This window comes from Neltuma alba, unplaced genomic scaffold (genome assembly GCF_004799145.2).
Source record: "Neltuma alba isolate B1F8T4 unplaced genomic scaffold, ASM479914v2 tig00010239_pilon, whole genome shotgun sequence".
NCBI lineage: Eukaryota > Viridiplantae > Streptophyta > Magnoliopsida > Fabales > Fabaceae > Neltuma > Neltuma alba.
In genome coordinates, this window is record NW_021635169.1 from 91612 (window position 1) to 163700 (window position 72089).

General features: G+C 30.6%; 4 protein-coding genes and 2 pseudogenes across 4 annotated transcripts in view; 5 read left to right on the forward strand and 1 right to left on the reverse strand.

Moving 5' to 3' along the window:
* The first annotated feature begins 2162 nt into the window (after positions 1-2162).
* LOC114755220 (receptor-like protein EIX2) lies at positions 2163-5249 on the forward strand. The gene is made up of 2 exons (XM_028944085.1): positions 2163-3546; positions 3747-5249. The coding sequence occupies exons 1-2, from the start codon at positions 2163-2165 to the stop codon at positions 5189-5191; spliced, it is 2829 nt and encodes a 942-aa protein (XP_028799918.1). The 3' UTR covers positions 5192-5249.
* Positions 5250-25319: 20070 nt separating this feature from the next.
* LOC114755221 (receptor-like protein EIX2) lies at positions 25320-32836 on the forward strand. The gene is given in 4 exon segments (XM_028944086.1): positions 25320-28182; positions 28185-28271; positions 30815-31232; positions 32467-32836. Coding segments are annotated over 4 exon segments (3738 nt in total).
* A 133-nt stretch (positions 32837-32969) lies between these two features.
* On the forward strand, positions 32970-33572 carry LOC114755222 (uncharacterized). Its single transcript, XM_028944087.1, has one exon. It carries the CDS (start codon positions 32970-32972, stop codon positions 33570-33572), a length of 603 nt encoding a protein of 200 aa, XP_028799920.1.
* A 13287-nt stretch (positions 33573-46859) lies between these two features.
* On the forward strand, positions 46860-50095 carry LOC114755223 (receptor-like protein EIX1; annotated as a pseudogene).
* A 15613-nt stretch (positions 50096-65708) lies between these two features.
* On the forward strand, positions 65709-68935 carry LOC114755224 (receptor-like protein EIX1; annotated as a pseudogene).
* Positions 68936-71885: 2950 nt separating this feature from the next.
* LOC114755228 (NAC domain-containing protein 17) overlaps positions 71886-72089 on the reverse strand; it is a 4253-nt gene continuing 4049 nt past the window's right edge. Inside the window, exon 5 of the mRNA XM_028944091.1 lies at positions 71886-72089. This exon is cut by the window's right edge and continues 523 nt beyond it. The gene's annotated coding sequence lies outside the window, so the exon portion shown is untranslated.

The window sequence follows — 72089 nt, forward strand, 5'->3', positions numbered from 1 at the left end:
AGCAATTTTAAATTTTTTTAAATACTTAAAATGAAATATTTAACTACTTTAAAAAATATAAAAAAATTTATTAAAATATTTATTTGATTGAGTCCTTTTTAAATAAAAAATTATAAATTACTTAAAATTGCATGTCAAATTACTAGTGTTATTTTTTAAATGACATGATATATAGGGGGGGGGGAAATTGACAAGGAAAAAACAGTTAACTTTAATTGTAATTTTAACAGCAGGGAGTTAATAATCAAAATACTGAATATTAGACTCCTTAATTTAAATTTTTAACGGTAAGGGAGGTTATATTCAACTGACTCAAAGTTTAAGGGAGCTTTTGTGGATTTTAGCCTAAAACAATTTATTGATTTATTGATTCAACCGCACAGCACGCACATCACATATATATATAATTGAGATATATATATATGTTGTGTGTATATATAAAATAAACTCCAAAGTCCATAGCAATCAATGTTTGTTTACTTTATTTGCTGCGATGCTTCCTATTAAGAAATATAGAATACGCAAGGACACTTCAGGAAGAAAGTGTCACATTAATATAATTGAGTTTTCACTTTATTTGTTAGAGACTTTTGTCTGGTTTTAGCACATTAAGAATTTATGATATAAATGAGTCAATACCTAGATAGTAAAATTCAAAATTATTAAATTTAAGGCAGAGTTAATAAGATTTAAGATTTTTTTTTGAATTTTGGTTAAATATGTTAAAAGTGACATGTAAGTAAAATCAAATAAATATCTCTTAGTTGTTTGAGTTGTTTAAAATCATAATATAAGTTTTCTTAATAACGTAAAGGCGAAATATTAAAAAGTAAAATATATAAATGATATTAAATATAAAGTGGGACAATCATGAATGGTTTTGCACTTTATTTGGTAGGCTTCGCAGAATTCCTCAGTTCCACACGGTTATCTCCAGTCAATGCTGTTGCGTGTCCTTCGGTAGATAGCGATGACTTATTATCTCAAGTCAGTCAATGCGTGTCCTTCGGTAGATAGCGTGATCCTTCGGTAGATAGCGATGACATATAATGTGTGTAAGATATAAAGTACAACATGTGTGTGTACCAAAAAATTGGTTTAAAAATAATACATGCATACAAATATATTTTATTTTTTAAAATAATCTTATTTATGTGGAGAGTGGGAGAGAGAGAAATAGAAAAAAGATGTGGAATCAACACAATTATATAACATGTTATTAATAGTAAAAATAAGAAATAATACTAGAAATTTCAGACATCCTGTTAAGATTTCTTGTAAATAGGATTATATCATCCTCAAAAAATTCTTCTTATATAATTAGAGTGAGTATAACAAAATGAACCAACGATGGAAAGGGTGTATCTGCTAAAATGTTTAAAACAACCCATTCGACATTAATTTTGTTGAGTACATTACCGGACGGGTTTTTCACGAAAACTAATAAATTTTTCAAAATATATTACAAATAAATGATTTTGTTAATTGTAGTCATTTAAAATTATTTGTTCTCTGTTTGAAACATGTTCAAGTATAAAATTGACAAGATCGGAGAACTTCAATAATTTTATGCTATTAAAGTTTTAAATTATATTTTACCCAAAAATAGGTTTAAATCTATATCCTTGACCGCTTATATCAATGGCTTTGTTTTGTTTTTAAATTTTGTATAATATTATAATTAAATAAAAAGACCAAAGGTGTAAGTATAGTCTTTTTTTTTTGCAAAAAAAAGTTTGTATAGACCAACAATTAAATAGTTTAAAATTTAATTTCCTGCTTAAACGAGTCTATATTCAACAATTTAATATTCAATGGGAATATGCAACAACCATATTGACGCATCATTCCAATTTGAAAGTAAATTGCTTTTAGTTTGTTGTTAGTGCTCACAGTACTTTGATGCTAACCACATATTTTTCATCTTTTAAATTCTTTTAATATATAATTTGAACATAAAGGTTGAAGAAAACCACAAGTGAATAGTTGTTTGTTTTAAAAGTACACAACTCATGATTATCTTTTATCACATTTTTTGGATTAAACAAAAAAAAAGTCATCTATAAATATGAGTTGTTTGTATTGAACAAACCCCACACTCCACTTCTCCATAGAGATTCACCATATAGAAAATTCATTTTGCCGAAGCTTTTCTCATCGATATGGAAAGACACACCATATTAGGATTTGTGTTGCTTTTCTTGTTGTTGTTGGGAATTGCCCAATTAGGTTTGTGTGGAATATGCATTGAATCAGAGAAGCAAGCTCTTCTCAAGTTCAAAGCATCTATTTATGATTATCCATATAAAAACCTTTCCTCCTGGAATCCCAAAACCAACTGTTGCCAATGGGATGGCATTGCTTGTCACAATGTTACTGGTCATATTCTCAAACTTGATCTTAGTTACTATTCCCTACAAGCTACTGGTGTTGATCCATCTTTGTTGGAGTTGCAACATTTGATTTATTTGGATTTGAGTGGAAACAACTTCAATGCCATCTCGATTCCTGCCTTTCTTGGTTCTATGGGGAGGCTGAGATATCTTTCTATATCTGAGTCTAATTTCACAGGGAAGATTCCTACCAATCTTGGTAGAAACCTCACAGCATTGCAGTTTCTTGATCTCAGTTACAATGATTTGCACATCAAGGACATGAGTTGGATCTCTAAAATTCAGTCTTTGCAACACCTCGATCTAAGTAGAGTCTACCTTGGAGAAGCTCATAACTTATTCCAGGTACTTCACATGCTTCCTTCTTTGTCACAACTCCAATTAGAAGAATGTGGACTTGGCAACTTGTCTGCTCCTCTTTCCCCGTTCAATTTCACAAATAATACTAGAGTTCAGGTCTTGAATCTGGCTAAAAATGAAATTGATGGCCGAATCCTTCATGTGTTTCAAAATTGGACTTTTGTTGAATCCCTTGACCTCCATGTCAACAATCTTAGTTCAATGCCATTATGGCTAGGAGAGTTTAAGAATCTGGTTTCTCTTGATCTTTCAATTAATGCACTTTGTGGACCCATTCCTGTTGCTTTATCGAACTTGACTTCCCTTGAATATCTTGACCTTTCTGCAAACAATTTTAGTTCAGTTCCATCTTGGTTGGGAGAGTTAAGGAGCCTTCGCCATCTAGATATCTCTAGGAATCAAGTCACAGCCACAGTAGAAATTTCTGTGTCACAACTTTTAAAAAACATGTGCCATTTGCAAATATTATATCTTTACAGCAGCAATCTTCAAGGACAAGTATTAGGTGACTCTGATTTATCTGGATGCATCAAATATGATATTGAGGAACTGGACTTGAGTCGTAATGGACTCAATGGCCATTTGCCAACTTGGATAGGGCATCTTGAAAAGCTAGTGTACCTTGATCTTTCAAATAATTATATTTGCGGCAATATTCCTCACAGTTTTGGTCAGCTAGTAAATCTAAGAAGCCTTTATCTATCATCTAATTCTTTGAGTGGCCTCATTCCTCAAAATATTGGCCAACTTGTAAATCTAACATACCTTTCTCTTTTTAATAATTCTCTTAGTGGTAATATCCCTCAAAGTCTTAGTCAACTTTCAAATCTGTATTATCTTGATCTTTCACATAATTCTCTTATGGGCAACATTCCTCAAAGTCTTGGTCAACTTTTAAATCTAAGTCACCTTGATCTTTCAGATAATTCTCTTACGGGTAACATTCCTCAAGTCTTGGTCAACTTTCAAATCTAAGTCACCTTGATCTTTCAGATAATTCTCTTATGGGTAACATTCCTCAAAGTCTTGGTCAACTTTCAAATCTACTTCACCTTGATCTTTCAGATAATTCTCTTATGGGCAACATTCCTCAAAGTCTTAGTCAACTTTCAAATCTACTTCACCTTGATCTTTCAGATAATTCTCTTATGGGCAACATTCCTCAAAGTCTTGGTCAACTTTCAAATCTATATGACCTTGATCTATCAAATAACTCTTTTAGCGGCAATATCCCTCAAAGCTTTTGTCACCTTGTAAATCTAAGTAGCATTGATCTTTCTCATGACAATTTATCTGGTGAAATTCCAAACTGCTGGAGAGATACAAGTCAATTGAGGGAAATAAAGTTTTCATTCAACAAATTATCTGGTACCTTCCCTATCTCAATCGGCAAGCTTTCTTCATTGTTCTGGTTGCATTTGAACAATAACTGTCTTGAAGGGAAGCTTCCATTGAATTTGGAAAATATGACACAATTGAGAATTTTAGATTTGGGTGAGAATAACATTTTTGGAAGTGTACCACCATGGACTAGCAACACTTTTCCTACACTGATAATTCTGAGGTTGCGGGATAATATGTTGGATGGTAACATTCCTTTACATCTATGCCAACTCCAATCCTTGCATATTTTGGACCTTGCAAATAACAACTTAAGCGGCTCAATACCCCATTGCATTGGCAATCTTACAGGAATGACAATAAATAGTACACGTATATGGATTTCAACTGAGTGGAACATTGACGCAGAAGTTCAATGGCCTAATCAACATGTGAAACAAGTTATGAAAGGAAGAGAGTTTGACATTATTGGAATCCTGCAGCTTGAGATCAACTTTGATTTGTCAAATAACAATTTGGTTGGATCAATTCCTATTGAGTTATTCTCCCTTGTCAAATTAATAAGCTTGAACCTTTCACACAATCATTTGAAAGGAGAGATTCCGGAGATTATTGGGGATATGAAATCCCTTGAATCCTTTGATATCTCTCACAACCAAATTTTTGGCACAATTCCAAGGAGCATATCCAAGGTAACTACATTGAACCATTTGAACATGTCATACAATAACCTTTCAGGGCCAATTCCGACTGAAAATCAATTCTTGACTATGAATGATCCATCCATTTATGTTGGCAACCCTTATCTTTGCGGAATCCCACTACCAAACAAGTGTCAAGATGATGATCCTCATCAAGTTCCTGAAACTAGAGAACATGAAGATGAACATGATCCAGAAAAAGTGTGGTTTTATTTTGTTGTAGCAATTGGGTTTGCTGTTGGCTTTTGGGGTGCTATTGGGACTTTAGTGCTAAAGAAGAGTTGGAGATATGCTTGTTTTCGAAGAGTGGAAGATGTAGCAGATGAGATATATGTGTACACTTCAATAAAAATGGCAAAGTTGAAGAGGCTGCTAACAACCCATGTCCATGGTTGATCTTTGTAGCCGCGTGTATCGTTGTTATCTCCCTTGTTATTAGTGTTATGTAATGTTTCATAATGTGTGTAACAACAATGACAATCATATTAATAAAGGGTTGTTTTTATATATAGTGTGCGTCTTCAAATACATCCGGCCTATATATTGATTCATTGAAGCCCAAAAAATTACCTAGCTAGTACATATTGCTTTTGTTTGATTTTGCTTAGTTAAGAAATAACGGTTAATTAAAAATGCAAAAAAAAAAAACTGTACATGCTAAGAGTTGTTTTAAAAATTTCAACAGTAAACCATAGATGTTTATAAGATAAATTAAATCCCAATTTATATTAAGAAAATTAGTTAAGTTAGTAATTGTACTAAATGGATGCTTCTTTTTTTTTTGTTGGAATCAGCAAGCTAATGCTTGCTGAGCGGATCAAAGCCGTGGACCTGTTGCACCCAACACAACTAACATGCCACTACACCATAGTGGTGTTGGCCAAATGGATGTTGTCTTTTCTAAATTAGTTTATATCATCATGAGCATTAAAATTACTTTTTTATAAAAATTCTTAAATGTGCAATCACCATAGAGATTATTTGAGACAAAATAGATAAACATTAGAGACAAAGTAGATTAATATCTTATACTGGGATCAAATTTAATTTTTGACTAACTTTTATATTAAGGATCGGAAGTAGTATATTATATCATAGACTTAAATCATTGAGATTCTGGCTTTGATTTATTTTCTATTTTTGTTTATTAGCCTTTGTTTAACAGAACAACATATCCATGATCGGTTGATGTTCTCTCTTAATCTTTATTATACTCACTTTCGATTTTTTAATCGTTATTATGGTTATGTGCAGTTTTTTTATCAATATTTCTACGTCATAAAATATGAGAAATAATATTTTACCTTTCAGTTTTCGTTTATAAGTTACTTCAATAAACGATGATATGTAAAATAATTGTTTGGATTATGATTGAATAAGTAAATTTATTTTGTAAAATTACTAAAACAGATATAACTTTTATTTAATAATGAAAAATGAAAGATTACCGTAAAAATGATAATTTGTTTCCTCCTCTTTCCCTCTCCCATTCGTCCCTCTTCCTCATCACTTCTTCTCCTCTTTTAGATCCGACATGGCTCTTTCTGCTTCTGTTGCCTCCTTCCTCTTCTCTTCTCGTCCTGTGTTGCTGTCAAAATTGGTATTGCTCATTCTCAATATCACTACATATACCCAAGGGGTCCGCCTTCTTTTCTTAGCCAGGAAGAACATGTATAAGTGTTTTGGTTATTGTTTTGGGTTCTTCCTTTTCTCTTCCTCTTTTTGTAATTTTAGATCTCTTTTTCATTAAGATATCAAAATATTTATTTTGACAAAGAGATTTATGATTTCTTTTCAATATTTTTTAACAATTATAATCAACAAAAACGATTTTCTATAATATATTCCTATACTTCTTGATACATTTGGATATATCTATTTTATTTGTCCAGGTTTGATAAATATGTGATTATTTCTATGATACATGCTACATAATGGTTAATTCCAGACCAAAGTGGATGTGCACTAATACCTTATATCCTAAATTTTACCTCCAAATTTAATTATAAGATATCGTTTGTAGACTACAAACGAAGTCTTATAATTAGAACAGGAGGTAGCATAACATTAGTTTGTAATAGAAATTACATTATAAATTAGATTTTATATTTAAAACAAGAAGTATTAATGAATAAACAAACCAAATAGAAAACCTCTCAAAGGCCTTAGTAATTATCAAAAACCTCTCATTCAAGCCACCAACATAGAGGTTAATGATTCAAATCTTCCCGATGCATTAAAAATAATTCCTTTCAACACCAAAAAAAAACAAAAAAACAAAACAAAGGAAGGAAAAAAACACCATCACAGTATAAAAATGGCATATTTTCTATTTATATATATATATATATATCAAAATAGTCACACAATTCAGTCCAATCCCTTGTGTAAAATATTAAAATGACTTTTTGTCCAATTGTGTAAAAATATTAAATATTTGATTATATGATGCATTTTTATGAGAGATAATCCCATTAAAGTCCTGTTAAAATACTAAAATTCAAAATCAAGTCTTCAATTTAAGTAAATCTGAAATTAGGCTAGGAGCCTCTTGACCTAATTAGAGATTCATGAATATTGTTAAAAGACTAAAATATAACACTATAATTAAAATATAAGCTAATACTCTATATTTTTCTCCCTCACAGATGTTTTTTCCTACAATATGAAAATGATAAATTATAACACTATTCTCAATCTAACTCCTAAAATATTTGAATGTTCTATTAAAAAAATGTATGTATTTAATAAAAAAATTGAGTGTGCATATATATTATTAAGTACATGAGCATGGATCAGTATTAAAACTCAGCACAAATTAACCTGTTAAGATTAAAATCTATTAGTAACCTACACTTTACATTGATTATAGTGTTGGAGTAATTATCAATGTAAATCAAGAATTGTGTTGAATTTCCTGTTATCTGCTAAAGATTTACTATTTTCAAACTCTAGAAAAATTCAGCAAAAAAAATTTCAGGAAAAGAATTTGTGAGGAAGAAATATATAAAGATAACAACTCATTATAATCATAGAATGATCATCTAGACTTTTAACAACATTTATAAACCCCTAATTAGACCTCTTAGCATAATTAGGAACTTGTTCAAAGTATGCCTAATTTTGAATTTTAATATTAATTTGATCCTTAATATAAGATCTATTTAACTAATTTGATTAGATTAAGCAATTAGATAAGTTATTACTTATAAAAAATATGACATTTTTTCCTAAAACACATAATCATCTTCCTTAACATGAGCATGGATCAATATATGTTTGGGAAAGAAAAAAAAAAGTAGAGTTGTCATAATCTTCTATTTGGGTTTTATAATAAATATATAGTATTTATGAATAAAGAGAATCCCATTTAAATTCAATTGGAATACTCCTCTAGTTTGTAATATATGACTTAATTGTTAAGTTGATTTTGGTTCTAAATATAAAACCTATTTCTCATACTTATCAATTTTTTCTAAATTATCGCTATGGATACTCTCTCAACCGCCTTGGATTCGCATGGGCGTCTTATACTAATAAAAAAAGAAATAAATATATAATAAAATAAATGAACAAATAAAGGGACTCAGTTCTTTCAAGCTAACCCTAAATAAGCCTAATAATTGAGACAAATAAGTAAGATTTGTGTGATGTTGCAGTCACCCAGTATTCATCTCCCTAGATGCCCTTCTTTCATCTTAACACTCATTCAGACTATAAAAAACTTCCTTCTCAAGTTCAATATTCACCAAAAAAAAAAAGAAAGAAAGAAAGAAAGAAACAGAAGGTAAATTCTTTTTTTTTAATTATTAAAATATGTTAGAACAATATATGTTTGTTCATTGAATCAGGGGAATCCCATATGACATGTAGCAACAAAACTAGGGATTCAGATGTCAAGGGATGGATCTCCCAAGTAGCCTCAATGTCCCCATAGAAGCCCATAAAAAAGCACATAAAGCAATAAGAACTGGCAAGAACCAGAAGATTCCCCTTCCTTTACCTGCTCTCTTCACAATCGCAGTTTCCTTAGCGGCCGCGACGCGCAGCTGTGCTTGCCTGCTTTATATTATCTCTCACCCTACTAAAGCTAGACACCCGCTCAAGAGCCGATTTGCATTTTCGGCCGTTGATGCAGGAGTGGTAGGTATTGACTCAAGGAGGCCCAGAGAGCAGAAGACAATCTACTTGTAGGAGCTTGTCTCACACTGCTACTTTGATTATATTGCCTTCGGCAAGCAAGCTGGCAGATTCATAACCCACACCTATACATATGACCAGAAACTAGCAGATATTAGAAATTGTCTGTGTTCTTTCATTTTTTGTATTTTCTTTTTTTTTTCTTTTCTTACAAGAGCCACTTGAAACAAGCTCAAGTCACATTAATATTAGCATAGAAAGCTCTCGAAGATGCCCCACACACTAATAATCAGGGAAGATTTCTTCCATGCATTTGCAGGCTATCAACCAATGGAAGTCAACTTCGAAGAGTTCAGACAAATGAGATGCGAAGCTTGCATCTCCATTGGAACAAAGATGGTACAATCATTATTTGGAAGTTGAGCAAAACCACCACACAGTGCGTCATGCCAATGAATGTAACTGAGGTTGATGAACAGAAAGAAACATTATTTGCAAGTTTTGCTAGACTCATCATATGCCTTTCGTGACGCATCCAGAGTTCACCACTTTGATCTGCATTGTCTCCGAAGGGCTGAGACTGATAATGCTGATTCACAACATTAATGTCAAAAGTATTCATATAAGGATGTAAAACAGTTTCCTCGTCAATATGCCCCATGTCATGAAGAAACATCCCTGCATCATGGTACAAGTCAAGTGCACTTAATCCATCTTCAAACTCAAGTTGTCCAAAGGATTTTCTAGTTTTGGCAATTCTGGTTCAGGATCAATGAGATCATTCATTTCCAAGAAGTCATCCTCATGAAAGAGAGGCTCTTCTACTTGACCGCTGGCAGCAGAAGTGACTTCAGATGCTTCAGAAACATGGGCGTGAGAGGCAGTTGATTAGGTAGGGTCATAGTAGTGACCGTTTGAATGAAACAGATGGATTGGCTCCGCAAATGCTGCCTCATTAGAAATTTGATCCACCACCACACTCTTGAGTTGCTTCAGCAGCGACCTATGATGGATGATTATTAAAGACAGAGTTAATGAAAAGTAATGGCAAGAAATATCATGTAGCAACGTACAATGAGTAAATCATAAGAACCACAAGTTACTAAATAGTCAGGCCAAAAATTTACATGCAGCAGTCACGTAATGATAAACTGTTGAGAGAAAAAAAATGACTTGGCCATGTAAAACGGACGAGCAAAACCAGAGTTACATGTTCTCCCAATCTCAAACAACACCCTTTTCTACAATGTCAAGGCTTCAACATATTTTTACTAAGCAGGGAAATGTGTAGCCACTGAAACCAGCCCCATGATAGCTTGCAAAATCTAGCCCTCAAAGGAGCGTTCGTTAGCCTACATATAAAGTCATACGAAGATCACAGCAACGAATTAAAATTGATGAATAAATTAAAAATCCATACTGATCAAGTTTAAGCACAAAGTTTAATAAGTAAGCAATACGTTTTCACTAGTTCATAATGAAATAAAAAGAAAGATCAAGCAAAACAGACACTTGATGATACTTTACAATTCTGGACCAAGTTTAAAAAACATTTAATGAACGTAGCGTCTGGACCAAGTTACACCTAACATCATATATAATCAAGGCCTCACTTCCAAAAAGAATAGACGCAATAATACATACAACTCACGTGTTGGCCCACATCACCTTTCCTAGAGGTGCCCACGTTTGATATCCGACCATAAACAAGATTGCTTTTAATAAAAGAATACTTATGAGTAATAAAAAATGGTTAGTCCCAACCTATCAAACTAATGATGCTTCTTAAACTGTGATCTTTATTTATACAGATATTTGTTTTAAATTCAATATTATTTTTTAAAAAAGGGTTAGCCCATTCGAATCAAGACAAAATGGTACCCTTTTGGTCATATTTATAGGACAGAGAGAGAAAGTTTTTTTTGTCTTATTTATAAATTACTTTATTAAATTTTTAGTGTGAATGTACTATTTTGTCATTCATTTATTATAGTATAAATAGTTATACATCTTTTTTAAAAGGTGTGTGTGTGTGTGTAATATATATTAAATAGAGGTAAAGTCAAAAAGTTATTATATTTTAATAAAAAGTTAAAGAATTTTAAGGTTTTTTTTTGCCTATGTGAAATATGCTGAAAATACCTTATAATAGATCAGAAGAGTATTTCTTATACTTAATAAGATCTAATTAAATAATTTGAGTAAATTAAGGATGTTAGTTAAACTAGTTAATATGATGTGTTATTTCTAAAACATCCTAAGCATCTTCCTCAATTTTCTCCCTCCCTTTTCTACTTGATTATTGTTGAAAAAAATATTAGTAGGATTAATTTGGAAAAAAACTGATATAACATGTGAAATAGATCTTACATATAAGATCAAAATTAATTTTCTAATTAGTTCTTACATTAAGGACCGGAGAAATATTTAGTAAATAAGAGTTTTACAAGTTACAAATAGGAAGAACACCAACGTGAAAATTAAAATGATCAAGAAAATGAGACAAAGAAATGGTTTTAACACCTGTGAAAAAGAAATCATGAAGCAAAGCTAATATCTACAGCCAAGTGATAGTCAACAAATAAGAGAATTGTGCAGAACTGTGTATGAAGTTTTTTTTCGCTAAGTGCAAGTATATTCCTTATTGAGGCAATTTTCTTTTAGGAGCTGTCGAATATTAAATATGAATACTATTCTCAGCCATATATCCTAGAGAAGCTTTTCTTGAACAATAGATAGTGAGAAGCGGGTTAGAGTTATCTGGTGTGAGATCAAATTTTGGGAGGGTCAGCCCGTCAACGGATAGCCCAATATAAAACACCTAGCAATACCCAATGACAATAAGAGACCTTTCTCTTCTTTTTTTTTTTTTTTGGCTTTCTGTAATTGGCAAGCTCAATACTTGCAAGACATATAAGGCCCCAAATCGTACCACCATGGAGCTTGAAAAGAATAGTTCAAAAATATGTCTAAGGATACTAAAAGAATAAATTTGATGAATTCATTATCAATTTAGTTAATATTCATTAAAATAAATTCGATGACTAAACTATAATCACAATCACGTAAAAATTCATTTCAAAAAACAAAGCAAGTGGATTTAATTAATATTCATTGAATTCATTAATTTGTTTTAATCAAGTACATCAACTTAGTCATCAATTATCAGTTCTACCTTGTCAGAGAGATTGCTTGCATATAAAATGAAAAGTAAAATAAAAATTAATTCTTAAAAAAATAGTATTTTTGAAGGAAAAAAAGAGGAAAAAAACAGTCTTCGTTTCAACAATTTAAAATAGTGATAGAAAGTACTAAATAATGGATATAATACAACTTAAATTCTTTGTATCTTATATCGAATTGATCTTAACTACTGCACAATTGATGTCTTTAACTCATATTTGTTGAATTCTTTAGTCAATTAATATATGAAAAAATATTGATGTAAACAATATGTCCAATTTTTGAAGTCAGTCCACAGTTACGTTTTCTTTTCGTCTTTGATGCGTTGCGAAATGCGAATAATTTCAACAAGTTATATGTAATATCGTAAGAAGCAGGATATGCAGTGTGGGGGCATATTTGGAAAACTTTACCTAAACTACTAAAAGCTTTGGCCTTTGTTTAATATGTCTCAATAGTAGTTTTTAAATCTTGTATGATATTTTCAATTTCTTATGAAACCGGCCCTCTTATCATATAGGAAAAATTGTAAATAAAGACTCTAAAAAATAAAATAAAAAATATGATTTGGGTTTTTGAATTCAAAAAATTGCTATCAGGACCGAGTCTTTGATATAAATGAGCAAATATTGTGTAGAAGATCAAATTACCCTGCTGTTTGAACTTTCATTTTCAATTGTAGATTTCTTATTTAGATTATGTAATTTGTAATTTCTAATACTGTACTCGTTATTTAGTAGTACAGACTTTTTAATATATAACTTATAATTTTTAATACATAACTTATAGTTAACTTTTTATTTTCAACATGAGGGTAATTTAGTCTTTTACATTTGCTAATTCATATTTAATACCTGATCCTCGCAGCAATTTTTTAAATTCAAGAACCTAAATTGAAATTTTTTATTTTTTTAGGGTAGTTATTTACAATATTCCTTATCATGTAGTGAATTCATTTTAACTTCCTCCTTAAATTTCTGTCTTCATTTAATTTCTATATGGAAACTTAATTTATTTGATAATTGGTATTGTCTTGAGCTTTTAAAATTACAACGCATAGGAGTATAGTTAGAATTTTTGACATACTAGTGTCCTAAAATTTTTTAAAAGACATATAAAGGGAACTTACACAAAGAAATGGACGGAAATATGGGACAGAAATTTATGTAACATATATTTTAATTTTAGGAAAGGCTTATGGACGTTTTCAAAATATATGGGAGGTTTTTGTAATTGAAGTAAGATAAAAAGGTAGTGAGTGTATTTTACTCAACTAATTTTGAATGACTACAATTAACAAAATCTTTGAATGTTAATCAAATTTGAAGTTAAATAGCTAAACTAGGATGATCATTATGCACAAACAAAATCGAAGAGAATATGTGACAAAATATTGTTGGCCAAAAAAAAACATGTGAAAAATTTATAAGTCCCTCAATTTTGGCCAAAAAAATTATAAGTCCCTCATTTGTGAACTGTTTCTAATTTTTCCCAAAAAAAATGTTGGAATTAAGTAAAAAGGAAAAACTAGGAATATTTGAATCATTATAAACTGCTCAAAAATAATTTAAATATAGAAATTATAATATGTTGGATCATGAATGAAACTTGATTTAATGTGCTATTAACCTGTTTTATTGTCATGAAACTAAAATTATATATTCTATAAGGATCATCGCTCTCCAAGAAGTTTCTTTGGCTCTATATTCTGTAACACAAAACCATTGACTGACTTGGGAGTTGATATAACCATTATTTTTGTGCTCATGACCCTTTTATTGCACTTATTTTATTTTATTAATTAATGTTTCTTTAATTTGCTCCAAAAAAAATTAATGTTGCTTTAGAATTTTAGTGTTTGGTAAGTGTATATAAAAGATAGGAGAAGAAAAGAAAAAGAAAAATGTCAAAAGTAGAACAAGAATAATTGACGAAGAAAATCACTCCTTAATATTTTATGATATTTATATGACCAATAATTCAGTTTTCACTTTACAATTTGTTAAAGATTTTGCCTGCTTTCACATACTTTAATTGTATGTGCCAATTCTTATCGATTCTTTTTCTGTTATAATTGAGAGAATGACAATATAATCATATCAACTTCAGTCTTGAAATTTTAAAAAGGTATATAAATGAAATTAATTTTTTTCTGAAAAAAAGACTTGACATAAAGAAATGGAGAGACTAGCTAACCTTAAAAATTTCTTTAAGACATTCCACACGTTATATAAGAAAATAAGGCATCATTGACATAGACGGTGACACATTAAATATTTTATAAATATTCATTGTCCGTTTGGCTTTCACTTTATTTGTTAAAAGACTTTTGTTTTCATTAGATGTACCACACGGTTTAATTTCTTCCTTTTTCTTTCCCACCAAACATGAAATGTCCTTCGTAGTAAAAAGTTACAAATTAAAAAAACAAGATTTAGAAATAACATTATTATTAAAGAAAGAGAAATTATGAGTGATGGCAAGTATTTCTTGCCAAGTGACGTTCAAAAGAGAGAAAGCATGGGTAAAAATATGGAGAAATCTCTTTTTAACATAGTAAACTTGCACAAAAAACTTGCCTATAGCAAGTTTCAAATTGGAGTTATAGATCCATGAAAAAAACAGCCCGCAAGCATTTGCAACGAACAGCAAAGCATATAGCAGCTTGGTTTCACCATCAAAATTCTTTGAGAGGCATTCCCTCCTAACAAATAATATTGTGGCAACAGTGTTTTCTTAATTTTTTGTATTTATAGAGTAACACATTCCAATAATCTTGATTCAATCTTAAGCGAGAATATTCACTAAAGAAGTTCTACTTAGACGAGCAAAAAAAGTTAAAGTTATCAAAAATCATAATTTGAAAAGGAAATTATATTCTGGATTTCCCAAATCACAATAAGAGGATAATCTATTCTTTCTTTATGATGCAATTTGTTTCTTTTCGTCCAAATGGTATTAAATACTACCAAAAAATAGATTTTTGATAATGAATTTCAGTATTCATTAAAAAAATATGCTCCTGAAAATCAACTTTCACTGACGACTCTAAAAAGTCAATTTAAATGGCTATTTTAAGTCTATTAGAATTCACCAAAATGCCAGTTATATCACGATACTACTAATTATCTAAGAAAACTTAGCACAAGCGTCCATCACTTACCAAAATCACTAATATATATCGTCAAATATATCTAGCAGTAAAGAGAAGGCTAAAATATATTTTTAGTCCTTTAACTTTACACAAGGTTTTATTTTGGTCCCTTAACTTTAAAAAGTAAACTTTTAATCCTCTAATTCTAAAAGTGTTAACAAAAAATAATGATAGTAAACTCTTAAATGCTGATAAAATATTACTAGATACTAACTTATTAAGTTTAATATTCAAAATGACTATGATTGTTACAAAAAATTATAATTTAAAAATAATAATTTTGGAGTTAAAGGACTAAAAGTATACTTTTTTAAAGTTAAGAGACCAAACTGAAACCTTATATAGAGTTAAAGGATTAAGAGTATACTTTAGCCTAAAGAGAATATATCAGTCAAAAATAAAAATACAAAATAACATTATTTTGCTTTATCAAAAATTAGCACCCAAAAAAAACAAAAAGTTTCTATACAAGACTAAGGCTGGTTGCTAGTTCAACTAGTTGAATTGGACGATTTGATCCCTTCTAACAACCATGGAATTATCGAAGGTAGGGTATCGATGAGCAACAATATTTCCAAAAAGCATGAACATGCGTGAAAAGAGAAGAATAAAACTAACCATTGTGTCGGTGGTTATGAAACATGCCAAAAAAAAAAATTATGTTGACAAAAAGTTTGGTTGACCTGGTCAATTAATGATTTCACATGATATTAGAAGATTAGATGGAATGTTTCATTTAAGTTCTTTTTAATTCTCAGCCACAGAAAGCTTTTAAAAAAGTGATTTTAAAAAAGAGTTATTTATTTTTTTTAAAATTTTTTATGGAAAGCACAAATTAAATTTTTTATCATTTTATGAGAATCATAAAAAGTGCACTATTTCTTTCCATCTAAACATATAATTAAAAGAGATATAGTTTCAACTCGATTGCCATTCAATCCTTGAAACTAAGATTATCGAAAATTTTGTTAATTGGTTAGTTTATACAAATAATTTTTTAGGATGAATTACATACGAATTATAAAATAAAAGAACCAATTAATTAAATGTCTCAAATTTAATATACTGAGATACAATAATAAATTAAATATTTGGAATTGAGTTGGAATTCAGTGAATCCTAGAATGACTACATAATTAATTTCGCCAAACCAAAATAGCCCAGTGCAAGGAAAAACAAACCCAGCTAGAAAATTAAAAGAAAAAAGACAAGAAAAGAATTCCACTATCTATAATTAAAGGAGGAAAAAAAGAAAAGCAAAAATAAAAAAAGAGAGAGAGATGCAGCCAACAAACATGATACGCGGCATTTTCTTTTTCTCATGACTGTTATTTCCATCCACTGAACATTTATATACAAAATAATGGCTAAAATACATAGAACTTCCCTTAATTTTAGGTCAGTTGTGTATAACCTCCTTTATCATTAAACAATTAAATCAAGAACCTAATATTTAGTGTTTTGATTATTAATCCCTTATCATTAAAATTATAGTTAAAGTTAACGGTTTTTGCCATGTCAATCTTTTTATATTTTTTATTATATGTCATCTCATTTAAAAAATAATCCTTAGAATTTAGACAAGCAATTTTAAATTTTTTTAAATACTTAAAATGAAATATTTAACTACTTTAAAAAAATATAAAAAAGTTATTAAATTATTTATTTGATTGAGTCCTCTTTAAATAAAAAATTATAAATTACTTAAAATTGCATGTCAAATGACAAGTGTTATTTTTTAAATGACATGATATATAAGGGGGAAAATTGACATGGCAAAAACAGTTAACTTTAATTGTAATTTCAACAGCAGGGAGTTAATAATCAAAATACTGAATATTAGAGTCCTTAATTTAGATTTTTAACGGTAAGGGAGGTTATATTCAACTAATAGGTTTTGTGGATTTTAGCCTAAAACAATTTATTGATTTATTGATTCAACCGCACAGCGGGCACATATATATAATTGATATATATATATATATATGTATGTATGTATATAAAAAAAAAAACTGCAAAGTCCATAGCAATTTGCTGCGATGCTTCCTATTAAGAAATATAATTGATATGTTCATTTTTTATTAATATGTCTAAAACACAATAATTTTAATTTATCAATTAATTTCGTTTTAGGCATTTAGTGTTTGGTAAGGGTACGATGGAAAGAATAAAAAGATTATTTTTTTAGATATCACAGAAACAATTTTTTTACTTACAAAGAGGACTGATATTAAAGACTCCTCTGGTGCATTTCACACGCCGTATGTGAAAACAATAACGGGAAAAGAATTGACTGACTTGGGAGTTGATATAACCATTACTTTTGTTTTGATGCCCTACTTTTGACAATATTTGATTATAACGTGTTGAAAGTATTGGCAACACGTCAAAAGTAAAGACAAGCAAATGTGGACTGACTTTGGAATTTGATATGCTGTACAACTAATGATTTTATTTTTATAAATTAATCGATCAATTAATTAATTAGGTATATTACTATTATTCTAATATATAAATTCAAAAGCATGAAATTTTTTTTTGGCTAGGCATTTGTATCTTTTTATTGGAAGCAATCCTATTCGAGATACTGTCAGGCACTAAATGTAGACACTCCTTCCAACAAAAATTCAAGTCTCAATTCACCAACAGAAATTTGAACCTTGACTACTAGACCTAACTCTCGTTGGTAAAAGTATAAAAGTTGTTGTATCCACGTAAAAACCAATTGATTAGAGCTACAAACTAAAAAATTACAAAGCAGATCTTATATTAAAAATCAAAGATGGTATCATGTGGAAAGGGTGAAGTCTTCAAAATCATCAATCCAGTTATGATCTCCAAAACACAAAACAATATACATATCTTATATTTTTTTAGAAAATTAATAATGAAAATATAATGAACAGTTAAGTTTGTACCACAATTTCTAAATACAAATCCGTTCTCAGTTAGTTTAAAATTTGCATGGCTACATGACTTTACGTGTCAACTATAACGGACTCATAATTATTTAGTTACATTTTTATTGTTGTCACGATCTCCAAAACACAAAACAATGTGGGACAGTAATTACTTACTTATTATAGTAATATTGATAGTCAAAATATTTAAAATATAGAACCGCAAAACAATATATATAAAGGAGAAGAAAGGAAGGAAATAATCTAATTTATAAAGCTTTTAAAATGAATCCAACCATGCATTTCAGACTTTTGCAATTAAGTCATGCTATGAACTTTCTAAGATGAGTCTAAGATTTCTTAATATTTTTCACTCATATTTTTCATCATTCTGTAGACCCTGGATGAAAGAGAGGGGAAAAAAAAGGAGAAGAATTAAGAATGAATAAAAACAGAGTTTTATGAGGGTATAACTATAATAGTGAATGAATTAATTGTAATCCTAACTACGACACAAATAACTGATTAAAGAGCTAATATATAATTATTATAACTAGTAAATCTTTAAACGTTATTCAAATTTCATCTAAGCAGGCAGCTTCCTTGGCCTGTATATCCTTAATACTACCCCCAATACTTGTTAGGCTAAAATACATAAAGCCTCCTTGAACTTTGAGTTACCACCTTAACCTTTAAAAGTTCAAATTAAAGACCCTCATGTTTTATGTTTTGGTTTTTTACTCCCTTGCCGTTAAATTTAACGGTTTTTGTCATGTTAAAATTCTTATTTTTTTTTATTATATATCATATCATTGGAAAAAAATGTTTTACCATTTAACATGCAATTTTAAATATTTTTATACTTAAAATAAAATATTTAAAAAAGATAAAATACTTAAAAAATTTAAAATATTTATTTGACAATGTTTTTTTTAAATTAAAAGGTGTAAAATACTCAAAAGGACATACAGAATACTAAATATTATTTTTTAAATGATATGAAATATAATAAAAAAGATTGAAAATTAAAACATTTGAAAAACCGTTAACTTTAACGGTAATTTTAACAGTAGGGGAGTTGATAATCAAAACATAAAACATCATGGTTTTTAATTTAAATTTTTAAAGATTAGGGAGGTGATGCGCAACTGACTCAAAATTCAAGGGAGTCTTGCGTATTTTAGCCTAATTATTATAAGAATTAGATAACTAATTTATAAAAATTAAAAAAATTAATTAATTTAATTAGTTGTAATAAATTGGCATTGTTTTTTTCTAAAATATCCTTATTAATATTGCAGCTGCCCTTAATAAAAACTATTAACATGTGTAATCACTATAGAGATTGTTTGAGAAGAAATGGATAAATATTGAAGACAAAATAAATTGAAATCTTATATTTAAGACAAATAAAATTTTTAACTAGCTTTATATATTAGGTCGCATATGAAAGCCGAACAATAAGTCATACATAAATAGTTGCTTTTCTTGGCAGTGACATAAAAATACCAATATATATTTTTATTGCATTAAAATTAACATCATAAGTATTTTATTCAATAGATGAATTAATGAGTCGCGGTTGTATACCCAATAAATTAGTGTTATTTTTTTCTAAAATAGATGAATAACTAAAAATTATATTTTAGATGTAAATAATATAAATTGTAATTATAAATTTGTCATATTTTTATCTGTATACATAAGTGTGCCATTGTTTATCAGAGCCATCAAAACGGATCAAGCCTATCAAACTAGCCCGTTTAAGTCCTTTTAAATGAAGGTCTAGGTTTGTGTTTTAAGAGATTCAAAAAGAAATTGAACTTGTAAGGGATAGCCCTATAGTGTTAGCCTTGTAGGGCTTAGAAATAAAAGAGCCAACCTGTTAGGACTGATGACTAGTCCTTTTAAACCTACCCGTTTTTTAAATTATTATCAATATATTTATACAATTAAGGATCAGTCTTTTATGAACAAGTTGAACTAAAAGAATATTTAGAAGAACCAAGTACTTAAACTAGATAATTCAAAAGAATTAGATGTCTTGGACAGGTGGAAGAATAATTAATATCAATTTTCAGTTCTTTCAAGAATAACAACTGACATTCTTAACATTTCAATCATGACAATAGTTAGTAAATCTTCTTTTACCATCAGTTCACATCTCTTAACAAAGTATAAAAATTTTCTTATTCTAACAAATGGTCAGGCTCTCATTTGCACTTATAACTACTGTATTGTTTTACTTTGGATAATGGTGATGAAGACAAAAACATTGATATTTTTATCACTGAAGAAGAGTTTACTTGTAGTGAAAAATAATCAAATATTATTAATCATGATGATAGTAACGAAGATGAAGATAAAGATAATAATGATACTGATACTGTAAATCTTTAGCTGCTAGGTTTCTATCTTTCTATTTTCCTTGTTTCATTAGGTTTTTATTTTTTTTAATTTTGGAAAATAGCTTATATCTATTTAATATTTTTTACACACTACTAGTTTATTTTACTAATATTTATAATTTGAACAACAAATTTTAAATGTTTTATTGTTTTATTTTAAAGTAATTAAAGAATTTAAATTTTAAAAATAATATAAAAAGGCCAATCCTTTTAAACCTTGAGCTCGTATGTTGAAAAACTGGGCTTTAATAATTAGATAATTTTAAGGTATGCCAAAAGTTATTAAAGTCATATATCTAATAATGCTGCCAATTTACAAGTCTTTGATGGGAGACATTTAATTTCTTTCTTGGATAATAAGTATGATCCTCCACCATCCATTCCTCATCTTTTAGCTATGCCTCATTTCCTCAAAAAATCTAAATACCTCATTCATCAATTTGGTATGAGAAAGAACTCCCACTCTACACGTTCCATTGATATTACGTATAACGTGTTGAAAGGATTCGCGAAACATCAAAGAACAAGTATTTGTTGACTGATGTTAGAATTTGACCTTTTTTTTTAATATTAATTAACTTTTCAATTTTAAAATAATTGAAAAAGAATTTATATTTTAAAAAATAACGTAAGAAAATCAGTCCTTTTAAATCTTAAGTTCGTATGTCGAAAGACTGGACTTTAATAATTAAATAATTTTAAGGTATGCAAAAGTTATTGAAGTCATATATCTAATAATGCTGCCAATTTACAAGTCTTTGATGGGAGACATTTAAATTCTTTCTTGGATGATGAGTATGATCCTCCACCATGCATTCCTCATCTAATAATGCTGCCAAGTTACAAGTCTTTGATGGGAGACATTTAATTTCTTTCTTGGATAATAAGTATGATCCTCCACCATCCATTTCTCATCTTTTAGCTACGCTCCATTTCCTCAAAAAATCCAAATACCTCGTTCATTAATTTGCTAAGAGAAAGAACTCTCACTCTACACGTTCTATTGATATTACGTATACCATGTTGAAAGGATTTGCAAAGCATCAAAGAACAAGTAATTGTTGACTGACTTTAGAATTTAACATGTTTTTTTATATTAACTAACTTATTAAGAATTCAACAGACTTGAGGTAAATACAATAACTGTGCAATGGATCAATAGTTAAAGTCAATATTAATATAGGATAAAAAGCTTTTTCGGCAAATTGTATATTATTTGTTTCTTTTTATTTAAGTTGGTAGATATTAACTGTATGAGATTACAAGTGAGATCGGGACGGGAACTTCCTGGTTACAAGAGAAAATTTCAGTTGCTGAAGCAGGAATTAAGCAAGATGGGATAAACAAAGAAATATCATAAATAAACCTTGAAAGCAACTGTGTTGAAAATAAATAATGGGAATAAAAGAAATTGACTTTGTTGGACAATATCAATTTTTAAATGATGGTTAATATATAATTTTTGGGGATTAATATATAACATAAAGTTTAGGATTAATGTGTATTCAACAACCGAAACTATCTTAAAAAATTCAGTCAACACCCTAAATTATTTGGTAGCACAGTGCAATTATGCCCTTAACGTTATAAAATTGGTTCATAAGGGTGGCCTGAACTTTAAAGGAAAATTTCACTTAGTCCCCACAATAGCGAAATAATATCCAAATGTTTTCATAAAAGTCTGAAGTGTTACTGCACCACTGTGTAAAGTGAAATTAATTTGTTAACATAAAAGACCAAAATGACCTAAAAAAGAAATTATGGATATTAAAATAAGTTGTCCAGAAAAATAATAAATTTATATTGTGAAAATTCGTACTTGTGTTATAAATTAGCAAATTCTAGTTGTCTAAATAAATAGTAATTTTGTGTTGTGAAAATTCATATTTATATGGCTAAAATACATAGAACTTCCCTTAATTTTACGTCAGTTAGGTATAACCTCCTTTATTTTTTAAAAATTAAATTAAGAACTTAATATTTAGTGTTTTGATTATTAATCCCTTATTATTAAAATTATAGTTAAAGTTAACGGTTTTTGCCATGTCAATATTTTTATATTTTTTATTATATGTCATGTCATTTAAAAAATAATCCTGACAATTTAAACAAGCAATTTTAAACTTTTGTAAATACTTAAAATGAAATATTTAATTACTTTAAAAAAATAAAAAAGTTATTAATATAATTATTTGATTGAGTCCTCTTTAAATAAAAAATTATAAATTACTTAAAATTAGATGTCAAATGACAAGTGTTATTTTTTAAAGGCAAAAACAGTTAACTTTATGGTAATTTTAACGGCAGGGAGTTAATAATAAAATACTAAATATAAGGGTTCTTAATTTAAATTTTTAAAGGTAAGGGAGGTTATACTCAACTAACTCAAAGTTCAAGGGCGTTTTGTGGATTTTAGCCTAAAACAATTTATTGATTCATTGATTTATTGATTCAACCGTATAGCGCGTGCACACAGACACACACACACCGATATATATATATATATATATATATTTATATAATTAATTAATTGATATATATATACACATACACCCACACAAATAAACTCCTCAGCAATCAATGTTTGTTTACTTTATTTGCTGCGATGCTTCCCATTAAGAAATATAATTGATCTGTTCATTTTTTATTAATATGTCTAAAATACAGTAATTTTAATTTATCAATTAATTTCGTTTTAGGCATTTAGTGTTTGGTAAGGGTAAGAATAAAAATGTCATTTTTTTAGATATCAAAACAGAAACAATTTTTTTACTTACAAAAAGGACTGATATTAAAGACTTCTCTGATGCATTTCATACCCCGTATGTGAATAAAACAAAAGGGAAAAAAAGTAAAAGAAAAGAAAGGAAAAATATAAAAAGTAGAACACGCATGGACACTTCAGGAAGAAAGTGTCACATTAATATAATTGAGTTTTCACTTTATTTGTTGGAGACTTTTTGTCTGGTTTTAGCACATTAAGAATTTATGATATATAAGTGAGTCAATGGTTTCTTACCTAGATAGTAAAATTCAAAATTATTAAATTTAAGGCAGAGTTAATAAGATTTAAGAGTTGTTTTTAATTTTGGTTAAATATGTTAAAAGTGACATGTAAGTAAAATCAAATGAATATCTCTTTGTTGCATGAATGGTGCAATCATGTATGGTTTTGCACTTTATTTGGTAGGCCTCGTGGAATTTCCCAGTTCTACACGGTTGTCCCAAGTCAGTCAATGATATTGCGTGTCATGCGGTAGATAGTGATGACTTGTGTGTGCGCGTGTGCGTGTGTGTAAGATATGAAGTACCAGATCGTGTGTGCCAAAAAATTGGTTAAAAATAATACGTGTATGCAAATATATTTTATTTTTTAAAAATAATCTGATTTATGTGGAGAGTGGTGGGAGAGAAATAGAAAAAAAGATGTGGAATCAACGCAATCATACAACATGTTATTAATGAGGTAAAAATAAAAATAATACTAGAAATTTCAGACATCCTATTAAGATTTCTTATAAGTAGGATTATATCTTCCTCAAAAAAATCTTCTTATATAATTAGAGTGAGTATAACAAAAATGAACCAACGATGGAAAGGGTGTATTGCTAAAATGTTTAAAACAACCCATTCGACATTAATTTTGTTGAGTACAAATTTTTTTTTACCAGCTTTTTGTTGAGTACATTACCAGGAGGGGTTTTTACGAAAACTAATAAATTTTTCTAGATATACTACAAATAATAAATTTAAGTTGTTTTTTTAATCTATATAAATTAACTAACTAGCTCCTACATTTAATTATTTTAAAATTTTTTAACATTTTTCAACAATAAATTTTGTTCAAACGTTCGCCAAGAAAGGTTCCTAATTTTTATAATATTTGCAAAATTGTTACATTCATGATTAATCTAGAACTTGACACATTTTACATTTTATAATTTTTTTCACATATATTTTTTTCGCCAACAATATTTTGTCCCATGTTATTTTCGATTTTTTCCCAGAATGATCATCCTGCTCTAGCTATTGAACGTCTAATTTGATTGACATTTGATGATTTTGTTAATTGTAGTCATTCAAAATCATTTGTTCTCTGTTTGAAACATTTTCATGTATAAAATTGACGAGATCAGTGAGCTTTAATAATTTTATGCTATTAAAGTTTTAAATTTATATTTTACCCAAAAACAGTTTTAAATCTATATCCTTGGCTGCTTATACCAATGGCTTTGTTTTGTTTTAAATTTTGTATAATATTATAATTAAATAGAAAGACCAAAGATGTAGTCTTTTTTTTTTTTTTTAAAAAAAAGTATGTATAGACTAGACAATTGAATAGTTTAAAATTTAATTTCATACTTAAATGAGTCTACATTTAACAATTTCAATATCTAACATGAATGTGTAACAACCATATTGACGCATCATTGCAATTTGAAAGTAAATTGCTTTTATTTTGTTGTTAGTGCTCAGGGTACTTTGATGCTAACCATGTATTTTTCATCTTTTAAATTCTTTTAATATATAATTTGAACATAAAGGTTGAAGAAAACCACAAGTGAATAGTTGTTTGTTTTAAAAGTATACAACTCATGATTATCTTTTATCACATTTTTTGGTTAAAAAAAAGTCATCTATAAATATGAGTTGTATGTATTGAACAAACCGCACACTCCACTTCTCCATAGAAATTCACCATATAGAAAATTCACTTTGCCGAAGCTTTTCTCATCGATATGGGAAGACACACCATGTTAGGATTTGTGTTGCTTTTCTTGTTGTTGTTGGGAATTGCCCAATTAGGTTTGTGTGGAAGATGCATTGAATCAGAGAAGCAAGCTCTTCTCAAGTTCAAAGCATCTATTTATGATGATCCATATAAAAACCTTTCCTCCTGGAATCCCAAAACCAACTGTTGCCAATGGGATGGCATCGCTTGTCACAATGTTACTGGTCATATTCTCAAACTTGATCTCAGTTACTATTCCCTGCAAGCTATTGGTGTTGATCCATCTTTGTTGGAGTTGCAGCATTTGATTTATTTGGATTTGAGCTTAAACAACTTCAATGCCATCTCGATTCCTGCCTTTCTTGGTTCTATGGGGAGGCTGAGATATCTTTCTATCTCTGAGTCTAATTTCACAGGGAAGATTCCTACCAATCTTGGTAGAAACCTCACAGCGTTGCAATTTCTTGATCTCAGTTGGAATGGTCTGCTTATCAAAGACATGAGTTGGATCCCTAAACTTCAGTCTTTGCAACACCTCAATCTTAGTGAAGTCTACCTTGGAGAAGCTCACAACTTGTTCCAGGTACTTCATATGCTTCCTTCTTTATCACAACTCCAATTAAAAGGATGTGGACTTGGCAACTTGTCTGCTCCTCTTCCCCCATTCAATTTCACAAATAATACTAGAGTTCAGGTCTTGAATCTGGCTCAGAATGAAATTGATGGTCGAATCCTTGATATGTTTCAAAATTGGACTTTTGTTGAATACCTTGACCTTTCTCTAAACAATTTTAGTTCAATTCCATCTTGGTTGGGAGAGTTAAGGAGCCTTCACTATCTAGATATCTCCTTGAATCAAGTCCCGACCACACTAGAAAATTCTGTCTCACAAATCTTAAAAAACATTTGTCATTTAAAAAGATTAGATTTTTATGAGAGCAATCTTCAAGGACAAGCATTTGGTGACTCTGATTTATCTGGATGCATCAAACATGATATAGAGGAACTGTACTTGAGTGGGAATGGACTCAATGGCCATTTGCCAACTTGGATAGGGCATCTTGAAAAGCTAATAGGCCTTGATCTTTCAAATAATTATTTTTATGGCAATATTCCTCCCAGTTTTGGTCAACTAGTAAATCTAGGAAGCCTTGATCTATCAAGTAATTTATTAAGTGGCTTCATTCCTCAAAATCTTGGCCAACTTGTAAATCTAGGAAGTCTTTATCTATCAAATAATTCTTTAAGTGGCTTCATTCCTCAAAATCTTGGCCAACTTGTAAATCTAGGAAGTCTTTATCTATCAAATAATTCTTTAAGTGGCCTCATTCCTCAAAGTCTTGGTCAACTTTCAAATCTAGATCACCTTGATCTTTCAAGTAATTCTCTCATGGGCAACATTCCTCAAAGTCTTGGTCAACTTTCAAATCTAGATCACCTTGATCTTTCAAGTAATTCTCTCACGAGCAACATTCCTCAAAGTCTTGGTCGACTTTCAAATCTACTTGCCCTCGATCTTTCAAATAATTCTCTCACGAGCAACATTCCTCAAAGTCTTGGTCAACTTTCAAATCTATATGTCCTCGATCTTTCAAATAATTCTCTCACGAGCAACATTCCTCAAAGTTTTGGTCAACTTGTAAATCTAGAATTTCTTGATCTCTCAAATAACTCTTTTACTAGCAACATCCCTCAAAGCTTTTGTCACCTTGTAAATCTACGAAGTATTGATCTTTCTCGTAACAATTTATCTGGTGAAATTCCAAATTGTTGGAGAGATACAAGTAAATTGACGGAAATAAATTTTTCATTCAACAAATTATCGGGTGCCTTCCCTATCTCAATCGGCAAGCTTTCTTCATTGTTCTGGTTGCATTTGAACAATAACTATCTTGAAGGGAAGCTTCCATTGAATTTGGAAAATTTGACAGAATTGAGAATTTTAGATTTGGGTGAGAATAACATTTCTGGAAGTATACCACCATGGACTAGCAACACTTTTCCTACACTGAACATTCTGAGGTTGCGAGATAATATGTTGGATGGTAACATTTCTTTACATCTATGCCAACTCCAATCATTGCAGATTTTGGACCTTGCAAATAACAACATAAGTGGCTCAATACCCAATTGCATTGGCAATCTTACAAGAATGGCAGTAAATAACACACATATATGGAATTCAACCAGATTGGAATTTGGCGTAGAAAGTCAATGGCCTAATAAACATATATGGAATTCAGCCAGATTGGGATTAAGTCAATGGCCTGATCAACATGTAAAACAAGTTATAAAAGGAAGAGAGTTTGACATTACAAGAATCTTGCAGCTTGAGATTAACTTTGATTTGTCAAATAACAATTTGGTTGGATTAATTCCTCTTGGGTTATTCTCCCTTGTCAAATTAATAAGCTTGAACCTTTCACACAATCATTTGAAAGGAGAGATTCCGGAGATTATTGGGGATATGAAATCCCTTGAATCCTTTGATATCTCTTGCAACCAAATTTCTGGCACAATTCCAAAGAGCATGTCTAAGGTAACTACATTGAGCTATTTGAACGTGTCATACAATAACCTTTCAGGGCCAATTTTGACTGAAAATCAATTCTTGACGTTGAATGATCCATCCATTTATGCTGGCAACCCTTATCTTTGCGGAATCCCGCTACCAAATAAGTGTCAAGTTGATAATGCTCATCAAGTTCTTGAAGTTGGAGAATGTGAAGATGAAAATGATCCAGAAAAAGTGTGGTTTTATTTTGTGGTAGCAATTGGGTTTGCTGTTGGCTTTTGGGGTGCTATTGGGACATTAGTGTTGAAGAAGAGTTGGAGATATGCTTGTTTCCGAAGAGTGGAAGATGTAGCAGATGAGATATATGTGTTTGCTTCAATAAAAATAGCAAAGTTAAAGAGGCTGCTCACAAACCATGTCCATGGCTAATCTTTGTAGCCATGTGTATCTTTGTTCTGTCTTTTTCTTCTTCTTTTCTTCTCTTGTTATTAGTATAATGTAATGTTTCAGTATGTGCACGACAACAATGACAATAATATTAATAAAAGGGTTATTTTGATATATAGCGCATGTCTTCATGATTTCACCATGAACCAAAAAATTAAATCTCTAATTAATATTCAATCCTTTTAAATTTTTTTGTTTGTTTATAAGATGGTATTTTTATTAATGCCATCTAATTTCATTACATGATTATTAAATTGAACTATATATAACAATTCAAATACATCAGGCCTATATATTGGCTCATCAAAGCTCAAAAAAATTACATAGCTACTAAACATTGCTTTGTTTTATTGTGCATAGTTATGAATTAACGGCCAATTAACAATGAAAAAATACTGTACATGTTCTGAGTTGTTTAAAACTTCAACATTAAATCATGGAGGCTTATAAGATAAATTAAATCCCAATTTATATTACAATAGAAGACATAGTCACTTGAAATAGAAATAATATATTACATCAGAGGACCTAATCCTTGAAATTCTGGCTTTGATTTATTTTATATTTTTATCAAACTTCTTTTAAATAAAACAAATATCCATGATCTGTTGATGTTTTCTCTTAATCTTTATTATACCCATTTTCCCTTTTTCTTAATCATTATCATGGTTATGTGCAAGTTTTTTAATCAACATGTCTATGTCATAAAATATGAAAAATAATTCAAGTATTAGTTTTAGTTTGTATACTAATTTAATAAATAAAAAATAAGTACTTATTGGTAATTAATCTGTATGAATAAAACAGTGAGAAATTAGGTTCAGGTTCCGAGTACAAAGTTGTGTAATTGCATGGAATTTAAATTTTAGAACACAGACTTTAAAAATATAAAAAATAAAATGATTATACATTTATATTAAAATTTATATTATATGCGACCTTATGTCCTTTATATAAGAATTACTTAACTAATTTGAATAGATTAAAAAATCAATTAAATTAATTATTTGTAATAAATATGAGCTATTTTCTTATAATACCCTTTTAGACTATCATTACCCTTAGATGAAAATCCTCTTAACATATATAATCAATAGGACTACTTTGGACAATGAATTATAAATGGGTTAAGGTGCAATTTTAATAATAAAATTTTACACTAAGAGCATTTGACATAATCTAATTTTGAAAGGTGCAAAAGTAGATACAAACTTTAAAATGCGAAGCAATTTTATCACAACTGTTAAATTTAATCGCGTTGATTGTTACAAAGTTGGAGAGAGAAAAATGTTTGACTTGAAATGGTGACGTGGCAGAGAGTGAAGCTTGATGTGATCATAATACATGGCAACCGTGTAAATGAAAAAACTATCCAAGCTTCAACCTACAAATAACCCAGCTCATCGTCCACTTCTCTGTCCTTCAAACATCTCTTCGTCAACCCACAAAATCTCTTACCAACTCAAAATCAAACCCTTCAAATTAGTGATTCCATCTAAATAGCTTCAACATTGTGAAAACCAACAAGAAAGGAGGAAGAGAACCAGTTCATAAATCCTCCTCTTCCTCTGTAACTCCATCCAATTGTCAGTCCTCTCCCGTCTGATTTCCCTCTTTCCACCTTGGCAAATCCATCACCATTATGCCCATGTTAAAATCAAAACTATAAAAGCCTCAAATGATTCAACAGATTTTGACTGAAGTATAGAAAATTCCACACTAAACTAATTGTAAGAGCCAAAGAAGAAAACTTGAGTATATTGTGTAAGAAACAGAACGCAGTAGAAAAGGAGTGAGAAGAATCTGTCACCAAAATAAAAGGAGTAAGAAGAATCTGAAGGCTCGTACATAGTGGAGGTAGAAGCAAGCCATTGAAGGAAAGAGGTGCTGAAGTTGAAGCCATCGAGTTTGATGGCATGGTGGGTGGGCTTTGAAGTGGTGTTACTCATATCCTGGGAATCGAAGGTGATCAATTGGAGGGCTTTGTCTTGGGATTAATCACTCCTCATGGTTAAGAAGTTCTTCCTCTTACCTATTACTTTCCTTTGCTAGATCAATAAGCAAAAAAGATCAAGAAATGGAGGTCTTTGAAATGGAAGAAGACCCAGTCAGCCCAAGAGGGAAAAAACGAAAGAAAATAAATCTAGTGAGACATGGTGAGAAAGCACGTGGAGAGGTGGAGGTCATTGAATTGGGAACTAATGAGAGAGGAGAGGTACAGGGAAAGGTCAAAAGGAGTGCCACGTGTCTAAATTTAGTTCGAGCAGCATATGCCAAATGGAAAATAGTGGGGCCCACAACAAAAAAGAAACAGACGCTTGGACTTATTAACGGCAGTGACCAAATTCTATACATTTTAGTGCCTATTTGGGTCAGCGTTTGCTGGCCCAAACGTGGCTTATAATCACTTATAAGCTCGGTGGAAAATTTGGCCCGTTTGGCAGAGCAATATGGCAATTGGGCTTATCATTTTTTAAACCCCCTGAACGCACGATTGGCATAAGCTCGTGCCTAGCAGCTTCTGGCCCCTGGGAATTCAGCTTATGACCGTTCTGACAACACCTTTTATTTTTCTCTTCACATCTGCCTTCTTTTATTCCCTAACCCTCGTGACTCTCTTTTCCTTTTAACCCGAGCTCCCAGCTTACTCCGTCTCTGCTCGGCTCGAGAAAGTCCGTCGGTGGTCGCGTCTGAGAAGCTCGTCGCTGGTGACCGTGAGCTCCGTCCGGTCATCATCGCGAGGTCAGCTGTTGGGGTGAGGTGTCCGTGGCTTGGTGGATGCCGTTCGTTCATCACAAGTCGGAGTTGCTCTTACCGTCTGCAACCGACATCGCCGGCGTCTGCCTCTGCGTTTGAGCCGTGCGTGGAGATCTTGGCTTCCCAGTGCAATATACCGTTGGATCTACCTCTGGCAGCTTGGATCTACTGCAGGTTGGCCGGTTATATGTCGCTTTTCCGGTTTGATCCCCGGTCGTCCTTGAATTTGTTGTCCTCCCTGAATTTCCTGTCGTCCTTGAATTTCCTATCGTGCTTGAATTCGGATTTGTTAATGATTGCTGCATGTTGAGGACCGACTGGTTGTGACACCGAAACAGGGACCGAATGTAGCATAAAATTTCTACTTGCATATCAATTTTCTTCCTCTGTTTTCCAAGGCTGAAACAACGATTAATGGTTCAAGAATTTCCTATCGTGTGTTAGTTCGGATTTGTTAATGATTGTTGCATGTTGAGGACCGACTGGTTGTGACACCGAAACAGGGACCGAATGTAGCATAAAATTTCTACTTGCATATCGATTTTCTTCCTCTGTTTTCCAAGGCTGAAACAACGATTAATGGTTCAAGGAAACGGCGTATAGGATTCTCTTGATTTTTATGGTTATAGGATTCAAGAAATTGTTGCGTATATACGTTGTTAATGGCGAGATATGGACCTCTGGAATTGTAATTTTCAGAATTACAATGGTTGTTGTTTTGCATGTCCTTAGCTTCGGTCTCTTGATTTTTATGGTTATAGGATTTGATCTCTATGAGGGTAAGGTAGAAGAGAATGAGGTGGTAACATGGTGTATATATGTGTATATATGTGTGTCAGAATGGTTCATTTGATAAAGCTAATTAACGGAGTTGATAGAGCAAAGTAATAAGACATTAATTTGTACTATACAAAGAAATTAAGGACTATGTGGATAATTACTTAAAAATCATTTGGAATTAATTTGGGGAAGTCTCAATCAAAATAAATTTAATGTTGTTCTTTCTCCTGTTATATTCTCTTACTTCTCTCTAATATGATATTTATTTAACTAATTTAATTATATTAAAAAAGTTAGGTAAATTAGTTAATTATGATAAATATAACATATTTTTGTAAATAATCTTGTTCATCATTCTTAATTTGGTTTTTATTTTACTCCTACATAGTTAAATTAGGATAAAAATTAATCAATGTAATGTAGTTTAGGTTCAATTTATATGATATATTGAAAATTTAATTTTAAAATGTTCACAATCAATTACCACCGGAAAATAGTGGACATTGACATTGTGATTATATATTTATAATGTTAAAAAATATCGAATAAGAAAACTAAACAGCTTATGCAATTAAAATGTGTTACTTGGTGATATATGTTTGTTTGGTTACAACATATGTGTTATATAATACAGTTTTTATTATTACATATTTAGGACTTTGGTTGATTCAGTTACTTTTATGTCGATCAAAGGACGTAGAGAAATGGATAATGACAGGGGAAAAGCGACATGGGATCATTACACGACAAAAATTCTAATCGATGTTTGTGCCGAGCAAATAGTGCACAAAGAAAGACAAGGAACATCGTTTACAAGACCTGGTTGGGCGAAAATTGAAAAGAATTTTCGGGAAAGGAGCGGGAAAATGTATGACAGAAGGCAACTGAAGAACAGATTTGATGTATTGAGAAAAGATTGGAAGTTGTGGGAAAAACTGATGTCTGGGGAGACTGGCATTGGTTATGATGCAGCCACAAATAGGGTGTTGGCCTCTGATGAGTGGTGGCAACAAAAATACTGGTAACTATTTGTGTTAGTTGAGTTTTAATTTTGAATATCAGAAGGAACATCGCTTAATTATGCCTAATTATGTTCATGTAGGTGGACCCTAATTTCAAGAAATTTAGACATCAGGGGTTGATGTTTGCATCAGATTGATGAAAATATTCAGAGATGTTGTGGCTTCGGGAGAGTATGCGTACGCACCATCAGCTTCACAGCCTCAGCCAGCGTTTGCTCCACAGCCTGACATAGAAGAGGAGGAGGATGTTTATAGAGTCGGGCTAGACCAACAAGAAGGGTCAGGGGATAGTGAGGATGAAAACTTTGGTGTGGACCCAACAGCCAGTGCAGGGTTCACAAATGACTTCGCTGCTTGCAACATAAACACCCCCGCAAGTACTGGACCAAGTGGCTCAGGAAGCTATGGAAAGAGAAAGAGGGGTGAGACATCAGATGCAAAGAGGAAGAAGAAAGTTGCTGCATCTACATTAATTTCTGATAGCCTGAGTGTCATAGCAGCTGCTTCTGACAAGCGAGCAGCAGCATTGGTTGAAGATCCCCAAGTAGTTGATAAGGTTTTGGCACACCTGACTACCGTTGAGGAGCTTAATGATGACAATCAACTATATTATGCATGTGCCAAGATGCTTACGCAGTTGAGGTGGGCTAGGCGAGCCTATTTGGGGTTTATGCATGATAGAAGCAAGTTGTTGAGGTGGTTGATACCGGCAGCACAAGACCCAGACACATGGAAGTGACCTGCAGAATAGGATTTAGTTTAGGACTTAGCTGTTTAACTATTGTTATTGCACTTGTTAACCTGAACTACCTGCTGTTTTAACCTAAACTGATGTGGCATGTTGTAGGAACTTTATTAATCATTATGTTTTAACCTAAACTGATATGGCATGTTGTAGGAACTTTATTAATCATTATGTAATATATTTACGCTAATTTCTACTTGTCATCTATGCGTTTGGTTTTTCTGTTTGCAGTATGAAAATTATTTACACTTTGTTTAGTGTAATCCTTATAATGCTTACATTTTGTTTTCACCATAATTACAGGGTTAATTCCAGAAATGGCTAATTGGAACGATGATTCACCATGGAATGAAGATACTTTATGGAATTGGAATAACGATTCACAGCCAAATGAAGATGACCATTCAACCATAATTAATGAGGAATTAACACAATATGAAGCAGTAGGTGCATTGGTTGGTCATTATTGTGAAATGTACATGTTTAAACAACCGTGCAGAACTAGTGAGCAGACAGGAAATTTATGGGTACAAGGCATTATGAATGGGCATGATGATCGATGTCATGAAATGTTTAGAATGGATAAAGATGTTTTCCACCTCTTATGTACTAAATTGGTGGAACATGGTTTACAAAAGTCTAAGTACGTAGGAATTGAAGAAATGGTTGCGATGTTTTTAAACACGGTTGCACATGGACAATGCAATAGGATGATCCAGGAACGATTTCAACGATCAGGGGAAACTGTAAGTAGGCACTTTCATAATGTACTGCAAGCTTGTCTTAGCCTATCGAGTGAACTTATTCGACCCATAGATCCAACATTTCGTGGAACTCATAGAAAAATTGAGAACGATCCACGTTACTACCCATTTTTTAAGGACGCAATCGGAGCAATTGATGGCACTCATATACAGTGTGTTGTCCCCGCTGCAAAACGAGACAAATTTATTGGCAGAAAGGGATATCCATCACAAAATGTCATGGCTGTATGTGACTGGGATATGTGTTTCACTTTTGTCTTGGCAGGATGGGAGGGATCTGCACATGATGCTCGTATATTTGATAGTGCTATTACAAATTCATCTCTTAATTTCCCTCATCCACCTCCAGGTATATGTTTATGTGTTCCAATCATGCATGTTTTTTTAATTATTTCATATTTTTATTCATTTCACAATCTCTCAAATTGTTTCATGAATCATTAGGGAAATATTACTTGGTTGATGCGGGATATCCAACACCAAATGGATATCTAGGTCCATACAGATCTGAGCGCTACCACCTTCCAGACTTCCGACGACAAGTAGGATTCCGAAATAGCAACGAAGCCTTTAATTATTATCATTCCAGTTTAAGGTGCACAATAGAAAGAACATTCGGTGTTTGGAAGAATAGATTTCAAGTCCTCCGAAATATGCGCAGTTACGACTTCCAAACACAAGTGTATCTGGTTTGTGCAACAATGGCCATTCATAACCTTATAAGGAGACATTCGAGCTCCGACTTGTTTTTTGAACAAGCTGAAAATGGTAATAATGTGGGCGAACATGATCAGGCTGAAGCTAGTCAACCATCATCTTCAAATGTTACATCACAGTCTTCATCGCATATGAATCGCGTCCGTGATGCAATCAGAGACCAAATTATCCATAGCTTATCTATTGATTAGTTATGTAATATTATTTAGTTTCACTTTATTGCAATACTGTAAATTGGAGTTAAAAACATGTTTACCCATTCAAATTATGTTTCGTTTTATATTTGCAATTTTTTTCCATTTCTCTTATGTTTTCAAATTTAATTCCCTCGATCAATTTCACTTCTTCATATCAAATTAACAATAATTCACTGTATTATATCAATTCATTTTTTTTCATGTTTCACATTATATTTAAAATATTTGTTATATTTTTTTGAAATTTTAAAATTTAATTCACTCATTAATTTGACTTCTTCATAATAAATTATTTTAATTTCATTGTATTATGTCAAATCATTTTTTTATCATATTTCATTATTTATTAACACTTATACCCATTTTAGTCATTTTATAACCAAACTCACTTTTACTCAACTATAATCCAAACACCTTTTTACCAATCTCACTTCTGCAAATTAGCTTTTCTGAACTCCAATCCAAACACAATTCAGCTTATCCAATTTAGCTTTTACCAACTTCACTGCTCCATAAGCTACTTTTCCTATAAGCTGCTTTTCCAATCGCTCATCCAAACGGACCCTTAATGTCTGTGGTTACTTTTACACCTTTAAAACTAAATAATATCAAACGCTTTTGACATAAAACTTTGTTGTTAAAAGCCCAGTTAATTTTTTTTTAAAAAATTAAATAATTACTAAATTATGTTAAAGTATTTATATACTATTTCTGATCTTTAATATAAGAGTTAATTGACGAATTTGAGAATATAAAAAATTATTTGATTTAATTATTTATAATAAATAGATGTTGTCTTTTCTAAAATTTCTTTACTAATAATGTGTATTGGCTAAAATTATTATTTGATAAAATATTTAATATGTGCAACTACTATAAGGATTACTTTAAAAAACATAAATAAATATGAGAGACAGTAAATTTGGGTCTTATGGTTAGAACCAAATTGAATGTTAAACTAACTTGTATACTAAGGACTAGTTATAGTAATTTGCTTTACTTATAAATTGATATATAATATAATAATACATAGAAGTATTTTAAAAAAATCATGTAATATATGTTGTGATTAAATAATTTAATAACTTTTTTAATCCTTTCAAATTATTTAACTAAGTCTTATATTTAAAAAAAAATAGTATTGTCTAAGAATGTCTAACCGGAAGAAATTAGAACCACAAACATGTTAAGTTTGCGCCCAATATTACCTTTCTTACCAGGCCCAGTAGACTTATTAAGTTTGGGCTCAAGTTGTTCTGAAACTGAGTTACGGCCTGATTGAAAGCAGGAGTGGATGTTTTATTTATTTATTTTTTTGGGCAAATAAATTTCTGCCTACCAAAATAAGTTGAGAACAGAACATATGATATTGGGCCCGTAATTATGAGTCAAATAAATTTCTCCGCCAACAAATAAATTTCTCCGCCAAAAAGTAAGTTGAGAACAGAACGCTGGATTTTTCTTTCACTTTCTTCTTTCTTTTTCCTCTTCCTCTTCCTCTTTTTGTAGTTTTAGTCTTTTAGATCCCGTTTTCATTAAGATGTCAAAAAAACTTATTTTTACAGAGAGATTTAGGATTTCATTTTAATATTTTTAAAAATTATAATCGATACAAACGATTTGCTACAATATATTCCTTCTCTTGATTACAGTTGGATATATTTATTTCATTTGCACAGGTTTCATAATTATGTAATTATTTATATAATCCATTCTACAAAATGTTTGCTCCCAAACCAAAGTGGATGTGCATTAATAATAATAATGAATAAACAAACGAAATACGATTCCCACCTTCCCAAATATATTAAAAAGAATTCCTTTCCACGCCAAAAAAAAAAAGCACGAGAAAAAGACACTATCATCTTATATAATAGCTAACTAGTCACACAGTTCAGCCCAATCCCTTGTACAAAATATTAGAATGAGTTTTCCCAATTGTGTAAAAATATTAAATTATTTGATTATATGATGCATATTCATGAATATATATATATATATATACACACACACCATATATTTATTGATAAAAATCTGATGGGAAAACTATGATAACTCTGCTTTTTTCCTTTCCCAAACAAATATCCATCGATTACTTGCAACTCATCTGCATAAAATAAAACAGTAGCAACCATGTCACCGTCGTACCAACAACCGTAACACGCTAGTAAAATTAAAAATTACAGTAGAGAGAAATAACACTATAGATATACAAGTTTCACAGGAAGGTGAATATTTATATGATCCATTGGCCAAAATGAGGGCTCCCAAACGGCATTGGATTAGCATAGGCTATAAAAACTATTAAATAAACAAATAAATAGGACTCGTGTGATGCTGCAGTCACCCAGCATTCATCTACTTACAATTACAAGCCCTTCTTTCATTTTAACACTCATTCAGGCCATAAAAACCTTCCTTCTCCAGTTCAATATTCATAAAAATAAAAGAAAATTAAATAAAAGAAACAGAAGGTAAATTCCTGTTTTTTTTTTATTATTAAAATATGTTAGGACAATAGACGTTTGTTCATTGAATCAGGGGAATCCCATATAACACATAGTAGCAAAACTAGGGATTCAGATGTCAAGAGATGGATCTCCCAAGTAGTCTCAGTGTCCCCATAGAAACTCATAAAAAAGCACATAAAGCAATAAGAACCGGAGGTTGATGAAGCGAAAGAAACATCTCTGCATCATGGTACAAGTCAAGTGCGCTTAATCCATCTTCAAACTTCAAGTTCTCCAACGGATTTTCTATTTTTGGCAATTCTGTTTCAGCATCAATTAGATCATTCATTTCCAATAAGTCATCCTCATGAAAGAGAGGCTCCTCTACTTCAACGCTGGCAGCAGAAGTGACTTCAGGTGCTTCAGAAACATGTGCGTGAGAGGCAGTTGACCGTTTGAATCAAACAGATTGATTGGCTCCGCAAATGCTGCCTCATTAGAAATTTGATCTACCACCACACTCTTGAGTTTCTTCAGCAGCGACCTATAACGGATGATTATTAAAAACAGAGTTAATGAACAGTAATGGCAAAAAATATCATGTAGCAACGTACAATGATTAAATCATAAGAACCACAAGTTACAAAACAGTCATGCCAAAAACTTAAATGCGGCAGTCAAGTAATGATAAACTGTTCAGGGAAAAAAATGATTTGGCCATGCAAAATGAACGATCAAAACCAGAATTACATATTCTCCCAATCTCAGACAATACCCTTTTCTTCCTGCCCAGAGTCTAAATAATGTTATGGCTTCAACATATTTTTACGAAGCAGGACAAATATGTAACCATTGAGACCCCATTATAGTTTGCAAAATCTTGCTTTCAAAGTAGTGTTCGTTAGCCTACATATAAACTCACGCCAAGATCACAGCAACGAAATTAAAATTGATGAATAATTAAAAATCCATACTGATTATGTTTAAACACAGTTTAGTAAGTAAGCAGTGCGTTTTCACTAGTTTATAATGAAATAAAAAGAAAGATCAAACAAAACAAACACTTGATGATACATTACTATTCTGGACCAAATTAAAAATGCATTTAATGAACATAGCGTCTGGACCAAGTTACAACCTAACATTGTATATAATCAAGGCCTTCGTTCCAAAAGAACATATGCAATAATACCTGCAACTCACGTGTTGGCCCGTACTACCATTTCCAGATGTGCCCACATTTGATATCCGACCTTAAACAAGATTGCTTTGAATGGAAGAATGCTTATGAGCAATCAAAAAGGGTTAGTCCCAACCTATCAAACTAATGATGCTTCTTAAACTGTGATCTCTATTTATACAGATATTTGTTTTAAAATTCAATAATATTTTTCAAAAAAGGGTCAGCTAATACGAATCAAGACAAAATGGTACCCTTTTAGTCCTATTTATAGGATAGAGAGAGAAGGTTTTTTTTTTGTTTTATTTACAAATTACTTCATTAAAATTTTAGTATGAATATACTATTTCGTCCTCCATTTATTGTAGTGTAAATAATTATACATCTTTTTTAAAAGGTATATATATTAAATAGAGGTGAAGTCGTAAAGTTATTATATTTTAATAAAGAGTTAATGCATTTTAAGGGTTTTATTTTCTGCTTGCGTAAAATATACTAAAAATGCCTTATAAATAGAACCAGAACAGTATTTCTCTTATACTTAATGTAATATTTAATTAATTAATTTGAATAAATTAAGAATTTTAGTTAAACTAGTCAATATGACGTGTTATTTCTAAAGCATCCTAAGCATCTTTCTTAATTTTCTCCCTCCCTGTTCTACTTGATTATTGTTGGAAAAATATCAATAGGATTAATTTGGAAAAAAAAACTGATATAACATGTGAAAATAGGTTTTACATATGAGACCAATATTAATTTTCTAATTAGGTTTTACATTAAGGACAGGAGGAATATTTAGTAAATAGGAGTTTTACAAGTTACAAATAGGAAGAACACCAACATAAAAATTAAAATGCTTAAGAAAATGAGACAAAAAAAACGGTCTTAACGCCTATGAAAGAGAAATCACGGAGCAAAGCTAATATCTCTAGCCAAGTGATAGTCAATAAATAAGAGAATTGTGCAGAAATATGTATGAAGTGTTTTTTTTTGCTAAGTACAAGTATACTCCTTATGAAGGCAATCTTGCTTGAAGAGCTATTGGGAATTAAATATGAATACTTTTCTCAACACATATATCCTCCTAATAGAAAAGCTTTTCTTGACACAATAGATGGTGAGAGGTGGGTTAGGGTTATCTGGTATGAGTTTAGACTTAAATGTCTGTTTGGGTGGCCCTCAAAACCATGGTTTGGAAGGCAAAACCATGGTTTGGGTGGGATGTCACCCAAACAGTATTAATTTTGGGTCAATAATCTGAAACCATAGTTTCAGGAGAAGTGAATCCATTCTGCTTCTTGCTCAAATTGGAGAGTATGATTGTGCTTGTCAGAGTAGATCTCAACAATAATATGACTTTAACATCTCTCAATTATTTTTTTATAAACATATTTAGTCTTATATCTTATAAATATATATACATATTAATTATTTATTAATTACATTATCTTATGTATTATTAATTATGTTGGTAAAAAATATATTATTAACAATTTTATTCCTTCAAATTAAAATATATCATAAAATCTATCTTTTATATAATTATCATATTAACTTACGCTTTTTTTTAGTAATTTGTATATATAAAAATTGTTTCTGATAACAACTATCCAAATACTTTCACTTCTCAGAATCATTTTTTCACAAAATCTATTCTTCACAAAATTTATTGTCTCCAGAATCTATTTTTCAGAAGTTATTCTTTAAACTATAGTTTGTTTTCATCCAAACACATCTTTAGTGAGAGTTAGCCCATCAATGGATAGTCCTACGAAAAATCCAACAATACCCAATGACTAAGAGACCTTTTTTTTTGGGGGGGGGGGGGTTGTTTCTGTAATTGGCAAGCTAAATGCTTGCAAGACATATAAGGCCACGAATTGTACCACCATAGAGCTTGAAAAGAATAGTTCAAAAATATGTCTAAAGATACTGAGAGAATAAATTTGATGAATTCATTAACAATCTAGTTAATATTCATTAAAATAAATTCGATGACTAAACTATAATCACAATCATGTGGAAATTCATTTCAAAAAACAAAGCCAGCGGATTTAATTAAATATTCATTGTATTCATTAATTTGTTTTAATCAAGTACATTAATTTAGTCATCAATTATCAGAAACATTGCTTGGTATATAAAATCAAAAGTGAAATAAAAATTAATTCTTAAAAAGATAGTCTTTTTGAAAAGAGAGAGAGAGAGAGAGAGAGAAACAGTCTTCGTTTCAACAATTTAAAATAGTGATAAAAAGTACTAAATAATGGATATAATACAACTTAAATTTTTTGTATCTTATATCAATATTGATCTTAACTACTGCACAATTGATGTCTTTAACTCATATTTGTTGAATTCTTTAGCCAATTAATATATGAAAAAATATTGATGTAAACAACATGTCAAATTTTTGAAGTCAGTCAACAGTCACCTTTTCCTTTCGTCTTTGACGCGTTGCAAAATGCGAATGCTTTCAGCAAGTTATATGTAATATCATCAGAAGTAGGATATGCAGTGTGGGGGCATATTTGGAAAACTGTACCCAAACTACTAAATGCTTTGGCCTTTGTTTAAATCCTGTATGATATTGATTTCAATTTCTTGACCATAAGTTTTTCCGTACATAAGTTTGGCGTGATTTTTCTTATCATATAGGAAAAATTATAAATAAAGACTCTAAAAAATAAAAAATTGTAATCTGGGTTTTTGAATTCAAAAAATTGCTATTAGGACTGAGTCTTTGATATAAATGAGCAGATATTGTGTAGCAGATCAAATTGTCTTGTTGTTTAAACTTGTCATTTTCATTGCAGACTTCTTATTTAGACTACTTAATTTATAATTTCTAATATTGTACTCGTTATTTAATAGTACAGACTTTTTCATATATAACTCATAATTTTTAATACATAACTTATAGTTAACTTTTTATTTTCAAAATGAGGGCAATTTAGTCTTTTATGTTTGCTAATTCATATTTAATACCTGGTCCTAGCAGCAATTTTTTAGATTCAAAAACCTAAATTGCAATTTTTGATTTTTTTTAATGGTATTTATTTACAATTTTCCCTACCATATAGTGAATTTATTTTAACTTCCTCCTTAAATTTCTGTCTTCATTTAATTTCTATATGGAAATTTATTTTATTTGATAATTAATATTGTCTTAAGCTTTTAAAATTACAATGGATAGGAGTATAGTTAGAATTTTTGAAATACTAGTGTCCTAAAATTTTTTAAAAGACATATAAAGGGAACTTACACAAAGGAATGGATGGAAATATAAGAAAGAAGTTTGTGTAACATACATTTTAATTTTAAGAAAGGCTTATATACATTTTCAAAACAGATGGGAGGTTTTTGAAATAGAAGGGTAATGAGTGTACTTTACTCAAATAATTTTGAATGACTACAATTAACAAAATCTTTGAAAGTTAATCAAATTTGAAGTTAAATAGCTAAACCAGGATGATCATTCTGCAAAAAATCGAAGATAATATGTGACAAAATACTGTTGGCCAAAAAAAATACACGTGAAAAAATTATAACTCCCTCATTTTAGGCCAAAAAAATATAAGTCCCTCATTTGTGACCTGTTTCTAATTTTTCCCAGAAAAAATTGGAATTAAGTAAAAAGGAAAAATTAGGAATATTTGGATCATTATAAACTGCTCAAAAATAATTTAAAGATAGAAATTAAATTATTTTGGATCATGAATGAAACTGATTTAATGTGTTATTAACCTGTTTTATTGTCATGAAACTAAAATTATAGATCTATAAGAATAATCGCTCTCCAAGAAGTTTCTTTGGCTCTATACTCTATGACACAAAACCATTGACTGACTTGGGAGTTGGTATAACCATTATTTTTATGCTCGTGACCCTTTTAATGCACTTATTTTATTTTATTTTATTAATTAATGTTGCTTTAGAATTTTAGTGTTTGGTAAGTGTGTATAAAAGATAGGAAAAGAAAAGGAAAAGAAAAAATGTCAAAAGTTGAACAAAATAATTGATGAAGAAAATCACTCATTAATATTTTATAATATTTATATGACCAATAATTCAGTTTTCACTTTACAATTTGTTAAAGATTTTGTTTAATTATATGTGCCAATTCTATCAGTGCCTTATAGTTATAATTGAGAGAATGACAATATCATCATATCAACTTCAGTCTTGAAATTTTAAAAAGGCATATAAATAAAATTAATTATTTTTTGAAAAGAAGACTTACATAAAGAAATGGAGAGACTACTTAACCTTAAAAATTTCTTTAAGACATTCCACACGTTATATGAGAAAATAAGACATAATTGACATAGACAGTGACACATTAAATATTTTATAAATATTCGTTATCAATAGTTTGGCTTTCACTTTATTTGTTAAAAGACTTTTATTTTCATTAGATGTACAACACGGTTTAATTTCTTTCTTTATTTTTCCCAACCAAATACAAAATGTCCTTCATAGTAAATAAGATTATTATAAGTCACATCTTTATTAAAAGAAGAGAAATTATGACTAAGGGCAAGTATTTCTTGCCAAGTGATGTTGAGAAGAGAGAAAGCATAGGCAAGAATATGGAGCAATCTCTTTTTAATATACTCCTCCGGTCCTAAATGTAAGACCCTTATACACACTAGTATAAGGGTCTTATATTTAGGACCGGAGAAGTAGTAAACTTGTATAAAGGGCTTACCTGTAGCAAGTTTCAAATTGGAGTTATAGTAGCTTGGTTTCCCCATCAAAATTCTTTTAAAGGCATCCCCTCATAACAAATAATATTGTGGCAATAGTACTTTCTTAATTTTTTGTATTTATAGAGTAACACATTCCAACCATCTTGGTTCAATCTTAAGCGAAAATATTTATCAAAGAAGTTCTACTTAGAAGACCAAAAGGGGTTAAAGTTATCAAAAGTCATAATCTGAAAGAGAAATTATATTCTGAATTTCCCGAATCATAGTAAGAGGATAATCTATTTTTCCCTTTATGATGCAATTTGTTTCTTTTCATCCAGATGGTATTAAGTACTACCAAAAAATAGACTTTTGATAATACATTTCAGTGTTGACTAAAAAAAAAATGCTGCTGAAAATCAACGACTCTAGAAAGTCAATTTAAACAGCTATTTTTTATCTACTAGGATTCACCAAAATACCAGTTATGTCACAATACTACTAATTATCTAAGAAAACTTAGCACAAAACTTACCAAAATCACTAATATATATCATTGAATATATCTAGCAATAAAGAGAATATATCAGCCAAAAATAAAAATGCAAAATAATATTATTTTGCTCGATCAAAAATTAGCGCAAAAAAAAGAGGTTCTATATAAGACTAAGGCTGGTTGTTGGCTCTATCTAACAACCATGAAATTATTGAAGGTAGGATATCTATAAACATCAATATTTCAAAAAAGCATGAACGTGCATGAAAAGAGAAGAATAAATTCTGGTCAAAAAGAAAAAAGAAAAGAAAAGAGAAGAATAAAGCTAAGCATTGTGTCGGTAGCTATAAAATATGCCCAAAAAAAAGTTACGTTGACGAAAAGTTTGGTTGACCTGGTCATTTGATGATTTCACATGATTTTCAAAGATTAGGTGGAAATGTTTCATTAAGTTTGTTTTAATTCTCTGCCACAAAAAGCTTTAAAAAAGTGATTTTCAAAGAAAAGTTATTTATTTATTTTTTAAAATTTTCTATGGCAAGCACAAATTAAATTTTTTCTCAGTTTATGAGAATAATAAAAAGTACATTATTTCTTTCTATCTAAACATGTAACTAAAAGAAATAATAGTTTCAACTCGACTACCATTCAATCCTTGAAACTAAGACTACTGAAAATTTTGACATTTAATTGGTTAGTTTATACAAATAATTTTTTAGGATGAATTGCATATGAATTATAAAATAAAAGAACCAATTAATTAAATGTCTCAAATTTAATATATTGAGATACACTAATAAATTAAGTATTTGGAATTGAGCTGGAATTATGTGAATCCTAGAATGACTAAATAATTAATTTCTCCAAACTAAAATAGCCCAGTGCAAGAAAAAGCAAACCCAGCTAGGGGAGAAAGAAAAAGAAAAAGAATTGCATATGAATTATAAAATAAAAGAACCAATTAATTAAATGTCTCAAATTTAATATATTGAGATACACTAATAAATTAAGTATTTGGAATTGAGCTGGAATTATGTGAATCCTAGAATGACTAAATAATTAATTTCTCCAAACTAAAATAGCCCAGTGCAAGAAAAAGCAAACCCAGCTAGGGGAGAAAGAAAAAGAAAAAGAATTCCACGATCTATAATTAAAGAAGGAAAAAAGAAAAAGAAAACAGAAAACAGAGAAAGAGATGCAGCCAACTAACATGATACGCAGCATTTTCTTTTTCTCATGACTGTTATCTCAATCCATTGAACATTTATATACAAAACAATGGCTAAAATATATAGAACTTCCCTTAATTTTAGGTCAGTTGCGTATAACCTCCTTTATATTTAAAAAATTAACTTAAGAACCCTAATATTTAGTGTTTTGTTTATTAATCCCTTATCATTAAAATTACCATTAAAGTTAATGGTTTTTGCCATGCCAATCTTTTTATATTTTTTATTATATGTCATGTCATTTAAAAAATAATCCTTATAATTTAAACAAGCAATTTTAATTCGTTTTAAATACTTAAAATGAAATATTTAATTACTTTAAAAAATATAAAATATTTATTAAAATATTTATTTCAGACATCCTATTAAGATTTCTTATAAATAGGATTGTATCATCCTCAAAAAATTCTTCTTATATAATTAGAGTGAGCATAACAAAAATGAACCAACGATGGAAATGGTGTGTTGCTTAAATGTTTAAAACAACCCATTCGACATTAATTTTGTTGAGTACATTACCAGGAGGGGTTTTTACGAAAACTAATTATTTTTTCTAAATATATTACAACTAATCAATTTAACTTATTTTTTTAATCTATATAAATTAGCTAACTAACTCCTACATTTAATTATTTTAAATTTTTTTACAATAAATTTTGTTCAAACGTTCGCCAAGAAAGGTTCCTAATTTTTATAATATTTGCAAAATTGTTACATTCATGATTAATCTAGAAATTGACACATTTTGCATTTTATAATTCTTTTCACATAAATTTTTTTTGCCAACAATATTTTGTCCCATGTTATTTTTTATTTTTTCCCATAATGATCATCCTGGTCCAGCTATTGAACTTCTAATCTGATTGACATTCAATGATTTTGTTAATTGTAGTCATTCAAAATTATTTGTTCTCTGTTTGAAACGTGTTCAAGTATAAAATTGACAAGATCGGTGAACTTTAATAATTTTGTGCTATTAAAGTTTTAAATTTATATTTTACCCAAAAACAGTTTTAAATCTATATCCTTGGCCGCTTATATCAATGGCTTTGTTTGTTTTTAAGTTTTGCATAATATTATAATTATATAAAAAGATCAAAGGTGTAAGTATAGTTTTTTTTAAAAAAAAATTGTATAGACCAGACAGTTGAATAGTTTAAAATTAAATTTCCTGCTTAAACGAGTCTATATTTAACAATTTCAATATTCAATGTGAATATGCAACAACCATAGTGACGCATCATTGCAATTTGAAAGTAAATTGCTTTTAGTTTGTTGTTAGTGCTCACGGTACTTTGATGCTAACCACGTACTTTTCATCTTTTAAATTCTTTTAATATATAATTTGAACATAAAAGTTGAAGAAAACCACAAGTGAATAGTTGTTTGTTTTAAAAGTATACAACTCATGATTATCTTTTATCACATTTTTTGGTTTAAAAAAAAAGTCATCTATAAATATGAGTTGTGTGTATTGAGCAAACCCCACACTTCACTTCTCGATAGAGATTCACCATATAGAAAATTCACTTTGCCAGAGCTTTTCTCATCGATATGGGGAGACACATCATATTAGGATTTGTGTTGCTTTTCTTGTTGTTGGGAATTGCCCCATTAGGTTTGTGTGGAAGATGCATTGAATCAGAGAAACAAGCTCTTCTCAAGTTCAAAGCATCTATTTATGATGATCCACATAAAAACCTTTCCTCTTGGAATCCCAAAACCAACTGTTGCCAATGGGATGGCATCACTTGTCACAATGTTACCGGTCCTATTCTCAAACTTGATCTCAGTTACTATTCCCTACAGGCTACTAGTGTTGATCCATCTTTGTTGGAGCTGCAACATTTGATTTATTTGGATTTGACAGGAAACAACTTCAATGCCATCTCGATTCCTGCCTTTCTTGGTTCTATGGGGAGGCTGAGATATCTTTCTATCGCTGGGTCCAATTTCACAGGGAAGATTCCTACCAATCTTGGTAGAAACCTCACAGCATTGCAGTTTCTTGATCTTAGTTGGAATGATTTGCACATCAATGACATGAGTTGGATCTCTAAATTTCAATCTTTGCAACACCTCAATCTTAGTGAAGTCTACCTTGGAGAAGCTCACAACTTGTTCCAAGTACTTCACATGCTTCCTTCTTTATCACAACTCCAATTACAAGGATGTGGACTTGGCAACTTGTCTACTCCTCTTCCCCCGTTCAATTTCACAAATAATACTAGAGTTCAGGTCTTGAATTTGCGTGGGAATGAAATTGATGGTAGAATCCTTCATATGTTTCAAAATTGGACTTTTGTTGAATCTCTAGACCTCTATTTCAACAATCTTAGTTCAATGCCATTATGGCTAGGAGAGTTTAAGAATCTGGTTTCTCTTGATCTTTCATATAATGCACTTTGTGGATCCATTCCTATTGCTTTATCAAACTTGACTTCCCTTAAATACCTTCGCCTTTCTGGAAACAATTTTAGTTTAATTCCATCTTGGTTGGGAGAGTTAAGGAGCCTTCGCCATCTATATATCTCCGTGAATCAAGTCCCGGCCACACTAGAAATTTCTGTCTCACAAATCTTAAAAAACATTTGTCATTTAAAAATATTAGATTTTCATGAGAGCAATCTTCAAGGACAGGCATTTGGTGACTCCGATTTATCTGGATGCATCAAATATGATATAGAGGAACTATACTTGAGTGAGAATGGACTCAATGGCCATTTGCCAACTTGGATAGGGCATCTTGAAAAGCTAATGTGCCTTGATCTTTCAAATAATTATTTTTGTGGCAATATTCCTCACAGTTTTGGTCAATTAGTAAATCTAAGAAGCCTTGATCTATCAAGTAATTTATTAAGTGGCTTCATTCCTCAAAATCTTGGCCAACTTGTAAATCTAGGAAGACTTTATCTATCAAATAATTCTTTAAGTGGCCTCATTCCTCAAAGTCTTGGTCAACTTTCAAATCTATATCACCTTGATCTTTCAAGTAATTCTCTCATGGGCATTCCTCAAAGTCTTGGTCAACTTTCAAATCTATATCACCTTGATCTTTCAAGTAATTCTCTCATGGGCAACATTCCTCAAAGTTTTGGTCAACTTTCAAATCTATATTACCTTGATCTTTCAAGTAATTCTCTCATGGGCAACATTCCTCAAAGTCTTGGTCAACTTTCAAATCTAAATTACCTTGATCTTTCAAGTAATTCTCTTATGGGCAACATTCCTCAAAGTCTTGGTCAACTTTCAAATCTATCTAACCTTGATCTTTCAAGTAATTCTCTCATGAGCAACATTCCTCAAAGTCTTGGCCAACTTTCAAATCTATCTTACCTTGATCTTTCAAGTAATTCTCTCATGGACAACATTCCTCAAAGTCTTGGTCAACTTTCAAATCTGTATGACCTTAATCTTTCAAGTAATTGTCTTATGAGTAACATTCCTCAAAGTCTTGGTCAACTTTCAAATCTGCTTTTCCTCGATCTTTCAAATAATTCTCTCATGAGCAACATTCCTCAAAGTTTTGGTCAACTTGTAAATCTAAAATTGCTTGATCTCTCAAATAACTCTTTTACTGGCAATATCCCTCAAAGCTTTTGTCACCTTGTAAATCTAGAAAGCATTGATCTTTCTCATAACAATTTATCTGGTGAAATTCCAAATTGCTGGAGAGATACGAGTAGATTGACAGAAATAAATTTTTCATTCAACAAATTATCTGGTGCCTTCCCTATCTCAATCGGCAAGCTTTCTTCATTGTTTTGGTTGCATTTGAATAATAACTATCTTGAAGGGAAGCTTCCATTGAATTTGGAAAATCTGACGGAATTGAGAATTTTAGATTTGGGTGAGAATAACATTTCTAGAAGTATACCACCATGGACTAGCAACACTTTTCCTACACTGAACATTCTAAGGTTGCGAGATAATATGTTGGATGGTAACATTTCTTTACATCTATGCCAACTCCAATCATTGCAGATTTTGGACCTTGCGAATAACAACATAAGTGGCTCAATACCCAATTGCATTGGCAATCTTACAGGAATGACAGTAAATAATACACATATATGGAATTCAACCAGATGGGAATTTGGCGTAGAAAGTGAATGGCCTAATCAACATGTGAAACAAGTTATGAAAGGAAGAGAGTTTGACATTACTAGAATCTTGCAGCTTGAGATTAACTTTGATTTGTCAAATAACAATTTGGTTGGATTAATTCCTCCTGGGTTATTCTCCCTTGTCAAATTAATAAGCTTGAACCTTTCACACAATCATTTGAAAGGAGAGATTCCGGAGGTTATTGGGGATATGAAATCTCTTGAATCATTTGATATCTCTTGCAACCTAATTTCTGGCACAATTCCAAAGAGCATGCCGAAGATAACTATGTTGAGCCATTTGAACATGTCATACAATAACCTTTCAGGGCCAATTCCGACTGAAAATCAATTCTTGACGTTGAATGATCCATCCATTTATGTTGGCAACCCTTATCTTTGCGGGATCCCATTACCAAATAAGTGTCAAGGTGATGATCCTCATCAAGTTCCTGAAATTGGAGAACGTGAAGATGCAAATGATCCAGAAAAAGTGTGGTTTTATTTTGTGGTAGCAATTGGGTTTGCTGTTGGCTTTTGGGGTGCTATTGGGACATTAGTGTTGAAGAAGAGTTGGAGATATGCTTGTTTCCGAAGAGTGGAAGACGTAGCAGATGAGATATATGTGTTCGCTTCAATAACAATAGCAAAGTTGAAGAGGCTGCTCACAAACCATGTCCATAGTTAATCTTTGTAGCCGTGTGTATCTTTGTTCTGTCTTTTTCTTTCTTTCTTCTGTTATATCATTGTCTGTCATGTTATTAGTATAATGTAATGTTTCAGTATATGTGTGACAACAATGACAATAATATTAGTAAAGGGTCATTTTGATATATAGCGTATATCTTCATGATTTCACTAAGAACAAAAAAAAATTAAATCTCTAATTAATATTCAATCTTTTTAAATTTTTTTGTTTGTTTTTTAATTAATGCCATATAATTTCATTACATGATTATTAAATTGAACTATATATAACAATTCGAATACATCACGCCTATATATTGACTCATCAAAGCTCAAAAAAAAATCACATAGCTGCTAAACATGGCTTTGTTTAATTGTGCATAGTTATGGATTAACGGCCAATTAACAATGCAAAAAAAAAAAATTGTACATGTTCAGAGTTGTTTTAAAACTTTATAAGATAAATTAAATCCCAATTTATATTACAATAGAAGACATAGTCACTTGAAATAGAAATAATATATTACATCAGAGGACCTAATCCTTGAAATTCTGGCTTTGATTTATTTTATATTTTTATCAAGCCTTTTTTAAATAAAACTAATATCCATGATCTGTTAATGTTTTCTCTTAATCTTTATTATACCCCTTTCCCTTTTTTTTAATCGTTGTCATGGTTATGTGCAAGTTTTTTAATCAACATGTCTATGTCATAAAATAGGAAAAATAATTCAAGTACTAGTTTTAGTTTGTATACTAATTTAATAAATAATAAGTAAGTACTCATTGTTCATTAATCTGTATGAATAAAATAGTAAGAGATTAGGTTCTAGTTCCGAGTACAAAGTTGTGCAATTGCATGGAATTTAAATTTTAGAACACAAACTTTAAAAATATAAAAATAAAATGATTATACATTTATATTAAAATTTATATTATATACAACCTCATGTCATTTACATAAGAATTATTTAACTAATTTGATTAGATTAAAAAATTAATTAAATTAGTTATTTGTAATAAATATGAGTTGATTTTCTTATAATACCCCTTCTATACTATCATTACCCTTAGATGAAAATCCTGTTAACATGTGTAAACAACAGGAATACTTTGGAAAATGAATTATAAATGGATTAAGGTATAATTTTAACAATAAAGTTTTACACCAAGTATATGGCATCATCTAATTTTAAAAGGTGCAAAAGTAGACACAAACATTAAAACGTGAAGCAATATTATCACAACCGTTAAATTGAATCACGATGACTGTTACAAAGTTAGAGGGAGAAAAATGTTTGACCTGAAATGGTGACGTGGTAGAGAGTGAAGGTTGATGTGATCATAATATATGACAGGTGTGTAAATGAAAAAAAATAACCAAGCTTCAACCTATAAATAACTAGGCTCATCGTCCACTTCTCTGTCCTTCAAACATCTCTTCTTCAACCCACAAAATCGCCTACGAACTCAAAATCAAACATTTTAAATTAGTGATTCCATCTAAGTAGCTTCAACATTGCGAAGACCAGCAAGAAAGGAGGAAGAGAACCAGTTCATAAATCCTCTTCTTCCTCTCTAACTCCATCCAATTCTCAGTCCTCACCCATTTGATTTCCCTCTTTCCACCTCGCCAAATCCATCACCATTATGCCCGTGTTAAAATCAAAAGTATAAAAGCCTCAAATGATTCAATAGATTTCAACTAAAGTGTAGAAAATTCCACACTAAACTAATTGCAAGATCCTAAGAAGAAAACTTAAGCATATTGTGCAAGAAATAGAGCGCAGGAGTGAAAAGCTGGTCAAAAAAGAAAAAGAAAAAGGGGTTAAAAGAATCTATCACCAAAATAAAAGGAGTGAGAAGAATCTGAAGGTGTCGAAGCTAAAGCCATCGAGTTTGATGGCATGGTGGGTAGGCTTTGAAGTGGCTCTACTTAGATCCTGGAAACCGAAGTTGATCGATTGGAGGGCTTCGTCTTCGGATTAATCACTCCTCATGGTTAAGAAGTTCTTCATCCTACTTATTACTTTCTTTTGCTAGATCAATCAACAAGAAATATCGAGAAATGGAGGTCTTTGAAATGGAAGACACAATCAGCCCGAGAGGGAAAAAAACAAAAGAAAAGAAATGGAGCGAGACAGGGCGAGAAAGCACGTGGAGCGGTGGAGGTCATTGAATTGGGAACTGATGCACATAACATTGAGGGAGAAGAAGAAGAAGGGGTTGCAAGCAAAAGGCCAAGTGAAGAAGAGAGAAAATGGTGGGGGTGAGAAACTAAAAATGGAGAGAGAAAGTAGAGTGTGTGCGTGAGGGAGATGGAGGGCAAAATAGAGGGCATGCTGGAAACCAAAAATGAAGATGAGCGAGGAGAGGTACGGCGAAGGTCAAAAGGAGTGCCACTTGTCTAAAGTTGGTTTGAGCAGCATCTACCAAATGGGAAATAAGTGGGACTCACAACAAAAAAGAGACGGAAGTTTGGGCGTATTAATGGCAGCGACCAAGTTCTGTACTCGTTAATGTTTGTGATTGTTTTTGCACCATTCAAAACTAAGTAGTATAAGAAGTTTTGACACAAAACTTTATTGTTAAAATTTCATCTTAACTTATTATAAATTTGTAAGACATAATATATATTAAGGTTTTATATTTAGGACTAAATCTAGTCCCTTAACTAATTTCTATAACAACCACTCGTGGTAGTATTTAATTTGAGGGCAAAAAATTATACATTAACCAACATTCTAAAATTAGTATTATCTTCGGTCTTTCATATAAAGCCCCATTAATTAATTTAAAAAAATTATAAAATTACTAAATTATGTTAAAGTATCTATATACTACCTCTGATATTTAATATAAGAGCTATTGATTATTTTGAATATATAAAAAATTATTTCAGTTAGTTATTTATAATAAATAGGTGTTATATTTTCTAAAATTTCTTTGCTAATCATGTGTATTAGCTCAAATTATCATTTGATAAAATCTTTAACATGTGCAACTGCTACAAAGATTAAAAATATAGACAAATATGAGAGACAGAGTAAATTCAGATCTTATATTTAGGACCAAATTGAATGTTGAATTAACTTTTATATTAAGGATTGGTTATAATAATTTGCTTTAATTATAAATTGATATATAATATAATAATACATGTAAGCATAACATATGTTATGATTAAATAATTTAGTAACTTTTTAATCTTTTCAAATTATTCAATTGGGTTTTATATTAAAAAAATTGCAATAAGGTTCCACTCAAGGAAATTAAATACAAAAGGTCCCCTCAAATCATTAAATTATTTTAAAGTCCCAAGGGATCTCATTGCAAAAAAATTTATTTGTTTAATTACCAAATTGTCCTCATTTTTTTTTGTGAAATATGTATTGACAACTGAAAGAGTAGGCACTGACAACTTAAGGTGTAATGATTAACAACTATCGTGACATGTATTGACAAGAAATTACAACTGCAAATATGTTAAGTTTGGGCCCAATATTACCTTTCTTACTAGTCCCAGTAGACATATTAAGTTTGGGCTCAAGTTGTTCTGAATTTGATTTCGGGGCGGATGGGAAGCAGGAGTGGATGCATTTTTTGGGGCAAAGGCAGGAGTGGACTTTAAACATATGATATTGGCCCATACTTATGACTCAAATAAATTTCTCTGCCAAAATAAGTTGAGAACAGAACGCTGGATTTTTCTTTCACTTCCTTCTCTTTCCTTCTCTCCTTTTCCTCTTCCCCCTTTTGTAATTTTAGATCCCGTTTTCATTAAGATGACAAAAAACTTATTTTTGCAGCGAGATTTCTGATTTCTTTTTAATATTTTAAAAAAATATTTAAAAAACGGTCGATTATGATTTTTTAAAAATATAATAGCTAAATAGTCACACAGTTCAGCCCAATCCGTTGTACAAAATGTTAAAATGGCTTTTTCCAATTGTGTAAAAATATTAAATTATTTGATTATGTGATGCATATTCATGAATATATATATACACACACCACATATTTATTGGTAAAAACCCTGATGGGAAAACGATAATAACTCTACTTTTTTTTCCTTTCCCCAACAAATATCCACTGATTACTTGCAGCTTATCTGCATAAAATAAAACACCATCCTACCAACAACCGTAACACACTAGTAAAATTAAAGATTACAGTAGAGGGAAATAACACCATATATGTCCAGGTTTCACAGGAAGGTGAATATTAATATGATCCATTGTCCAAAATGAGAGCTCCCAAACCGCATTGGATTAGTATAGGCGTGTTAAACTATTAAATAAACAAATGAATACATAATGAAATAAATGAACAAATAAAGGAACTAAAGTCCTTCAAGCTGAGCCTAAATAAGCTTAATAATTGAGACAAACAAGTAGTATTTGTGTGATGCTGTAGTCACCCAGTATTCATCTACCTACAAGCCCTTCTTTCATTTTAACACTAATTCAGACAATAAAAACCTTCCTTCTCAAGTTCAATATTCACACAAAAAAAAAGGTTCCCTTATATTATTAAAATATGTTAGAACAATAAACGTTTGTTCATTGAATCAGGGGAATCCCATATGACACATAGCAACAAAACTAGGGATTCAGATGTCAAGGGATGCATCTCCCAAGTAGTCTCAATGTCCCCGTAGAAACCCATAAAAAAGCACATAAAGCAGTGAGAGCTGGCAAGAACCAGAAGAAGATTCCCCTTCCTTTACTTGCTCTATTCACAATCGCAGTTTCATTAGCAAGCTCGCAGATTCACAACCCACACCTATACATATGACCAGAAACTATCAGATATTAGAAATCATCTGTGTTCTTTCTTTTTTTGTATGTTTTTTCTTTTTTTACAAGAGCCACTTGAAACAAGCTCAAGTCACATTAATATCAGCGCAGAAAGCTCTCAAAGATGCCATAGCACCAATAATCAGGGAAGGTTCCTTCGATGCATTAGCAGGCTATCAACCAATGGAAGTCAACTTCGAAGAGTTCAGCACAAATGAGATGCGAAGCTTGCATGTCCATTGAAAACAAAGATAGTACAATCATTATTTGGAAGTTGAGCAAAACCACCAACATAGTTTGTCGTGCCAATGAATGTACCTAAGGTTGATGAAGAGAAAGAAACATTATTTGCATGGTCTGCTGGACTCATCATATGCCTTTCATGACGCATCCAGAGTTCACCACTTGGATCGGCATTGTCTCCGAAGGGCAGAGACTGATAATGCTGATTCACAACATTACTGTCAAAAGTATTCATACAAGGATGCGAAACAGCTTCCTGGTCAATATGCACTTAATCCATCTTCAAACTCTTAAGTTCTCCAAAGGATTTCTATTTTTGGCAATTCTGGTTCAGGATCAATGAGATCATTCATTTCGAAGAAGTCATCCTCATGAAAGAGAGGCTCCTCTACTTGAACGCTGGCAGCAGAAGTGACTTCAGGTTCTTCAAAAACATGCACGTAAGAGGTAGTTGATTGGGTAGGGTCATAGTAGTGACCGCTTGAATGAAACTGATTGATTGGCTCAGCAAATGCTGCCTCCTTAGAAATTTGATCCACCACCACACTCTGAGTTTCTCCAGCAGCGACCTATAAAATGGATCATTACTAAAAAATGTTAAAGTCATGCCAAGATCACAGCAACAAAATTAAAATTGATGAATAAAATAAAAATCCATACTGATCACCTTTAAACACAAAGTTTAATAAGTAAGCAATACGTTTTCACTGGTTCATAATGAACTAAAACTAAAGATCAAGCAAAACAGACGATACTTTACAATTACGGACCAAATTAAAAAAACACTTAATGAACATAGTGTCTGGACCATGTTACCACCTAACATTGTATATAATCAAGGCCTCTATTCCAAAATAACATACAGAATAATACTTGCAACTTTCATGTTGGATCGTATTAGCATTCCTAAAGTTGCCCACATTTGATATCCGACCGTAAACAAGATTGCTTTCAATGGAAAAATGCTTATGAGCAATTAAAAAGGGTAGTCCCAACCTATTAAACTAATGATGCTTCTTAAACTGTGATATCTATTTATACAGATATTTGTTTTAAAATTCAATATTATTTTTAAAAAAAGGTCAGCCCATTCGAATCAAGACAAAATGTTACCCTTTTGGTCCTATTTATAGGATAAAAAGAGAAGGTGTTTTTTTGTTTTATTTATAAATTACTTTATTAAATTTTTAGTATGAATGTACTATTTCACCCTTCATTTATTATCGTGTAAATAGTTATACATCTTTTTTAAAAGGTATATATACATATTAAACAGAGATAAAGTCGAGAAGTTATTATATTTTAATAAAGAGTTAATACATTTTAAGTTTTTTTTTGTCTGTGTGAAATACGATGAAAGTGCTTTATAAATAGGACCAGAAAATTATTTCTCTTGTACTTAATATAAGATCTAATTAACTACTTTGAGTAAATTAAGGATGTTAATTAAATTAGCTAATATGACGTGTTATTTTTAAAACATCCTAAGCATCTTCTTCAATTCTCTCCCTTCCACTTCTACTTGATTATTGTTGAAAAAATATCAGTAGGATTAATTTGAAAAAAAAAAACTGATGTAACATGTAAAATAGATCTTACATATAAGACTAAAATTAATTTTCTAATTAGATCTTACATTAAGGACCGGAGGAATATTTAGTAAATAAGAGTTTTACAAGTGACAAATAGGAAGAACACCAACATGGAAATTAAAATGCTTAAGAAAATGAGACAAAGAAATGGTCTTAACACCTGTGAAAGAGAAATCATGAAGCAAAGCTAATATCTATAGCCAAGTGATAGTCAACAAATAAGAGAATTGTGCAGAAATATGCATGAAGTTTTTCTTTGCTAAGTACAAGTATACTTCTTATTAAGACAATCTTATTTGAAGAGTTGTCGGATATTAAACATGAATATTATTCTCAGCACATATATCCCACAGAAGCTTTTCTTGACACAATAGATAGTGAGAGGCGGGTTAGAGTTATCTGGCGTGAGATCAGACTTAGTGAGGGTCAGCCCGTCAATGGATAGCCCAATATAAAAAAATCTAACCATACCCAATGACAACAAGAGACCTTTCTTTCTTTGGTTTTTTTTTTTGGCTTTCTGTAACTGGCAAGCTAAATGCTTGCAAGACATATAAGGCCACGAATTGTACCACCATAGAGCTTGAAAAGAATGGTTCAAAAATATGTCTAGGGATACTGAACGAATAAATTTGATGAATTCACAAACAATTTAGTTAATATTCATTAAAATAAATTCGATGACTAAACTATAATCACAATCATGTGAAAATTCATTTAAAAAAAAAACAAAGCCGGTGGATTTAATTAATATTCATTGAATTCATTAATTTGTTTTAATCAAGTACATCAACTTAGTCATCAATCATTAGTTCTACCTTGTCTGAGACATTGCTTGGTATATAAAATGAAAAGTAAAATAAAAATTAATTCTTAAAAAAAAGGTCTTTTTAGGGAAAAAAAAGAGAGAGGAAAAAAGCATTCTTCGTTTCAACAATTTAAAATAGTGATAAAAAGTACTAAATAATGGATATAATACAACTTAAATTTTTTGTATCTTATATCAATATTGATCTTAACTCCTGCACAATTGATGTCTTTAACTCATATTTGTTGAATTCTTTAGTCAATTAATATATGAAAAAATATTGATGTAAACAATATGTCAGATTTTTGAAGTCAGTCAACAGTTACCTTTTCTTTTCGTCTTTGAAGTGCCGCGAAATGCAAATACTTTCAACAAGTTACATGTAATATCGTCAGAAGTAGGACATACAGTGGGGGGCATATTTGGAAAACTTTACCCGAACTGCTAAATGCTTTGGCCTTTGTTTAAATGAGCAAATATTGTGTAGAAGGTCAAATTGCCGTGTTGTTTGAACTTGTCATTTTTAATTACAGACTTTTTATTTAGACTACTTAATTTGTAATTTCTAATATTGTACTCGTTATTTAGTAGTACAGACTTTTTAATATATGACTTATAATTTTTAATACATAACTTATAGTTAACTTTTTATTTTCGACATGAGGGTAATTTAATCTTTTATATTTGCTCATTCATATTTAATACCTGATCCTAGCAGCAATTTTTTAAATTCAAGAACCTAAATTGTAATTTTTGATTTTTTTAGGGTATTTATTTACAATCTTCCCTATCATATAGTGAATTTATTTTAACTTGCTCCTTAAATTTCTGTCTTCATTTAATTTCTATATGGAAACTTAATTTATTTGATAATTAATATCGTCTTAAGCTTTTAAAATTACGATGGATAGGAGCATAGTTAGAATTTTTGAAATAGTAGTGTCCTAAAATTTTTTAAAAGACACATAAAGGGAACTTACACAAAGGAATGAATGGAAATATAAGGAAGAAGTTTGTATAACATACATTTTAATTTTAGGAAAGGCTTATATAAGTTTTCAAAATAGATGGAAGGTTTTTGTAATTGAAGTAAAATAGAAAGGTAGTGAGTGCATTTTACTCAAATAATTTTGAATGACTACAATTAACAAAATCTTTGAATGTTAATCAAATTTGAAGTTAAATAGCTAAACCAGGATGATCATTCTGCAAAAAATCGAAGATAAATGTGACAAAATATTGTTGGCCAAAAAAAATACATGTGAAAAAATTATAACTCCCTCATTTTTGCCCCAAAAAAAATATAAGTCCCTCACTTGTGACCTGTTTCTAATTTTCCCCCCAAAAAAAAAGGAATTGAGTAAAAAGGAAAAATTAGGAATATTTGAATCATTATAAACTGCTCAAAAATAATTGAAAGATAGAAATTAAATTATTTTGGATCATCAATGAAACTTGATTTAATGTGTTATTAACCTGTTTTATTGTCATGAAACTAAAATTATATATCTATAAGAATCATCGCTCTCCAAGAAGTTTCTTTGGCTCTATATTTTGTAACACAAAACCATTGACTGACTTGGGAGTTGGTATAACCATTATTTTTGTGCTCATGACCCTTTTATTGCACTTATTTTATTTTATTAATTAATGTTGCTTTAGTTTGCTCAAAAAAAAAATTAATGTTGCTTTAGAATTTTAGTGTTTGGTTTAGTTTGCTCCAAAAAAAAAATTAATGTTGCTTTAGAATTTGAGTGTTTGGTAAGGGTATATAAAAGATAGGAAAAGAAAAGAAAAAGAAAAATGTCAAAAGTAGAACAAGAATAATTGACGAAGAAAATCACTCGTTAATATTTTATGATATTTATATGACCAATAATTCAGTTTTCACTTTACAATTTGTTAAAGATTTTGCCTGCTTTCACATACTTTAATTGTATGTGCCAATTCTTATCGATTCTTTTTCTGTTATAATTGAGAGAATGACAATATAATCATATCATCTTCAGTCTTGAAATTTTAAAAAGGTATATAAATGAAATTAATTTTTTTCTGAAAAAAAGACTTAACATAAAGAAATGGAGAGACTAGCTGACCTTAAAAATTTCTTTAAGACATTCCACGCTTTATATAAGAAAATAAGGCATCATTGACAGAGACAGTGACACATTAAATATTTTATAAATATTCATTGTCAGTTTGGCTTTCACTTTATTTGTTAAAAGACTTTTGTTTTCATTAGATGTACCACACGGTTTAATTTCTTTCTTTTTCTTTCCAACCAAACATGAAATGTCCTTCGTAGTAAAAAGTTACAAATACCTAACAATCCTAGTCTTGCAGAACTAAAATTAAAAAAACAAGATTTAGAAATAACATTATTATTAAAGAAAGAGAAATTATGAGTGATGGCAAGTATTTCTTGCCAAGTGACGTTCAAAAGAGAGAAAGCATGGATAAAAATATGGAGAAATCTCTTTTTAACATAGTAAACTTGCACAAAAAACTTGCCTATAGCAAGTTTCAAATTGGAGTTATAGATCCATGAAAAAAACAGCCCGCAAGCATTTGCAACGAACAGCAAAGCATATAGCAGCTTGGTTTCACCATCAAAATTCTTTGAGAGGCATTCCCTCCTAACAAATAATATTGTGGCAATAGTGTTTTCTTAATTTTTTTTATTTATAGAGTAACACATTCCAATCATCTTGATTCAATCTTAAGCAAGAATATTCACTAAAGAAGTTCTGCTTAGATGAGCAAAAAAAGTTTTAAAGTTATCAAAAATCATAATCTGAAAAGGAAATTATATTCTGGATTTCCCAAATCACAATAAGAGGATAATCTATTCTTTCTTTATGATGCAATTTGTTTCTTTTCGTCCAAATGGTATTAAATACTACCAAAAAATAGGCTTTTGATAATGAATTTCAGTATCGATTAAAAAAAATATGCTCCTGAAAATCAACTTTCATTGACGACTCTAAAAAGTCAATTTAAATGGCTATTTTTAGTCTACTAGAATTCACCAAAATACCAGTTGTGTCACGATACTACTAATTATCTAAAAAAACTTAGCACAAGCATCCATGACTTACCAAAATCACTAATATATATCGTCAAATATATCTAGTAGTAAAGAGAAGGCTAAAGTATATTTTTAGTTCTTTAACTTTACACAAGGTTTTATTTTGGTCTCTTAACTTTAAAAAGTAAACTTTTAGTCCTCTAATCCTAAAAGTATTAACAAAAAATAATGATATTAAACTCTTAAATGCTGATACAATATTACTAGATACTAACTTATTAAGTTTAATATTCAAAATGACTATGATTGTTACAAAAAATTATAATTTAAAAGTAATAATTTTGGAGTTAAAAGACTAAAAGTATACTTTTTTAAAGTTAAGAGACCAAACTGAAACTTTATATAGAGTTAAAGGACTAAGAGTATACTTTAGCCTAAAGAGAATATATCAGCCAAAAATAAAAATACAAAATAACATTATTTTGCTTTATCAAAAATTAGCACCCAAAAAAAAACAAAAATTAGCACCCAAACTAAGGCTGGTTGCTGGTTCAACTAGTTGAACTGGACGATTTGATCCCTTCCAACAACCATGGAATTATTGAAGGTAGGGTATCGATGAGCATCAATATTTCAAAAAAGCATGAACATGCGTGAAAAGAGAAGAATAAAACTAACCATTGTGTCGGTGGTTATGAAACATGCCAAAAAAAAATTATGTTGACAAAAAGTTTGGTTGACCTGGTCATTTAATGATTTCACATGATATTAGAAGATTAGATGGAATGTTTCATTTAAGTTCTTTTTAATTCTCTGTCACAGAAAGCTTTTAAAAAAGTGATTTTAAAAAAAAGTTATTTATTTTTTTAAATTTTTTTATGGAAAGCACAAATTAAATTTTTTATCATTTTATGAGAATCATTAAAAGTACACTATTTCTTTCCATCTAAACATATAATTAAAAGAGATAGAGTTTCAACTCGATTGCCATTCAATCCTTGAAACTAAGATTACCGAAAATTTTGTTAATTGGTTAGTTTATACAAATAATTTTTTAGGATGAATTACATACGAATTATAAAATAAAAGAACCAATTAATTAATTGTCTCAAATTTAATATACTGAGATACAATAATAAATTAAATATTTGGAATTGAGTTGGAATTCAGTGAATCCTAGAATAACTAAATAATTAATTTCGCCAAACTTGGAAAATTAAAAGAAAAAAAGACAAGAAAAGAATTCCACTATCTGTAACTAAAGAAGGAAAAAAAAGAAAAGCAAAAATAAAAAAGAGAAAGAGATGCAGCCAACAAAATAATGGCTGTTATTTCCATCCACTGAACATTTTTATACAAAATAATGGCTAAAATACATAGAACTTCCCTTAATTTTAGGTCAGTTGTGTATAACCTCTTTTATCTGTAAAAAATTAAATTAAGAACCTAATATTTAGTGTTTTGATTATTAATCCCTTATCATGAAAATTATAGTTAAAGTTAACGGTTTTTGCCATGTCAATATTTTTATATTTTTTATTATATGTCATCTCATTTAAAAAATAATCCTTAGAATTTAAACAAGCAATTTTAAATTTTTTTAAATACTTAAAATGAAATATTTAACTACTTTAAAAAATATAAAAAGAGTTATTAAAATATTTATTTGATTGAGTCCTTTTTAAATAAAAAATTATAAATTACTTAAAATTGCATGTCAAATGACAAGTGTTATTTTTTAAATGACATGATATATATATATATATATAAGGGGGGAAAAATTGACATGGCCAAAACAGTTAACTTTAATTGTAATTTTAACAGCAGGGAGTTAATAATCAAAATACTGAATATTAGAGTCCTTAATTTAAATTTTTAACGGTAAGGGAGGTTTTATTCAACTGACTCAAAGTTTAAGGGAGCTTTTGTGGATTTTAGCCTAAAGCAATTTATTGATTTATTGATTCAACCGCACAGCACACACATCACATATATATAATTGAGATATATATATCTCTTTGAAGTCTACGTATCAATCTCTATGGCCTGTTCTTGGGCATGTGCAACAGAACTTTTGGCGGCACTTATGGAAACTTCGAGTTCCACAACGGTGCCGAACGTTTCTTTGGCTTAGTGCTAGGAACAGACTTACTACTAATGAGGCTCGGATGAAGAAGGGGCTGCATGACTCAGGCCTATGCGAGATATGTGGCCTTACTACGGAAACAACGATTCATGTGCTTCGCGACTGCATTAACGCACGACAAGTTTGGAAGCTAATTGTACCAGTGAGGAGGCAAAGCAAATTCTTTCGGGACAGCGATGTCACTGATTGGATCAGATGGAATATTGCTAACAATGACTCTGTGGATAATTTTGAGTGGAAGCAATGGTTCGCAATAGTGTGCCGGGCTCTCTGGCTTGCTCGTAATGATAAAATTTTCAATGGAACTTCTCAACATCCCTTTGACATCCTCGCTCGGACCAGAGCTTGTCTCAACTGGAATAAGCCGTCCCTTTCTTCCCAGCAATCGGAAGGTGTGCTTAAATGGAACCCTCCCTATGAAGGATGCATCAAATTTAATGTAGACGGTTCCTTTGATACACAGAGATATACCAGAGGCTGTGGGGGCGTGGCTAGGAATCACAGGGGCGAAGTGGTTTGTGGTTTTCTTCACCGCATGGTGGAAGGTTCGAGTCTCTCGTCTGAGATATTCGGAATCTTGTGGGCTCTGAAGGTAGCTTGGGAGCATGGGTTCAGAATGGTGGAAGTGGAAAGTGATTGCATTGAAGCAATTACTGCTATCCTTTCTGGGGTGGACGGGGAACATCCGGATGTGGTCACTGTTTCCGAGATTCAAAGTATGATAAACAGAGATTGGGAGGTGGAGATCAAGTGGTGCCACAGGGACGTAAATGGCATCGCGGACGCTCTAGCTAAATTCGCTACGTGCATGGAAACTGAACTCGTCATATTCGCGGAGGTACCTGATTGGCTGCGACATGTGTTTGGAAAAGAATGCTTCAGTAGGAACCCAAATGTTAGTGTGTCTATAAGTCGCTAGTTATGTCTGCTGCTTTGTACTATCAAAAAAAAAAATAATTGATATATATATGTATATATATAAAATAAACTCCAAAGTCCATAGCAATCAATGTTTGTTTACTTTATTTGCTGCGATGCTTCCTATTAAGAAATATAGAATACGCATGGACACTTCAGGAAGAAAGTGTCACATTAATATAATTGAGTTTTCACTTTATTTGTTAGAGACTTTTTGTCTGGTTTTAGCACATTAAGAATTTATGATATATAAGTGAGTCAATGGTTTCTTACCTAGATAGTAAAATTCAAAATTATTAAATTTAAGGCAGAGTTAATAAGATTTAAGATTTTTTTTTTGAATTTTGGTTAAATATGTTAAAAGTGACATGTAAGTAAAATCAAATAAATATCTCTTAGTTGTTTGAGTTGTTTAAAATCATAATATAAGTTTTCTTAATAACGTAAAGGCGAAATATTAAAAAAGTAAAATATATAAATGATATTAAATATAAAGTGGGACAATCATGAATGGTTTTGCACTTTATTTGGTAGGCCTCGCAGAATTCCTCAGTTCCACACGGTTATCTCAAGTCAGTCAATGCTGTTGCGTGTCACTCAGTTAAAGTACAAGATAGTGATGACTTATGTGTGTAAAATATAAAGTACAAGATCGTGTGTAGCAAAAATTTGGTTAAGAATAATATATGTATATATTTCATTTTTTAAAAATAATCTTATTTATGTGGAGAGTGGGTGAGAGAGAAATAGAAAAAAGATGTGGAATCAACGCAATTATATACCATGTTATTAATGAGGTAAAAATAAGAAATAATACTAGGAATTTCAGACATCCTATTAAGATTTCTTATAAATAGGAGCATATCATCCTCAAAAAAATCTTCTTACATAATTAGAGTGAGTATAACAAAAATGAACCAACGATGGAAAGGGTGTATTGCTAAAATGTTTAAAACAACCCATTCGACATTAATTTTGTTGAGTACAATTTTTTTTTTTTTACCAGCTTTTTGTTGAGTACATTAGTACATTACCAGGAGGGGTTTTTATGAAAACTAATAAATTTTTCTAAATATACTACAAATAATCAATTTAAGTTATTTTTTTAATATATATAAATTAACTAACTAACTCCTACATTTAATTATTTTAAAATTTTTTAACATTTTTCAACAATAAATTTTGTTCAAACGTTCGCCAAGAAAGGTTCCTAATTTTATAATATTTGCAAAATTGTTACATTCATGATTAATCTAGAAATTGACACATTTTACATTTTATAATTTTTTCACATATATTTTTTCGCCAACAATATTTTGTCCCATGTTATTTTCGATTTTTTTCCAGAATGATCATCCTGCTCTAGCTATTGAACGTCTAATTTGATTGACATTGGATGATTTTGTTAATTGTAGTCATTCAAAATCATTTGTTCTCTGTTTGAAACATTTTCATGTATAAAATTGACAAGATCGGTTAACTTTAATAATTTTATGCTATTAAAGTTTTAAATTTATATTTTACCTAAAAACAGTTTGAAATCTATATCCTTGGCCGCTTATATCAATGGCTTTGTTTTGTTTTAAATTTTGTATAATATTATAATTAAATAAAAAGACTAAAGATGTAGTTTTTTTTTTCCAAAAAAAAAAGTTTGTAAAGACCAGACAATTGAATAGTTTAAAATTTAATTTCATACTTAAATGAGTCTACATTTAACAATTTCAATATCCAACATGAATGTGTAACAACCATATTGACGCATCATTGCAATTTAAAAGTAAATTGCTTTTATTTTGTTGTTAGTGCTCAGGGTACTTTGATGCTAACCATGTATTTTTCATCTTTTAAATTCTTTTAATATATAATTTGAACATAAAGGTTGAAGAAAACCACAAGTGAATAGTTGTTTGTTTTAAAAGTATACAACTCATGATTATCTTTTATCATATTTTTTGGTTAAAAAAAAGTCATCTATAAATATGAGTTTTGTGTATTGAACAAACCCCACACTCCACTTCTCCATAGAGATTCACCATATAGAAAATTCACTTTGCCGAAGCTTTTCTCATCGATATGAGAAGACACATCATATTAGGATTTGTGTTGCTTTTCTTGTTGTTGTTGGGAATTGCCCAATTAGGTTTGTGTGGAAGATGTATTGAATCAGAGAAGCAAGCTCTTCTCAAGTTCAAAGCATCTATTGATGATGATTCATATAAAAACCCTTCCTCCTGGGATCCCAAAACAAATTGTTGCCAATGGGATGGCATCACTTGTCACAATGTTACTTGTCATATTCTCAAACTTGATCTCAGTTACTATTTCCTACAAGCTACTGGTGTTGATCCATCTTTGTTAAAGTTGCAACATTTGATTTATTTGGATTTGAGCATAAACAACTTCAATGCCATCTCGATTCCTGCCTTTCTTGGTTCTATGGGGAGGTTGAGATATCTTTCTATCTCCGAGTCTAATTTTACAGGGAAGATTCCTACCAATCTTGGTAGAAACCTCACAACGTTGCAGTTTCTTGATCTCAGTTGGAATGATTTGCATATCAAGGACACGAGTTGGATCCCTAAACTTCAATCTTTACAACACCTCAATCTAAGTCAAGTCTACCTTGGAGAAGCTCACAACTTGTTCCAGGTACTTCACATGCTTCCTTCTTTGTCACAACTCCAATTAGAAGGATGTGGACTTTGCAACTTGTTTGCTCCTCTTCCCCTGTTCAATTTCACAAATAATACAAGAGTTCAGGTCTTGAATCTGGCTAGGAATGATATTGATGACCGAATCCTTCATGTGTTTCAAAATTGGACTTTTGTTGAATTCCTTGACCTTAGTTTCAACAATCTTAGTTCAATGCCATTATGGCTAGGAGAGTTTAAGAATCTGGCTTCTCTTTATCTTTCAAATAATGCACTTTGTGGACCTATTCCTATTGCTTTATCGAACTTGACTTCCATTGAATACCTTGACCTTTCTAGAAACAATTTTAGTTTAATTCCATCTTGGTTGGGAGAGTTAAAGAGCCTTCGCCATCTAGATATCTCCATGAATCAAGTCACAGCCACACTAGAAATTTCTGTCTCACAAATCTTTAAAAACATTTGTCATTTAAAAATATTGGATTTTCACAACAGCAATCTTCAAAGACAGGCACTAGGTGACTCCGATTTTTTTGGATACATCAAATATGATATAGAGGAACTGTACTTGGGTATGAATGGACTCAATGGCCATTTGCCAACTTGGATAGGGCATCTTGAAAAGCTAATATACCTTGATCTTTCATATAATTATTTTTGTGGCAATATTCCTCACAGTTTTGGTCAGCTAGTAAATCTAAGAAGCCTTGATCTATCAAGTAATTTATTAAGTGGCTTCATTTCTCAAAGTCTTGGCCAACTTGTAAATCTAGGAGGGCTTGATCTATCGAATAATTTTTTTAGTGGCCTCATTCCTCAAAGTCTTAGTCAACTTTCAAATCTATATCACCTTGATCTTTCAAGTAATTCTCTTGTGGGCAACATTCCTCAAAGTCTTGGTCAACTTTCAAATCTATATGACCTTAATCTTTCAAGTAATTCTCTCACGGGAAACATTCCTCAAAGTCTTGGTCAACTTTCAAATTTATACAACCTTGATCTTTCAAATAATTCTCTCAATGGTAATATCCCTCAAAGTCTTGGTCAACTTTCAAATCTATATGACCTTAATCTTTCAAGTAATTCTCTTATGGGCAACATTCCTCAAAGTCTTGGTCAACTTTCAAATCTACACAACCTTGATCTTTCAAATAATTCTCTCAAAGGTAGTATCCCTCAAAGTCTTGGTCAACTTTCAAATCTAAGTTACCTTCATTTCTCAAGTAATTCTCTTATGGGCAACATTCCTCAAAGTCTTGGTCAACTTACAAATCTATATGGCCTTGATCTTTCAAGTAATTCTCTCACGGGAAACATTCCTCAAAATTTTGGTCAACTTGTAAATCTAGAATTTCTTGATCTCTCAAACAACTCTTTTACTGGCAATATCCCTCAAAGATTTTGTCACCTTGTAAATCTAAAAAGCATTGATCTTTCTCATAACAATTTATCTAGTGACATTCCAAACTGTTGGAGGGATACAGGTGGATTAATGGAAATAAATTTTTCATTCAACAAATTATCTGGTGGCTTCCCCATCTCAATTGGCAAGCTTTCTTCATTGTTCTGGTTGCATTTGAACAATAACTATCTTGAAGGGAAGCTTCCATTGAATTTGGAAAATCTGACGGAATTGAGAATTTTAAATTTGGGTGAGAATAACATTTCTGGAAGTGTACCTCCATGGACTAGCAACACTTTTCCTACACTGAAAATTCTGAGGTTGCGGGATAATATGTTGGATGGTAACATTCCTTTACATCTATGCCAACTCCAATCATTGCAGATTTTGGACCTTGCAAATAACAACTTAAATGGCTCAATACCCCATTGCATTGGCAATCTTACAGGAATGACAATAAATAGTACACGTATGTGGAATTCAACCGAATGGGGTGCTTACACGGAAGATCAATGGCCTAATCAAGATGTGAAACAAGTTATAAAAGGAAGAGAGTTTGACATTACTAGAATCTTGCAGCTAGAGATCAACTTTGATTTGTCCAATAACAATTTGGTTGGATCAATTCCTCGTGGGTTATTCTCCCTCATCAAATTAATAAGCTTGAACCTTTCACACAATCATTTGAAAGGAGAGATTCCAGAGATTTTTGGGGATATGAAATCCCTTGAATCCTTTGATATCTCTTGCAACCAAATTTCTGGCACAATTCCAAAGAGCATGCCCAAGGTAACTACATTGAGCTATTCGAACATGTCACACAATAACCTTTCAGGGCCAATTCCGACTGAAAATCAATTCTTGACTTTGAATGATCCATCCATTTATGTTGGCAACCCTCATCTTTGCGGAATCCCACTACCAAACAAGTGTCAAGATGATGATCCTCATCAAGTTCTTGAAACTAGAGAACATGAAGATGAACATGATCCAGAAAAAGTGTGGTTTTATTTTGTTGTAGCAATTGGGTTTGCTGTTGGCTTTTGGGGTGCTATTGGGACTTTAGTGCTAAAGAAGAGTTGGACATATGCTTGTTTTCGAAGAGTGGAAGATGTAGCAAATGAGATATATGTGTACACTTCAATAAAAATAGCAAAGCTGAAGAGGCTGCTAACAACCCATGTCCATGGTTGATCTTTGTAGCCGCGTGTATCGTTGTTATCTCCCTTGTTATTAGTATTATGTAATGTTTCATCATGTGTGTAACAACAATGACAATAATATTAATAAAGGGTTGTATTTATATACAGCGCGCGTCTTCAAATACATCCGGCCTATATATTGATTCATCGAAGCTCAAAAAATTACCTAGCTAGTACATATTGCTTTTGTTTGATTGTGCATAGTTAAGAACTAACGGTTAATTAAAAATGCAAAACAAAACAAAACAAAACAAAACCAAAAATACTGTACATGCTGAGAGTTGTTTTAAAATTTAAACAGTAAACCATGGATGTTTCTAAGATAAATTAAATCCCAACTTATATTAAGAAAATTAGTTAAGTTAGTTAATTGTGCTAAATAGATGTTGTCTTTCCTAAACTAGCCTTATTAATCATGAGCATTAAAATTACTCTTTTATGAAAACTCCTTAAAATGTGCAACCACCATAGAGATTATTTGGGACAAAATAGATAAATATTAGAGACAAAGTAAATCGATATCTTATATTTGGGACCAAATTTAATATTTAACTAATTTTTATATTAAAGATCGTAGATAGTATATTACTATATCATATGACCTAAATCGTTGAGATTCTGGGTTTGATTTATTTTCTATTTTTATCAGCTTTTTTTTTTTTTTTAGCAAAACAACATATCCATGATCCGTTGATGTTCTCTCTTAATATTTATTATACTCACTTTCCATTTTCTAATCGTTATTATGGTTATGTGCAAGTTTTTTGATCAACGTGTCTATGTCATAAAATATGAAAAATAATATTTTAACTATTAGTTTTATGAAATAATATCCAGACAATTACAGTTTTTTTATCAACGTGTCTGCCTTACCCTTCTTAGCCAAGAAGAACATGTATAAGTGTTTTGGTTATTGTTTTGGGTTCTTCTCTTTTCTCTTCCTCCTTTTTGTAATTTTAGATCTCATTTTCCTTAAGACATCAAAATATTTATTTTGACAAAGAGATTTATGATTTCTTTTCAATATTTTTAAAAAATTTATAGTCAAGAGAAACGATTTTCTATAATATATTCCTATACTTGTTGATACATTTGGATATATCTATTTTATTTGCCCAGGCTTCATTAATGTGATTATTTCTATAATGCATTCTACAAAATGGTTAATTCCAGACCAAAGTGGATGTGCACTAATACCTCCTATCCTAAATATTACCTCTGGGCTTAATTATAAGATATCATTTGTAACCTATAAACAAAGTCTTATAATTAGAACAGGAAGTAGTATAAAATTAGTTTGTAATACAAATTACATTATAAATTAGATTTTATATTTAGTACAAGAAGTCTTAATAAATAAACAAACGAAATACAAAACCTCTCAAAGGCCTTAGTAATTATCAAAAACATTTCATTCAAGCCACCAACATAGAGGGTAATGATTCAAATCTTCCCGATGCATTAAAAATAATTCCTTTCAACACCAAAAATTAAAAAAAAAACAAAACCAAGGAAGGAAAAAAAAACCCCATCACAATATAAAATGGCATATTTTCCATTTTTATATATATCAAAATAGTCACACAATTCAGCCCAATCCCTTGTGTAAAATATTAAAATGACTTCTTCTTTTTCCAATTGTGTAAAAATATTAAATATTTGATTATATGATGCATTTTTATAAGAGATATACCCATCAAAGTCCCGTTGAAATACTAAAATTTAAAATCAAGTCTTCAATTTGAATAAATCTCAAATTAGGCCAAGAGCCTCTTGACCTAATTAGAGATTTATGAATATTGTTAAAAGACTAAAATGTTCCTCTATAATTAAAATATGAGCTGATACTCTATATTTTTCTCCCTCACAGATTTTTTTTCCTACAATATGGAAATGATAAATTATAACATTATTCTCAATCTAAGTCTTAAAATATTTGAATGTTCTATTAAAAAAATGTATGTATTTAATAAAAAAAATTGAATGTGCATATATATTATTAAGTTCATGAGGATGGATCAATATTAAAACTGAGCAGAAATTAAACCTGTTAAGATTAAAATCTATTAGTAACCTACACTATTACATTGATTATAGTGTTGGAGTAATTATTAATGTAAATCAAGAATTGTACTGAATTTTCTGTCATATGCTAAAGATTTACTATTTTCAAATTTTAGAAAAATTCAGCCAAAAAAAATTTCGGGAAAAGAATTTGTGAAAAAGAAATATATAAAGATAACAACTCATTATAATCATAGAATGATCATCTAGACTTTTAACAACATTTATAAATCTCTAATTAGACCTCTTAGCATAATTAGGAATTTGTTCAAAGCATGCCTAATTTTGAATTTTAATATTCCTCTAGTCCTTAATCTAAAATCTATTTAACTAATTTGATTAGATTAAGCAAGTTAGATAAGTTAGTTACTAATAAAAAATATGACATGTTTTTCCTAAAACACTATAATCATTTTTCTAAACATCCTCCATCCTTTTTTTACTTGATTCTAGTTGAAAAAGCATCCATAAAAATAATTTAGAAAAAATAGATAAATATAAGAAATAAGTCTTATATTTAGAATTAAAATCAACTTAACAATTAAATCATATATTAAAGACCGGAGGAGTATTCCAATTGAATTTAAATGGGATTCTCCCTATTCATAAATACTATATATTTATGGATAAAAACCCTAATAGAATATTATGATAACTCTACTTTTTTTTCCTTTTCCAAACAAATATCCATTGATTACTTGCAACTTATCCGCATAAAATAAATAGTAGCAACAATGATACCATCCCACCAACAACTTAAACACGTTATTAAAATTAAAAATTCCAGTAGAGAGAAATAACACCATATATATATATATATATATAGACACACACACGGAGGATTCATAGGAAGGTGAATATTTATATGATCCATTGTCCAAAATGAGAGCTCCCAAACCGCATTGGATTAGCATGGGCGTGTTATACTAATAAACAAAGAAATAAATATATAATAAAATAAATGAACAAATAAAGGGACTCAGTTCTTTCAAGCTAACCCTAAATAAGCTTAATAATTGAGACAAATAAGTAATATTTGTGTGATGCTGCAGTCACCCAGTATTCATCTCCTTAGATGCCCTTCTTTCATCTTAACACTCATTCAGACTATAAAGAACCTCCTTCTCCAGTTCAA

Excerpts from the sequence above, each read along its gene's own strand:
- LOC114755220 (XM_028944085.1), top strand. The coding sequence starts at position 2,163 with ATGGAAAGACACACCATATTAGGATTTGTGTTGCTTTTCTTGTTGTTG. Across the intron at positions 3,547-3,746 it reads TTTTAATAATTCTCTTAGTG|ATAATTCTCTTATGGGTAAC; the intron begins GTAATATCCCTC and ends TTGATCTTTCAG.
- LOC114755222 (XM_028944087.1), top strand. The coding sequence starts at position 32,970 with ATGAAAATATTCAGAGATGTTGTGGCTTCGGGAGAGTATGCGTACGCA.